Below are 72,089 nucleotides of genomic sequence, written 5' to 3'. Positions count from 1 at the left end.
TGGGAGTGTTTCCTTAATTTCTCTTTCAGATTGTTCATCATTAGTGTATAGGAATGCAAGAGATTTCTGTGCAGTAATTTTGTATGCAATTTTACCAAATTCATTGATTAGCTCTAGTAGTCTTCTGGTGGCATCTTTAGGATTCTCTATGTATAGCATCATGTCATCTGCAAACAGTGACAGTTTTACTTCTTCTTTTCCAGTTTGTATTCCTTTTATTTCCTTTTCTTCTCTGATTGCCATGGCTAGGATTTCCAAAACTATGTTGAATAATAGTGGTGAGAGTGGGCAACCTTGTCTTTTTCCTGATCTTAGAGGAAATGCTTTCAGTTTTTCACCATTGAGAATAATGTTTGCTGTGGGTTTGTCATATATGGCCTTTCTTATGTTGAGGTAGGTTCCCTCTATGCCCACTTTCTGGAGAGTTTTTATCATAAATCGGTGTTGAATTTTGTCAAACGCTTTTTCTGCATCTATTGAGATGATCATATGGTTTTTATTCTTCAATTTGTTAATATGGTGTATCACATTGATTGATTTGCATATGTTGAAGAATTCTTGCATCCCTGGGGAATCCCACTTGATCATAGTGTATGATCCTTTTAATGTGCTGCTGCATTCTGTTTGCTAGTATTTTGTTGAGGATTTTTGCATCTATATTCATCAGTGATATTGGTCTGTAATTTTCTTTTTTTGTAGTATCTTTGTCTGGTTTTGGTATCAGGGTGATGGTGGCCTCATAGAATGAGTTTGGGAGTTTTTCTTCCTCTGCAATTTTTTTGGAAGAGTCTGAGAAGGATGTGTGTTAGCTCTTTTCTAAATGTTTGATAGAATTCACCTGTGAAGCCAAATGGTCCTGGACTTTTCTTTGTTGGATGATTTTTAATCACAGTTTCAATTTCATTACTTGTGATTGGTCTGTTCATATATTCTGTTTCTTCCTGGCTCAGTCTTGAAAGGTTATACCTTTCTAAGAATTTGTCCATTTCTTCCAGGTTGTCCATTTTATTGGCATAGAGTTGCTTGTAGTAGTCTCTTAGGATGCTTTGTATTTCTGTGGTGTCTCTTGTAACTTTTCCTTTTTCATTTCTAATTTTTTTGATTTAAGTCCTCTCCCTCTTTTTCTTGATGAGTCTGGCTAATGGTTTATCAATTTTGTTTATCTTCTCAAAGAGCCAGCTTTTAGTTTTATTGATCTTTGCTATTGTTTTCTTTGTTTCTATTTCATTTATTTCTGCTCTGATCTTTATGATTTCTTTCCTTCTACTAACTTTGGGTTTTGTTTGTTCTTCTTTCTCTAGTTCCTTGAGGTGTAATGTTAGATTCTTTATTTGAGATTTTTCTTGTTTCTTGAGGTAGGCTTGTATAGCTATAAACTTCCTTCTTAGAACTTCATTTGCTGCATCCCATAGGTTTTGGATTGTCGTGTTTTCATTGTCATTTGTCTCTAGGTATTTTTTGATTTCCTCTTTGATTTCTTCAGTGATCTCTTGGTTGTTTAGTAACATATTGTTTAGCCTCCATATGTTTGTGTTTTTTTATGTTTTTTTCCCCTGTAGTTGATTTCTAATCTGATAGCGTTGTGGTCAGAAAAGATGCTTGATATGATTTCAGTTTTCTTAAATTTACTGAGGCTTGATTTGTGACCCAAGATGTGATCTATCCTGGAGAATGTTCCATGTACAGTTGAGAAGAAAGTGTAACCTGCTGGTTTTGGATGGAATGTCCTATAAATATCCATTAAATCTATCTGGTCTATTGTGCTATTTAAATCTTCTGTTTCCTTGTTTATTTTCATTTTGGATGATCTGTCCATTGGTGTAAGTGAGGTGTTAAAGTCACCCACTATTATTGTGTTACTGTCAATTTCCTCTTTTAGAGCTGTTAGCAGTTGCCTTATGTATTGAGGTGCTCCTATGTTAGGCGCATATATATTTATATTTGTTGTATCTTCTTCTTGGATTGATCCCTTGATCATTACATAATGTCCTCCTTGTCTCTTGTAACATTCTTTATTTTAAAATGTATTTTATCTGTTACGAGTATTGCTACTCCAGCTTTCTTTTGATTTCCATTTGAATGGAATATCTTTTTCCATCCCCTCACTTTCAGTCTGTATGTGTCTCTGTAGGTCTGAAGTGGGTCTCTTGTAGACAGCACATATATGGATCTTTTTTTGGTATCCATTCAGCAAGCCTGTGTCTTTTGGTTGGAGCATTTGATCCATTCACGTTTAAGGTAATTATCGATATGTATTTTCCTGTGACCATTTTCTTAATTGTTTTGGGTTTATTTCTGTAGGTCCTTTTATTCTGTTGTGTTTCCCACTTAGAGAATTTCCTTTAGCATTTGTTGTAGAGCTGGTTTGGTGGTGCTGAATTCTCTTAGCTTTTGCTTGTCTGTAGAGCTTTTGATTTCTCCATCGAATCTGAATGAGATCCTTGCCAGGTAGAGTAATCTTGGTTGTGGGTTCTTCCCTTTCATCACTTTAAGTATATCATGCCACTCCCTTCTGGCTTGTAGAATTTCTGCTGAGAATCAGCTGTTAACCTTATGGAAGTTCCCTTGTATGTTATGTGTTGTTTTTCCCTTGCTGCTTTCAGTAATTTTTTTTTGTCTTTAATTTTTGCCAATTTGATTATTATGTGTCTCAGCATGTTTCTCTTTGGGTTTATCCTGTATGAGACTCTCTGTGCTTCCTGGACTTGGGTGGCTATTTCCTTTCCCATGTTAGGGAAGTTCTTGACTATAATCTCTTCAAATATTTTCTTGGGTCCTTTCTCTCTCTCTTGTCCTTCTGGGACCCCTATAATGTGAATGTTGTTGCATTTAATGTTGTCCCAGACGTCTCTTAGGCTGTCTTCATTTCTCTTCATTCTTTTTTCTTTATTTTGTTCCACAGCAGTGAATTCCACTATTCTGTTTTCCAGGTCACTTATCCGTTCTTCTGCCTCAGTTATTCTGCTATTGATTCCTTTTAGTGTAGTTTTCATTTCAGTTATTGTATTGTTCATCTCTGTTTGTTTGTTCTTTAATTCTTTTAGATCTTTGTTAAACATTTCTTGCATCTTCTCGATCTTTGCCTCCATTCTTTTCCTGAGGTCCTGGATCATCTTCACTATCATTATTCTGAATTCTTTTTCTGGAAGATTGCCTATCTCCATTTAATTTTGTTGTTTTTCTGGGGTTTTATCTTGTTCCTTCATGTGGTACGTAGCCCTCTGCCTTTTCATCTTGTCTATCTTTCTGTGAATGTCAATTTAATTTTAAATAATAGTTGTTTCTAACTCTCAAAATTCCTAAAAATTTGGCACTCAGCTCTTGTGCACCAGTATCAGCCAGTTCCAGCACACCAGTGGATGATCTCAAAAACAGGCTGAAAAGCCTTCAATTTATATGAAGGTCTATATCATGCAAAACTAATCTGTGGAGATAGAAATGCAGAATATTGGTTGTCTCTTGGCTTGGGGTGGGGAATAAAATTGACTGGGAAGGAACAGGAGAAACCTTTCTGAGGTGATGGAAAAGTTCTGTATCTTGATAGGATGTATGGTTTATCAGATTTTATTGAACTATGTAGACTTAAGATCAGTACATTTCTTTGCATTTAAACTGTATCTGAATAATAAAGAAAAGCAAAATGGAATTTGCCATACCAACAGTAAATTCGTTAATGAAAGGACAAAATACACGCGCGCACACACACACACACACACACAATCACTATCAGACAAGCCAAAAGAGAGGGCTCACCATCAGCAACGAATATGAAGTTGTGAAAAAAGTCTATTATATGGAACCAATGGCACGAACCCTTGGTTCCATATGTTTGGAGCATGAAGTTTAGTGAGACAATGGCCAGAAGGGCAGATTGAACCCCAGTGATGAATGACTTCATACAGTCATCCATGATGTGCCTCTTCTGTTCTGGCCTCAACAAACATTTTCTGTAAAGGACAACATAGGACATTTTTTAGACTTTGCAGGCCATACACAGACTCTGTTCCATCTTCTTCTCTTCTTTCTTCTTCTTTTAAAACTATTTTAAAATATAAATTATTCTTAGCTCAAGGGTTGTGCAAAAAGCAGTGGGTTGAATTTGGCCTGCATTATGTAGTTTGCTGACCCCTGTCCTCTACTAAGCACCTTGGATGTATAAAGAATTCCTTCCAACCAGAACCACTATGCAAGTGTGACCAGAGAGACTTGGGAGCACACAGAAAAAGAGAGGGACTAATTCTTCCTGGAGAAGTCTTCTCAGAGGAGATGCATCTGAGTTTGGAAGGATAAGAAACAGTTCACGTGGAGTAAAGCAAGTTGCAGGGGAGAGGTGTTCCTACTGAGTTGGATTCTGCCATTTGAGAATCACATGCTTTGGGGGTAAGGCTTTGCTGGCCCTGAGTTTCTTCATCTTTAGGATGGATCTTATAATACCTACCCTTCTAATCTGGGAAGAAATGCAATGCAGGTAAAACAAAACACCCCAAAAACCTTGCTTAAAAGAGCTTAAAGTGCCTGAAAAATGTGGTTGTTTTCTCAGACCTTTCATCTTGCCTGAGCCAGGATGACTCATGCCACTCATGTGTGCACAGTAATTGCTGAGATTATTGGGTTTATGCCAGAGTGTTTGGAGCCTACCACTCAGTTCTCAAGAGAGAACAGAATGAGTCAGGAACAGACTTTGGCATCTTCTTGTTGATTGTTATATGAGCCATTTGCATATTGATCTAAGGCTAAATTTGTTCAGCTCCTTGCTTCTTAAAAGTACAAGTCATCGGGGTGGGAGGAAGGGAAGTTGGAGGAAGGTGGTCAAAAAGTATTAGCTTCCAGTTATAAAAAACAGTAAGAACTAGGGGTATAATACAGAACATGATGACTATAGTTTACACTACTGTGTGTGATACACATGCAAGCTGTTAAGAGAGTGATTCTAAGACTTCTCATCACAAGGAAAAAAATTGTTCCTTTTTTTGCTTTTTCCTTTTATTGTACCTATACGAGATGATGGATGCTAACTAAACTTTTTACAGTAATAATTTCATAATAGTTTATGCTGGTCAAATCATTGTGCTGTACACCTTAAACTCATATAGTGAATTATACCTGAATAAAACTGGAAAAAGTACAAGTCAGATGACTTTTTGCTGTTTCCTGAGGAGCAGTGTCAGGATCTGTTCCCCTCTCCCCAACTACTCATTTTTCCATCATTCCACAGTGCCTGATGTTCCAACACAATGGATCCAAGTGCTTCTTTAGAAAGAAAACAGCTTTTTTTTGGGGGGGGTGGTGGTGGCGAGTAGGACGCCATAAACTAGCTATTAGCCAGAGAAATCATTTCAGTACATCAGATTCTGAGAAATGATGAGGTAGAGACATTGGGCTCTGAGGAGACAACCCGGGTCCAAATTCTTTGTGCCAATTATTTAGCCTTTCTGTTTCTCTGTTTCCTTATACAGGACGTGAGGATAATGACACTACCTAGTAGTTGCCGTTAGGATGGAATGCACAGCCATATGTCAGGAACACAGGGCCATACCTGCCAGACAGTCATAAATGTTAGCTGTTATTATTTCTAGTTAAGGCCATGTTGGAACAGAGGGATAGTTTTGTACCTGGAGCTAGGAGTGGGGAGAGGGGAGAGCTGTGATAGGACTAAATATAAGCATCATCTAAGTTATCATTTTTTTTCACATCCTGGACCTCTGAGTAGAGTGTCTGGGCATAGTGTCTTGCTCTGTGAGCCAGTATTTCTGTCTAGAATGAAAGATCCTCTGTCACCCACTTGGATGAATGTACAACACAGGCTTCACCATAGGGAGACATGGAGTGATCACTCTTCTATTTCCTTCCTCCTGTAACTGTTTATTTGACCGTCTTTTCTGCTCTAGACAGTCAGCTACTTGAGGACAGGGCTTCTGTTGTATTCGTCTTTTTATTTTTATCCCTAGCACAGGGCCACTGGGTACATATTTGATGCTCAGTAAAATTTTCTTTGAATGAACGTGTAAGTGAATATCCATATTCCATATTTAATTCCTGGGGAAACTTAGTTGCCTATATGTGTAGGCAGATGTATTAACATATTTATGGTCACAGCTAAATTATTTGGGTCAACAAGATTAAATGCCAAGTACTGTGTAAAGCTTGGGCAAATTCTAGAGATACGTAATCTGTTACTGGTCAATCCAATTAATTCTCCCTCAATTCTAGAGAAAACAAAAGTCCCAATCAAAATGATACAAACCACTTAAACTCCTCAAAAATCTCTGAAAGTGGAAGTGTTACCTAGTGGAGCATAAGACGAGCCAATTTAAGGTGAGGATTTGAGAAATAAAATGCTTTACTTTTATTGACAGTGAGCCAATATGATATTAAAACAAAAGAAGAAATTCAGTGAAAAAGGCAGCCCATACCATCGTTGAAAATTCAGTTAAAAAATCAGATTAACTGGTGATTTTCCTGAAATTACTTGTCATTTTGTTCAGAAAGTTTAATTTGGCAGAATCAGCTTGTTTCCAGGGGGTACCTTAATTGTATCACTTTTCAGAAAAATGTTTCTGTCAATCAGAAACTGTTTTAAGAACTAACTGCTTGCAAAGCTGAGGCCTAGGAGAACTGGGTTCTTCAGCCAGGAGGACAGCAGGTACCTGTGTCCTGGATCATGGAAGAGAGAACGTTCCATGTGGGGATGGGCGCTGGGATGTTCAGGGAGTGCCTTGGGCCATAAGTTCAAGTTGACATGTTTCCTTTTTGGGGAAGTCCTGTTGGAGGTGAAAGTGTAAGAAGTCATGAATCCTGGTCTTGGGCCTCCTAGTTTCTTTATTTTGAAGGTTTATGACCTGGGGCACGATACATCTTTTCCCTGTGTCTTGGTTTCCTTAACTAGAAAGTCTGAGTTGAACCGGCTGCCTTCAAAGATATTCTCGTTGTTGTTTAGCTCTAAGCCTATGTGAGTATACAAATTACTCCCCCGAATCCATTTCTGAGGTATCGAGGGGGTTTTAAAACATACTGGGGGATGTTTACAAAGTCAGAGATATTTGGTATTTTCAGGAGCACAACTGTTTGCAACTCAGGGCCACCTAAGGTGCTGCCCAGAACATCTAGCGTGGGGATGGGGGCACAGGGAGGCTCAGGGAAGAAGCATAGAGTAGATTAAACACCTCTCCCATCAGCTCTCCTCTGACTGTGGTGGCTCAGTAAGAACTGACTATGTTGATGTTTGTGCCAAGCGAGACCCATAAGACCACTGTGTGGGGGGGCCACATACCCAGCAGACAGTGAGCAGTTGGGAGCTTTCTGGTGGGGGGAGGGGGATAAAAGACTATAAAGATTTCTGCCTGATGGAAATAGAAAAGCACAGATAGGTTTTAGGCTGTTTCTGCCATAAATACTATTCAGTGCCTAGTCTGTGGTAGACACTCCGGATTTAATGCTGAACCGCACAGATAGGGTTCCTGCCTTCGTGGAGCTTATTGCCCAGTGGAGGAAAATAATAAGTAAACAGCAATCCTATTACATATCATGCTAGGGAAAGTATAGGGTCCTGCAGATGCCCGTGGGTGGGACATCTAACTCAGATGTTGGAAGCTTGGGAGGTTTTCTGAAGAGATGTTTAGGCAGAAAATTGAAAAATACATGGATGGGGAAAGCAGAAGGAAGTGTTTAAGGTGGGGGGACCAGCATGTCCAAAGGCCTGGAGGTGAGAGGTAGGAGGGTGTGTTCAAACATCTGAAAGCTGTTCAGTGTGTCTGGAGGGTAAGAGACGGAGGCAGAGAGTGAATGGTGGAGAGACCGCAGAAATCAGATTCTGGAGGACCTCCCTAAACTACAGGAATGAATTTGGTTTCTAATTTAAATGCAGTGGAAGTGTCTGAACAACTTTAAACAAGGCAGTGATGGGATCAGATTTGTGTTTTAGAACATTCCTCCTGGCTGCAGAGTGGAGAGAGGATTGGAGGGGGCAAGAGTAGAGATGGGGAAAGATAAGAGAGAGGGCTAGAAGGCTTTTGAAATCCAGGCTGAGAGAGAATGCTACTTTGTATAATGATGGGGGCAGTGGGATTGGAGAGAAGTGATGGGTTCAAGAAATGCTTAAGAGGTGGACTAGGTAGGACTCAATGAATGAGATGATGGGGAGACACACATTTAGTCCATAAGAGGTGATATAATAATTTTCACAGTGTTGCTCTACCATTTTGAGACCCTGGTACATTGTAGGCTCTGAACTATGGTGGCTAGTGTATAGAACTTTTAGAATTGTGCGTCTAGATACAGACGTAAATAACCATCTATTTCTGTGAGAATACGTCTTCTCTCTGTATTGTCCCATGATTTGTAAAGATTGGTTTACGAGCTGAAGTTTTTATCCTGTGTGACCCTAGGTCTCCTGGTCTTGGTCGACTGGATGAAGGGTAGAAATTTAAAGTTTACCAGGAAAATTTGGCTGTTTCTCCTGGGAATTTAAAATTGAGAGTGTTCATGTAGCTGGACCTTTAACATGTAAACTTGGGAGCTGCAGGGTAAACATCTACCATGTAGATTGGGAGGCAAAGAAAGAAGAGCAGAAAGAAGCATGAAGATTGTGTAGAGATGAGCGTAAGTGAGAGACGGAAAGAGAGATTTGTTGTGTTAATTTCTGCTGTATAGTGATTTAGTTATACATATAAATACATTCTTTTTTAAATATTCTTTTCCATTATGATTTATTGTAGAATACTGAATATAGTTCCCTGTGCTACACAGTAGGATCTTGTTGTTTATCCATTCCATATATAATAGCTTACATCTGCTAACCCCAGCCTTCCACTCCTTCCCTCTCCCAACTCCCTCCCCCTTGGTAACCACAAATCTGTGGAGAGCCCTAATGTCCTTCCCGTCCCTTCCTGAAGTTTCTTCTTCAGACCCATGTACATTTCTGCTATGGGGTTCCGTGAGATTCTCTTGTATTCCTCTTAGAAATTCTCACCTCTCCTTTTTGTTTTCCTGGCTACCTCGTTGGTTTCTGCTACTTGCAACAAAAGAGTTTAAGTAAAACACATGACACACTAGATTCCTGGCAAAACATAGGTCTTAACAGAGGCTTCTTGCCTGTACCACCCTTGAATATAGTTCTCTTTTTATGCTTGGCTTGGGCATGCCATTTTACATAGAAGCTTCCCAGAGGTGATGTTCAATTAGCTCATTGGTGGCTCTGGACAGCTATATTTTGGCCATGACTCACAGGGCAGTTCCCTTCCTTGGTAGATATCAGCAAAAAGCTTAGAAATAATTGTACTCCGCTCTTTTCTGAACCCAAGCTGCTTCGATTTGGCATTGTGCCGAGCACAGCAGCTCGGCGCGGATGGATCCAATCCTTCTAAGAAACTTATGATTAGAATCAGGAACACCGATGACATTTTATAACCTGCTGAGGGTAATGTTTTTCTACAAAAAATGCTCATAAATATCTTAAATCTTCTGTAGATCTAGCCCTGCACCCAAAATGTTTCGGCAAGAATTACAGAGCGTTTTGGGACTGTTATCACATGCTGCTCTCCAAATTTAGTAACCGAGTGAATACGTTATGTACCAGATTCTTACTCGTTTACAGAAATAAAGAGCTATGTTTTCAAATCGAAGTCATTTTAAGGTTTTGTAGCTGTTAAACTGAAAACAAAACCCCGACACCCTGGCCATATCTGGGCTGAGTCTGCACAGCAAAAGGAAGGCAGGGAGTTGAGGCAATTGGCTGATCAAATCATGAGAACTTAGAAGGGGACCTACGATTTAGTGGTTAAGGGATCTGGTATTGGAGTTAAAGACCCCACACCTGGGTTGGAACCGAACCTTGCCTTTTTCCATTCAGGTGGTCTTGAGTCCATTTTGTTCCCTTTTTATACTCCAGGCTTCTTTTCTGTAAAATGGGATTGCAATTCTACCTACCTCAGAAGGTTTTGTGAAGTTTAAGCAAGGTGGTGCACGTAAAGCTCTTGGCCTGGCGGTGGGGCGTGGTAAAAACCCATCGTGTGTCAAGTAACTATTTGTGTTTAGTGCCTGGGTGAGGCAGGTTGGGAGAGGGGGGTGCACGATAGGATGGCCCACTGTTAATTTAACAATCCTCCAAAACAGGGTATGGCAAACTATATGCCTGAGAGCCAAATCTGGCTGGCAGCCTGTTTTTTGTCTAATCCACATGAATCACATTTTTAAAGGTGACAACGTTGAATGAACTTCACCTGAGCCCTGTGCTCCTGGAGAAAAGGAACTGTTAAACAATCTCTTCATCTTTTGTTTTCTGAGGCTAATTGTAGAGGACCATCCCACCCTGGCATATTCTGAGATAAAAGTTGTCTCCAATCTCCTTTAAGACTTCTCTAAAACTCATTGATCGTTCCCCTGTGTAGCTCAGGTCCCCTCCCCTTTCTCTGAGACATTCCTTATTAATGCATGTTGACCCTATTCCAATAGCCTGAATAAAACCAGCACCTTAATTGTCTGGTGCATTTTGTCTTTGCCATAAGGTTATTAAAAACCAAGACCAAACCCCAAAATATGCACGTAACAGGGACTGTGGCCCTCAACGTAAAAAATATTTAATCTGGTTTTATGGACAACCTTGCTGACTCCTGTGTCTGGGATGAAAGGGTCCTGGCCCAAAACTCTCCATCAGCCATAGACATTCCTTTTTATACCTGTTGAACTGTTAAGTGATTCCTATTATAACTCAGATATACCATAAGAATGATCCAATCAGAGCATTGAAATGGGGGAAGGAAATGAGCAATTTAGAAATTATAGCAGATGAAGAATGGTCAAAGGTACTTGTGCTGGATACTTTCTTAATATTATCTCATTTTAATTCTTCATTATTTTGAGATGATTATTCTGAGAAACAGTAGATGCAGGAGGGGCTTTGAAAATTGAGTAGAAGTTACCCTTTTGTAAGGGACGTTTATATTTATAAAGGAAACTTCCATTTGTAAGAGTATTTCACTCTCTGTACCAGGAAGAGAAGGATGATTCTAACTCCTTAGAAATTCCTCTCAGTAGAGAAGGCAGTGACTTAAATCTGCATAACAAACCTTACTTGTGCTTACCATGATTTTCCTGGTAACCTCTCTAACACTGGCCTCCCTCCCACCCACACTTTTTGTTCTTTTATCTTTAGCTGAAGATGGTACTGAAGTTGGAGTTCAAAGCCACCTCTCTGAGTTACTCATTTTTTCCCTGGGTATCTCCTGTGGATCCATGAGGTATATAAGTTAATAAACTTCCATTTGTTTTTCTCTTGTTAATCTCTTTTATGACAGGGATCTCAGCTAAGAAAGAATGATGGAGGGAATTATTTTTCCTCCCCTACACAATCTTGCAGAGTAGGTATTTATCATCCCAATTTGACAGATTAGACAGTTGAGTTTGAAGTTAAATCATGTGTCCAAGGTCATAGTGCAAATAAATGGACTGTGAATCTCAAACTCTCTAACTATAGAGTCCACATTTCTTCTAGTAAAGTCATGTTATGTTCAAGGATTTGAAGCTCCTTTGTGTAGAATGATTAGTAAAGACTGGGGTACTCTCCCAGAAGGATGGAACTAGGCAGATTCTGGCTCATTGAACAGAAAATCTTTTTAACAACTAGGGCTTTTAACAACACAGGGGCCTGCTCTGTGAAGTTTTCCATCTGGCATTCTGTATATCAAAAGATGTATTTTCCAATATTTAAAAAAATCTGCAGTTCTTGCTACAGAATATTTTAATGTATACAATATAGACTTTGGCAGGATTTTGATCAGTGATTATCAGTGGTGCTTAGGATGGGAGAATAGATCACCTTAAAGGGGGAACACAACAGAACCAGAGGAATTCTCATTCTAAATGTTCTAACAGGTCTCAACAACTTTGAGCCTCACTCTTACTTTTGGGAGCGTGTCCTTAGGTTTTGAGGATGAAAAAAAATTTGAATACCACTGTTTAGATACATGTGCCGCAAGTTATAACTTAAAAATATCTAAACTGTAAGAGCATTTTGCACCCTAATCCAGAGAATTAATGGTGTCATGTTGTTCCACTTGAACATATTTAATTATTTTTTCAGCTTTACGTTCTTCTTTTCAAATATCCCCATACCCTGAAGCCATTTTTGAAGTGGAAATACTTTTTTCTTCTACCTTCTCAGCTGTTGCAAGTGAATAATTGATTTGAATTTAATATTTACCATTTCTTGCCTCCAGAAACATCCCAGCACAGGTTTCCTTTAAGCATGTAAAAATTCATTCAAATATTGACTTCATTTTGGGTTTTTTTCCATTTTTCTGGCAATAAAAATGATTAAACAAATCGTAGAGTAGGGTTTTCTATAGATGTGTTGATTTGATTTAAATTATTTATATTTCTTGTTGTGCCTTGCTGCCCACCTAGGCTGGGACTGGGGAGTAAATTACCTGCTTTCACTCATCTTTGAAATGGTGATTAGAGGTCTGTCTCTGCAGAAATAGTGTGCTGTTAGACTGTTGGTTCTGGAAAATAGAACAATATCTTTTGCCTTTAAATGTGAAAGTTTATTTTTGAACTACAAGATTAATGTTTTGTGATATTCTGAAAGCACTGCATGTGCATGAAAGAATTATTTAGGGTTTAAAATTATTGTGCTTCAGCATGTCAGAGGAGGGGCTGTTAATTTTATGTAGCTGGTGCCCTAGGCAGAGAAATCTCTTTGACATTCAAAAGCTATTTTAAAAAATTGGTTTGTCTTCTATGGCTGTAACTTGACTGGATTTTCAAAGAAGTTTCAATTTAAATAAAAAAGATTCGAGATTAACATTCAACAATGCCGGAAGGTTACAATGGGGACCCACATTTGTCATCATTCTGAGCTTTTTTCTTAAACAAAATTCTGGCTTTAACTTAGTAAAACGTATGAGGAAAATATGAATTAAAAACACACACTGGGCATATACCCTGAGAAAACCATAATTCAAAAAGAGTCATGTACCAAAATGTTCATTGCAGCTCTATTTACAATAGCCCGGAGATGGAAACAACCTAAGTGTCCATCATCGGATGAATGGATAAAGAAGATGTGGCACATATATACAATGGAATATTACTCAGCCATAAAAAGAAACAAAATTGAGCTATTTGTAATGAGGTGGATAGTCCTAGAGTCTGTCATACAGAGTGAAGTCAGAAAGAGAAAGACAAATACCGTATGCTAACACATATATATGGAATTTAAGAAAAAAAAATGTCATGAAGAACCTAGGAGGGGCTTCCCTGGTGGCGCAGTGGTTGAGAGTCCGCCTGCCGATGCAGGGGACACAGGTTCGTGCCTTGGTCCTGGAGGATCCCACATGCCGTGGAGCGGCTGGGGCCGTGGGCCATGGCCGCTGAGCCTGCGTGTCCGGAGCCTGTGCTCCGCAACGGGAGAGGCCACAACAGTGAGAGGCCCGCGTACCGCAAAAAAGAACCTAGGGGTAAGACAGGAATAAAGACACAGACCTACTAGAGAATGGACTTGAGGATATGGGGAGGGGGAAGGGTAAGCTGTGACAAAGCGAGAGAGAGGCATGGACATATATACACTACCAAACGTAAGGTAGATAGCTAGTGGGAAGCAGCCGCATAGCACAGGGAGATCAGCTCGGTGCTTTGTGACCACCTGGAGGGGTGGGATAGGGAGGGTGGGAGGGAGGGAGACGGAAGAGGGAAGAGATATGGGAACATATGTATATGTATAACTGATTCACTTTGTTATAAAGCAGAAACTAACACACCATTGGAAAGCAATTATACTCCAATAAATATGTAAAAAAAAAACCCAAACCACAGACTTTTGAGGGGAAACACACACACACACATACACACCCAGAATAGATAAATTAAGGCTCACTAAAGCTTTTTTAAAAATATCAGTATAAATAGCTTCCATTTCTTTAATTAGTTTTTTGTGTATCTACTATGTGCTGGGCATTAAACTAATTAATACATATTCATCTTGTTTCATTCTCTTAATAATTCTTTAAGAACTATTCCCCCATTTTAGAGAAAAAAGAGTTGAAAATCTGTGAGGTTAAAAAAATTGCCTAAGGTCACAAAGCTTTTTCTCTAGTAGAAGAGGATTTAACAGCAGTTCTGACTTCCGTGTTAAGAGTTCTTTTGACTACTAGTTAGCAGTCACCAGGGCCAATTAACAAGATGTCATCAATATAGTGGACCAGCATGATGTTCTGTAGAAAGTAAAGATGACCAAGGTGCTTTTGGACTCCATTGTGTCAGAGAGCAGGAGGTGACTTGCTCTGGGGCAAGACGTGGATTTCCAGTGCTGTCCTTTCTACAAAAAATCAAACTGCTTTTGATCTCTTTACCAATGGGGATTGAGAAGAACACACATAGTGGATCAATTGCTTCATACTGAGGTCCGGAGTCTCTGTTGCTCTGCTCAGTAATGTTAAATGACTTGCCCAAGGATGCACAGTAAATAGTGGCCAAGGGTGGAATAGACCCTGGTCTATCTCTCTCTCAAGTCTGTGTACTGCCCAGCACATTACATAGCCTTTCGTTATGGTTCGTACTAGGTCATTCTACATAGGAGACATTTTATATAGGAGATATCTTAATCTAGTGACTGGTCACTAAAATGAAAAAAAGCTAGATACCTGAATTGATTAGTTAATTTTATCAACAACTTTGTGATTGATTCAGTTAAAGATTTTATGAAAACCTGGGAAGATTGTGAAATAACCTTGTGGTGTTTATTATTCTTTTGGGCTTCGTTAGTCTGTTTTGATAACTGCATTTATATACTACAGAATATAAGGTATAGCTAGTTAGGTTGAGAGCCAGCTTGGACTCAGCTTGTTTGCTGAAACTTAAAATACTCTAAACTAGCACGCTTAGTAGTCAGAATCATATTATTATATTTTGAGCCATTAACTTTGTGTAGCACCTACTTCATACTATACAATGACTCCATTAACTTCTAATCACTATTGCTTCCGTTGTTCAAGGTGGGTAAAGCAGAGTTTATCTGGAGTTTAAGATTAAGGTTGACAGATTAAATTTGTTCATGTAATCTATTGATTTTTTGCTTTTGTTTTGTTCTGACATTAAAAGAGACATTATAACCACAGTCCATTCAAATTATATACTATAATGGATCATGTATGAATAAATTAAAGGATCTAGATCTTTAATAATAACACCACTTTATAGCAGCAGTAGTTCTGTAAATGGATATCTTACTTGTTAAACAAAATGCAATTGAAAAATAAAATACACTGTTACCCAAATAACAGTACATGTTACAAACCATCAGTTTGGTTGGAGCTACAAGATTCTTCTGGTGCAATAGTAAATTACACTTCAGCAAATTTGTCAAACTGATGAAAATCCCAATCCTATGTGTTTTGTTTTAATGATGTAGAAATATGGACAAGATATTTTCTTTCTTTTATCCACATTAGAGTGAACAGAATAATAATTTCACAAGTAAAGTTTCTAGTGTTTTTCTGGGAAAATCAGGTAATAGCAGTTAGAAATGCCATTAGTTGCTTAAAATAATATCGTTTGTTAAGTTTTTTTTTTCATAATTGGCATTCCAGGAGTAGGTGGCTACTGGTGTAAGCTCACCCTATCAGCTATGCCATCAGGGATCCAGGGACTTCCTATCTTCCTGTGCTGTCATTCTTAGCAAGTTAGTTTTTATTCTCCTGTTTGTTGCCTCATGGTTGCAAGATGGCTGCGATAGGTCCGGCCATGAGGAGAAAGGGCGAAGGATCAGGATATTCATGATCCTTTATCAGTCCACTTTTGCATATATCTCCTAGGCCAGAATTATGTCCTATGTCCATGTCTAATTGCAAGGAGGCTGGGCAAGTGAGGAACAGGATTGGAGTCGTTGGTATGGCCAACCATGACTAATCCTCAGGGGCTAGGCAGTTGCTGTCTCCAAACAAAATTGGGGTGTTCAGAAAAAAGAAGCGTCTGGATATTGGTTCCACTTCAGAAGTTTCTTTATGTTGTCGCTCTTCTTTCCCAATTTTCTCAAAACAGTCTGGACAAGGATGCCACCTTCCTGATAAGTATTCTCAATGGGTGTGTATGCTTAAGTGTGGATTGTAGGGATTCAGATGTGGAAAAGATCAGTGAGGACAAGAATGGTCATGGAATATCTCATGAAATACTAGAATTAAAGGGTGAGTAGGATTAAGGTAAGTGGTAGGGAAAGGAAACAGCATCCCAAGCAGAGGGATTGCATCAGTAAAGGCAGGGAGGTTGGCTAAGCATTGTCTAATGACAGAGAGGGAAATCACCTTCTGAGGAGAGTTGAGACCATGTGAAGTGTGCCTTTGTATTCTGATGCTTGGCATCTGGGACCTCGCTGACCTGGAGAGACCGTTCCTCCTGGGGCTAGCCAATTCCTAGAGATAGTAAATGATAGTAAATGACTTGCCTGCAAGTACATGCACACCAGCCAATCCAGAGGCCATACCCTCCCACTACCTCCTCTACTGAGCTCTTACACTCTGGGCTGCTCTCCACCTGCCCTAATCACACCAGGGCCAGGTGGAGATGACACACCTACACCCCAAAGCCAGCTGGAAGTATTTAAAGTAGCCAGTCCTGTGTCTTCTCACCCTGCCTCGCTCGTTCCTTCCATGGAAACCACAGTAAAGTCTCCTCCCCATGTTTTCTCCTCACTCCTTCTGCCTCCTGACTGACCCTGGTGCTTCCCTGTCTGTCCCCAATGGTACAGTGCCGTGCCATGCCTCCTGTTTCTAAGCATCTGTGAGAATAAACTTCTTCCTTCACGGCAGTCACTTCTCTGTCTGCATGTCTTCCCATACCTGATTAAAACATCCTGGTACCTTCTACAACACTGTCCTTTTTGTTTGTTTTCACTTTATCTTTATTATTTATTTTATTTACAATGTGTTTCAGGTATACAGCACAGTGATTCAGTTATATATACATGTGCATATATACATTCTTTTTCAGATTCTTTTCCCTTATAGGTTATTACAAAATATTGAGTATAGTTCCCTGTGCTATACAGTAGGTCCTTGTTGGTTATCTATTTTATGTGTAGTAGTGTACAACACTGTCCTTATTTGAAAGAGCATCAGTGAGACTGGGAAGAGTGAGAAATAAGGTCTCATGTTGTGGTCTGAGATTTCTGGTTTTGGTGTGGAGGGGAATAGGAAGCTCGCTGAGCCAGAGAGAGACGTGGAAGCATCCTAATCTGGCCGCAGGGATCAGAGGACTCGGGTTATTTGGTGGCATGTGGATTTTTCTTTCAGAGATTCCTCAAAACATAACTGTGTTTCTGTGTGAAAGTCAGTTATCTCACAAATTGCTATTTGTGTCTGAGAAAGATCAGTGAGATTATTAAAAAGATGGAGGCTAATAAGCTACTGATGAGAAGCAATGAGCTCATTTGTAACCTCGTTTCTATAAATGACACAGGTTTTTCAGCGTAAGAAAAAGCGATGTATTGGGAAGGCTAGGAAAACTAGGCTTTTCCCTTCAAACAGAATCTCTTCCTTCTTTTATTCTACCATGAAATATTTCTGTTGCCCGTGTTAATACTCTGTTAAAATTCTAGGAACCCCTCTTAGGAAGTCTACAGTTAATGAACCCAAATGATTGTTAATATTTTATGGTTGAAATAGCAAGACAAACCAACACTAATAAAAACTTGTGGTGATTACCATTTTTACTAGCATAAATTTTCCTACATAAATAGTCTGCAGTTAAAATGAGAAGAGAGGAGGCTGTGAGGGTAGTGGCTTTGACAAGGATGGACCTTAGCAGTATTGCCACCTGGAGCTGAATTTCCAGCAACCTCCCCTGGCAAACTTCTGTGCTTAGAAGCAGGAGCGAGCCAACTGAGAGAAGAGGCTTAGCTACCCTGCTGGGAGCTGACGAACAATTGTGATAACTGTTAGCTCTTCAGTTCACTTAAGTTCAATTAAATTTACTCACATTCAGTTAAAGCCGCTTCATATATCTTTGGTAAATCTGAAGTTTCAGAGCTCTTGCTGTTAAAATTCAACCTGCCGAACTACCCCAAAACATCTTCTCCTCCAAATCAGGTGTCGTAGAATATGTGAAAGATAGGAAAAGAGGCAAATGAATATAGTAACCAGGAAAGACTCCCCCTCCCGCCCATTTTCTTACGTTAGATGAAAGCCGAAGCCCCTAATAGACTAACATACCGAGAGAAACAGTGTCGCCATCCGAAACAACGAAATGGCTCTTCGTTGTTGTTGCTGTTTTTGTTTTGCGGTACGCGGGGCTCTCACTGTTGTGGCCTCTCCCGCTGCGGAGCACAGGCTCCGGACGCGCAGGCTCAGCGGCCATGGCTCACGGGCCCAGCCGCTCCGCGGCATGTGGGATCCTCCCGGACCGGGGCACGAACCCGTGTCCCCTGCATCGGCAGGCGGACTCTCAACCACTGCGCCACCAGGGAAGCCCGAAACGGCTCTTTTAATTCATAAAAAAGCATCATTGTAATAGCTTTCGTTATTAGGCACTCACTCTAAAGCCGTTTAAGAGGAAAAAGAACATGTTGTTTAGATGTAGTAAGAAAACAGGAAGGCAAAACCCCTTTAGATTAGGTTTGGAGATTTTTTATTATTAAACCCATTTTGTAAAAGGATTTTCCACATGGTTTAAACCAACCATTTTGTTATTCAAAAGTCTGGATTGTTGTTTTGCATTTTAAAATATAGTCATTCCCCAGGGCACTGTCTCTGATTTAGACGGAGAATTTTATTTTATTTTAATTTTTAAAATATATTTATTTATTCATTGATTCATTCATTCATTTATCTTTGGCTGCACTGGGTCTTTGTTACTGCACACAGGCTTTCTGTAGTTGCGGCGAGCAGGGCTACTCTTCGTTGTAGTGCACGGGCTTCTCATCGCGGTGGCTTCTCTTGTTGCGGAGCACGGGTTCTAGGCTCGCGGGCTTCAGTAGTTGTGGCACGTGGGCTCAGTAGTTGTGGCTCGCAGGCTCTAGAGCACAGGCTCAGTCGTTGTGGCGCACAGGCTTAGTTGCTCCACGGCATGTGGGATCTTCCCAGACCAGGGCTCGAACCCGTGACCCGTGCATTGGCAGGCAGATTCTTAACCACTGTGCCACCAGGGAAGTCCTAGAGGGAGAATTTTAAATCCCGTCTGCTACAGAGAGGTGTGTAGAAGAAACATCCAACTGAAAAGGCAGCTTGGCTCTGCCACCGAGCAAATTAGGTAAATTAGCCCGCCACCTCCAGGCTTTACTTTTCCCCTCTCTAATATGCTAGGGTTGGATGCGATAGTCCACGCAGTTTCCCCCAGCCCCAGTGTCCTGTGATGCCCAGTCTCTGTGACTCACAACTGTGTAGTCCTGGCGGGTAATGTCATGAGAGAAGAGGGGCAGGTGCCGAGTGCGGCAAACTGAGGGGCGCGTCTTGGGTTAGGGAGCACAGCTGCTGCTTAGCTGAAGTCCACGGAAGCTGCACAGGACCAGTGTTGCAAACTCTGATTTTTTCAAGAGTGGCTGCCCAGCAGTCAGTCCTTTTTGCCCTTATACTTATTCCTCCATTCCCCTCCTTCTCTGCTCTGAAATGTCGGGGCTGATCCCCACAGGCTGGGGTTCCTGGTCTCCCACGTCAGCTGGCTCTGCCTGGCCAATGGGACGCATTGGAGATGGGGGCTGGGGAGAAAGGGAGAGACCGGGGTATTTCTGACCCTACCTCTTTGCCTTGGACAATGAAGGCTTCCTGTGGCAGAAATATCTCTGCAAGGACCCCAGCTTTTGCAATACAGACCTACTAGGGTTCCAGCTTTCACTGGGTGACACTAGTCATCTTCTTGTCCCATTTTTGTGCACCCACTCCCCCCCATCTCTGCCTCCTTCTCTCCCTCCAGCCTAGATGTGAGACTTTCTCCAATCTAATCCCTCAGGAAAATTCTGGAGCACAAATTATGGCACGGAATTTGTTCCATCTTGAGGCAAGGGGTCAACCAACTACACCCCTATGTGTTAGTCATTGGGCAACTAATCTAAGCTTTGGAATAGTCATCCTTGTTTCACCCATGGTTAAGCAGATGTGATTGTTTTAACCTTATTACCTGGGGTAAGGTATGGTGAGAAGAAACTGGAAGGGAGTTTTACAGTTGTGTTATACTCACAGTTCCTTGGAGAGAACACAACACACCATGCAGAGCCACACAGGGAAGTCCCAGGGTTGGTCATGAGGCAGAGGGAGAGGGGAACTGTGGGTAAATGCCTTTGTTGTGGTTCTTGTGGGAAGGAATGGGCAAGGCAGGGTAAGCAGGCTTAGGGTTGGCTAATTTGAACACTTCCAGAGGGCTCTGGTGGCACAGGGGCTGCCCCTGGTGGTCTGGTACCTGGTCCTAAGGTGATTAGGGTAATTGTGTAGTGGCCTGGAGTATAAGAACCCGATATGGGAGGTGCTTGGGGTGTGAACTGAATCTGCTGCTCAAGAAGGGGAGCTGACCAACCTCTGGCCAAGACCTCAAAAGTGAATCAAGAAAACACATACAAAAAACTAGATTACAGTGACTCAAATGGAAAATTCTTCAGGGAGATCTTCCTGGGTTGCAGGAGGGTGTTGCCTTTCCAGAGAGACTGGGAGAACTTCTTAGTTCTCCATCTTTGCAAAACTTCTGAGTGATGGTGCCAACACTTCTTGCTCAGCAAAGAGAGAGGTTTGGGGCAGCCAATATTTATTCCAGGCAATGGGCAGGGCCAACAGCCGGTCCCCAGGTATACCATGGCTCCTTCTATCACTTCTCTCAGCCTCACGGAGGTGAGCTGTGCTCTGGACTTGACTGAAAGTTTTCCCTAGCTCCCTCAGGATGAAACACAAGCACATTTAGCCTAACGATTATTCTTAGCACATTTCCTTAAGAAAGATCTTTTGTATTTCAACACGTTCAGAGTTGAAAATGACTAGCTTTGAGATTATAAGAAAGGATCACCCAATTTTTCTCCTCCACCCAGATTTGTTCAAAGGGCAGAAGTAGCAAACCTCAGACTGTGAGCCCAAAAAGGAGCTTCATCTTGCTCCCTTTTTGCAAACAGGCTCAGAGAAATGAAGTGACTTGCTAATAAAGTCATGCAGCTAATTTGGTGACAAAGTCAGAAGGGGGATCCAGATCCCTTATTGTCTTGCTAGTGGCTGAATGCTGCTGTAAACCCATTGTCCAATTTTAGAGCACACAAAAAAAATCAAACTCAACACATTGCTAGAATTTGCAAGTACGAAGGTTGTTAAAGCTGAACTTTATTTGTTAAAAGTTATGAGAGGAACCTTTCCCTGCCCAGTTTCCCGATGAGGGCAACGAAAATGTCCTGAACTTGAATCATGCAGCAGGTATGTACAGATTACTCATGTGTGTGTTTTCTGCTCAAAGAAAGTATTTTATTTGGCCCGGTCTGTGTAGCTGGGTGAACAAACCCGACTTAGCACAATGGCAGTTTTAAATGACTGCTCATGGATTGTCTATTTAGCGTGGGTGCTGCCTTATTTGGTCATCACATCCTCCTCCCGTGCAAGGTAGGCTGCTTGGAGAGACCTTGAGAGGAGACGTTATCAGAAGGGCACCTCCCCTCAAAGAGGAGTCACGCAGTACCACTGTAAGCAGGAATGGAATGAAAGCACACTTGCACTAAGTCTGCCCAGCTTGTTTGCAGTCAGCCGAGCTCAGTGCCCTGGGACAGCTTCATGATTTTGGCAGCGTAGAGAACCCGATTCAGAGATGTGACCACAATTGCCTCTCCAACAAGTCACACAATTGTCTGGGACCCAACCTTTCTCCAGTACTTTTCAGTAGCTTGAGCACGTGTCTGCAGACAGCTTCTCATTGTCAGTTGTTAACAGTGATCTTTTTTTTTTTTTGAGTGTCCCTCCTTTCTTCCTTAGTTCTATCTGTTTCCTCCTCCACCTTGTATTTCATCTTAAGACAACCAATTAAAATGTCCTAATATTTTTAGTGCTTTAGTCTCAAAGAGCATAAGTTTGATTAATGTCCTTTGAGAGATACAGTTTTATTTGCTCATGTCTAGTGCTGGGTCTTTGCAGCCAAAAAATGAGACACTAGAAGATCGTGACTGACCTTGAGTGGGTGCTCATATTGTAGATGTGTTTTGATTTCATTTCTTTTTAAATTTAAGTTTAGTTTTATATTGGAGTATAGTTGATTCACAATGTCGTGTTAGTTTCAGGTGTACAGCAATGTGATTCAATTATACATATATCCATTCTTTTTCAGATTCTTTTCCCATATAGGTTATTACAGAATATTGAGTAGAGTTCCTTGTACTATACAGTAGGTCCTTGTTGATTATCTATTTTATATATAGTCGTGTGCATATAATTAACAGTGATCTTGAAATGAGTAATCACCAACAGCGTCATTCATGTTCTATAGATAAAGACAAACTCCTGTTTGAAAACCTTTTGTGGCTCCCCACTGCTCACAGAACGACGCTAAAGCTCCTTGGCTCAATGTGCAAAGAAAGCCCCTGTGTTATCTCCTAGTCATGAAGTGTTATTCTTTTTTTTTTTTTTTTTTTGTGGTACGCGGGCCTCTCACTGCTGTGGCCTCTCCCATCGTGGAGCACAGGCTCCGGATGCGCAGGCTCAGCGGCCATGGCTCACGGGCCCAGCCGCTCTGCGGCATGTGGGATCTTCCCGGACCGGGACACGAACCCTGTCCCCTGCATCGGCAGGCGGACTCCCAACCACTGCGCCACCAGGGAAGCCCTCGTTCCTCTTTTAATCTTTGCTGCCTGGCATGGTGCCTGGCAGCTGTGTGGGGATGAAGAGAGGTGCTCTGGACTGATGGGGGCAATGACATCAGGCCTCCTGGTCCTGTGGCCAGCCTCCTGATTTCCTCCTCGTTTCTTTTCTCATTTATAGTGACTAACATAACTATTAAATGCAAGAAGATGTCCATCGCCCGTGATGTGGAACTCTTAGCGCAGGCTGAGCAGCAGTCAGTGTGTGGGAGTTTCCTCCGTGTCCAGTGACTCGTTCACTGATATATGCAGGGTTAATGCACACTTGATCTTTGAGTGTGTTCATTTGTGAATTGTAATTAATATTGTATTTACTTATTCTCATAAGGAATCTTGGTCATTTCCATTTCCATTTGCCAGTTTTATTTGAAGTTTTCAGCAGCTGCTTTGAGGAGAGTGAAAAGGATTTTCTTTCAAGAGAATAAAGTGAATATTGTGTGGAGGATAATCTCTAAAGTATTGCTCATGGGGCTGTTCAAATGACCTAGTTGTTTAGGCAAAACTTCCTCTTCATTTCAAAAACTGTTGACTGGACCTAATTGCTTTTTGATTATAGTGCTAGCAAAACATATTAATATTAATTACCACGGATTCTGTCATTTAAAAAGATGAGATATTTATTTCTGTTTCAGTCTCGAACTAAAAAAGGATATGATCTTCTGTAGGATTTTTCTTGAAAGGCCCAGAGTTGCATGTTTATTTTCATACATTAATTCAAGTGTGAATTACAAGGGACCTTCTTATACATTTTTTGAATTTTGGGTGTTGGAGCTTAAAGCTAAAGTCATCTCTGTATATCTCTATCTCTATCTCTATATTTACAGCTATACCATGATCTATATATCCATCTCTATTTATCTGTATCTTCTATCTATCTATCTATCTATCCATCCTTCCATCCATCCATCCGTCCAACTTCTCCATAGAATGAGTGGCAGTAAGATGTGTTTTATGTTTATTTTTGACTACGGTGTGTGGTTGGATTGTTCACCTCTTAATTTTGGATTTATAGTCTAGGGTTTTGCTAAAACTCATAGGTGAGTTTGTTTACCCACTGTTTCCAATATTTGAGGAATTACAGAAAATGGAAATGAGGCCAAAATACTGGAACAAATTTCTGGACGAATTTGATTCTTTCACAAAAGAAAGAAGAGAATGGAATCTGCATACCAAAGACTAGCGCCCTTGAGACCAATGTTGGGAAGGATTCTAGAATAAATTATTGAAAGATAGTTACTGATCATTTAGAACAGGAAACAGTAATCACTCAAATTCTCAAGGGTTCATGAACAATATGTTCTTAAAAATAATTTCTTTTCTACCTGCTTTATTAAACAGGGTTCCTCATCAGACTTTGTTTCCTGAACAATTATACGCCACTCTGCCTTTTCTTCTGCCAGTTTTGGAGCTTAGAATACCCTTTTTATCCACTCTTGTCTCTTGAAAGTTTATTCATGTATTGAGATACAACTCAATGTTTTAGTGAAGCCTTCTCAACTCCCCCAGTCATGGTTAAGTGCAACTTCTCATAGAGTAGAGATGTATATCTCTTTTCCCTTCTTTAATTCTGTGTTACATTTTAGTGTTTACAAATCTGTTCTCTCTCTGTTTATTGAAGACAAAACCTGCCCAACTCAGCCCATGGCTCTCCTCCAGGACAATTGTGAACTTACGGCATGGTTGCTTTCTCCCAGAGTTCTATCACATCTTCATTTTCTTTCAGCTTCTCCTAATTGGTTAAAGTTAGCTGTTGAGTTAGTCTTGCTCTTTCATTCTCTTATCTTCAAATGGATGTACTGTGATAGCAAGCAGGTCCAGCCTTGGTCAGAATCTCTGTCTTCAGCAGAATGTAACTTCCATCTCCTGTATCTTGCCTCTGTGCTAGGATCTGTAGCAGATTCACACCAGGGACACACGTCTCCCATTTTCTCTATGGCTGGGAAGCCTGCAGTTTGCTGCATTCTGCTGTTACTTTATCTTGATGGTATTTAACAAAGGTACATGCTCTGATTTAGATATATCTTCTTTACATCCAGGCTGTTCTTTGCTCCTCCTTACAAAAGCCTGTTTCTCTCAATCAAAATTGAGAATACCGTTCATTCACTTATGCATCCAGCAAACATTTATTGAGTCCTTAGTTTTTACTAGGCACAAAGATACAAAAATAAATAAGATACCTTTCCTGCTCCCTAGGAGCACTTTGACCTCTCAGAATGATAGATGCTCAAAAGGAACATTTCAATTTAGTGTTCTGAGCCAGTGCCAAAGAGAGGCACGGACCTCATGGGAGCTCTTGGGGACAGTTCTGACCCTGCTTGTGCAGTGAGGTAGGATAAGAGAAGGTTCCCAGGAGTTGTGATATTCAAGCTCAGCCTACAGACGTGAGTAGATATAAGCCCTTAACAGGAATTAGCTACGTAAAAGTGGAGGGTGAGGTGTGGCAGTGGGGAACAGTTCTTCTGGGCTGAGGGCAAGACATGAGCAAAGGCATGGAGGTAGAAACATCATGATGTGAGCTGGGAAATAGAAGCCACTGGTGTTGTTGGAATGTGGAGTTCAAGGCAGGGAGTGTCAAGAGTTGAGGTTAGAGAGTAAGTCTGAGATCAGATGTCATAGAGTCTTTAAACTCAACCAAAGAACTTGGCAGCGTTCTTGTCCTCAGTTCCACCCCAGCAATTCTCAGTAATAACTCTATTGTTATATTTCCTTCTTTGGTTTAAAAACTTAAGTTTTTTTCTGCCTGTTTCCCACAGATATATAAAGCTGGAGCTGATTCCTATTGACTGTTGAATTTTTTAGGAATATTGCAGGTTGATTGTTGAACATAGCCATTATTAAAAATGACATGAAATTAAGTTAAATACAAAGATAATAAATACTGAAAACTCACCACTTTCCCGTTATTTTACTACATTTCACTGCACTGTATAGTATCTGCACTCTTAAGATTATGTCTTTTGCTCCTGTGTGGTAGAAACACTATATAACGGTGTGCTACTCTGCGTATCCCTTCCCAGCTCTGTTTATTACATCAAGTTGAAATTGGCCATGGTAGGAATATTTACACCACAGACATCAGCAAACACTGTGAGTCAGGGATTGATTTATTGTTCTGTTGACTGTCTAGACTTAAGAAAGTGAGGGAGCAAATGTAAATAACGCAGATTAAACATAAAAGTGTGTTTGTGTCTGTAGCCATTCCATTGGGAGTAGCGTAAAAACAATCGGAAAATATTCTTCCAGTGTCTGAAAACTATTTTCCAATTCAGCAAGGAAAGCACTCACATCATGGACAAATGAGCAGAGTTCCAACATATGTCTTTGTTGTTTTGCTTTTGTCCTTACTTGTTAACGTAAATGAAAACATCTACCAAAATTCATTTCAGAACAATGCTCATCTGTCACTTCCAACCAGAGGTTGGATACAGATACAGGAGTTGCACAAAAATCAACAGAAGCATTTTGTCAGAATCAATTGGCTATGCAGAATTTACAGTAAAGAGTATCATATATTTTATCATTATTTGTAAATGGTGAGCTATACATTTTTATATACATAAAATTTATAATCAACTTTTATGAATATGTATTATATATACATTTTTTTCCTCAAAGAGCTGTTGTTAAACATTTTCCAACATATTATAGCCTAAACTTATCCCTGAGTCCAATCTAGCTTATTTTCTTCTGTTGGTCACTGAGTTCTGTCCCACAATTATTAATATTATTTTTCCTGTGTAATACACAGAATTTCCCATTACATTTGGTTTTACAAAGATCTGGGCATTTTCTCTCTCCTACCTCACTTTCAGTTTCAGTTACTGGTAATCACATTGACAATTCTCTGGGAAAATATATCTTCTCTCTCTTTTTGTGACTTGCATCATGGCCTTAGCCCATCATTCTATTACCAGGTTCAGAAGATGGAAATTAATTTTGCAACCCCTCTATGTAGCTAGTTGTTCATTTCCCACATTTTTTTTTTTTTTTTTTTTTTGCGGTACGCGGGCCTCTCCCTGTTGTGGCCTCTCCCGTTGCGGAGCACAGGCTCCGGACGCGCAGGCTCAGCGGCCATGGCTCACGGGCCCAGCCGCTCTGCGGCATGTGGGATGTTCCCAGACCGGGGCACGAACCCGTGTCCCCTGCATCGGCAGGCGGACTCTCAACTACTGCCCCGCCAGGGAAGCCCATTCCCACATTTTTATCTCATGCAGATCTCCAAATCTCAACTCTAAGTTGAAATATATAAAATTCCACTTAGATTTACAAGTCCTCCAGCTAACCTCCACAGACTTCATCGTCCTGAGAGATGTTTTCTAAGCCTCTTATGGCAGAATTGGCAATCTTCCCATGAATTAGTAGAAGCAGGGAGAGGGTAACTGTCATGGCCTTCGTATTCTCCATTAGAGGGACAGCCACTAGGGGAACATGCCAGGTTTATGAGAACCAAATCTCTGTCATTCCAAGAAGCCATCATTGAGGTCTGAGTGCTTCTTACTGCAGACCAAGAAATTAAAGCCTTCTAGTACCAGGCTTTTTGTCCTAAAAAGCATAAATCACTGCTTCTCCTCTAGGAGGTGCCAACTTTCCTGGAGATACAGCTTCAGGCTGTTCTAAAGCTTTCTTGCATGTTTCCTCTCATCATCTTCTTGGTCACAGCCTTCCACCCAGCACCCTCTCCCCAGGCTCCTGTTGTCATCAACTTCTTGGTTATTTTATGTCTCAGATTAGATGTCCTGTCCTCCAAGAAGTCTTCCCTGAGGGCTAGTGCTCCTAGGCACTCTGCAGCCCCCAGTATGCTGACTGGAGAAGTGCTGGCCTGATTTCTAAGGCGTCTCCTATGCTGCTCTGTGCGGGCGGAGACAGTGCCCCTTTTCTCTATGACTTTATTTCCAGCTCCCAGCGCAGGACCTGGTAAACGGTAGGCACTCAATATACATGTACTGAATGAAGCAACGAGTGAATAAATGAATGGTTTCGGGTCTGGATGAGGTTCCTCTTGATTCAAAGATCTATGAACTAAGAAGACAAATGTTCTGCTTTCTAACACATAATATAAAATAGTGAAATAATAATATATACTATTAGTGCGGAAGAAATCCAGCCATCACAAAAGGAGAAGACTGGTAGGTACTCAGTAATCACTGGTTTACTGCATTTCTGAAATTTCACTGGGCAGGTGCTGCCAGGTCCTCCTCCTCTCAGGGTGCTCAGGAGTCCTGGATTAGGCTTGCATCCTGTTTCCTTGGTGCGGCTCCCAGTACATTGTTCACTATAGCGCCTGGCTTCTCCCCCAGAGATCTTTCTTTTTCCATAAACCTGTTGGCCACTTCTGAAAATGGAATTGGAATATATCCTTTGAGTACATTTTTCGCTTTCTTCCTGCCCAGAGGATGTTGGGGACCCACAGACTCTTTCCCAACTTGAGTGTCATCCGTCTCCTTGAGCTCAGGCTGGCAGTGTCTATATCAACACACCTCTTTGTATATTTGTGGGTTTTCTACATATATGATTTGAGTTTACTCTGTGTGCCAAAGATCACACCAGCACTCCTTTTTTAGGTAGATTTTTCTCTCTGGATTTAATTATTCCTATCTTGGTCATAATTGGTTACTGTGGAGCTATGCCCTAAGCTTTATAGAAGCATTTTGTGTGTGTGTGTGTGTGTGTGCGCGCGCGCATGCTCGCAGTTGAGAAGATACTTTATTTCTTCCAGAGGTTTTTAGAAGGGCTGTGCAACCCAATTATTGATTTCATCTTTACCCTGAGGGCGTGTCTAACTAGTGCCCTAGATCTTTGACCCCAGGATTTCTCTTAATTTGAGAATCTTTTACTGGTTGGAGAGGCTGGATAGGAGAAACCAATTTATTTTTCAGATTAGCAGCTCCCTGCATTTCTAGGCTATGCTCCCTCTCAGTTTTGTTTGCAAGTTTGCTAGTTCTTGCTTGCACTGATCTCCCTCTTGTAGATACCGGATCATAAACATTAAAAGCAACCAGCTGATGCTTTCAGCGTTGTGTCTAGATACCACCTTGGACAAGTTCAAAAGCTTATTATATACCTTTTCTACCTTCCAAGTGACCACAGGCAACAGTTTAACCAAACATTTCATGTCTATGTAATGCAGACCACAATTTCTTTAGCCTCTTACATTTTTCTAACCACTTTTCCAGCCTTAACACTTTCTTTGCCACTTTCCCAGCCTGCACACATCATCTAGTTCCAAAGTTAATGCCTCATAATTTAGGTTTTTTGTTACAGCAGGACCCACATCTAGGCACCAATTTCTGTATCACTTAGCTATTGTTATGTAACAAACCATCCCCAAACTCGCTGGCTTAAAATAACAATCAATTATTAAGTTTTAATTATAAATGGTTCTGATCCACATGGCAAAGGGAATGGCTACAGGGAGGGGTGTTGGGTTGTCATTAAAATAATCTACCCCAAAGATTAAGGCTTTTTACCTTGGAATTATAGAGAAAACATTTTTATTTGTCTGTTGGATAATGGTGTTATTTTCTCTTCACACATTAAAAAAAAAGTGTTGATAAAAGCACACTGCTTTCTTTCCAAAAAAGAATCAAAAGCAGGTTTTTCAAGTCTGCAAAAATCAGTATATGAAGAGAACTGTGGTTTAAAAGTTGTAAATCCAAGTTTGAAGCAACTAAGATTTAGACAAGCTCTTACTTCAGAGGGTGGAGAACCAAGCAGGGGCAGCTCGATGGAGGAAAATCTCTTTATTGGCAAAGTCACTGGAGGAACCAATGTGTTTTCTTTCTGTGAAGGCTTATGGAAGGAACGTATAGAGCTTTGAAGTCAGTTGAACCAAAACCTTTGGGGAAATTACTCAATAAGGCAGAGACTGAGAATGCAGAAATCGGACCTGGTGGGAAAAGCTTCAGACCTGTATAACCTTAAGAGCTGGGGGCTCTGTGGTAGAGTGAGTGAAAGAATGCAATTTAAGGCCTCTACCCTTCAGTGCTCTGCAAAAAAGGAAGAAAGGTTAGAGTTCATAATGGGAAGAAGGGTTATAACTACAACCTTTATACTGAATTTTAAAAATATTGCTCTTTGTATTACTTTTATAAATATAATAATTAGCTAATATTTGCATACTATGAAATGTTTTTGCCAAAACATCATTGGAAAACAGGTGCTCCGTTCTTTGTAATATAGTGAACTCATCAGGGGAGGCAGAACTCCTTTGGACTCAGTGGTTTAACATAATAGAAGTTCATTTCTCACATCACATCACAGCGTCAGTGGATAGAAGGGAGTCACTGCCGGGGTGGTGGTCCGGGAATCCGAGCTCCTTCTGTCTTGAAGCTCTGCCCTCTTACGGCTCCTTGTAGTTTTCTGTTCAGTTGGAAGATGGTGGAAAAGTGTGCAGTGGTTTGAAAACGGCCACATATCCTTTGTGGTCTTTTTATGTGCACACAGCTCATATGTGCTTGATGAGGTGGCCTTTATTCCCTCCCCCTTGAGTGGGGACTTTCTTCTAATGAATAGAAAAATGGAAGTGATGGTGTGTAGCTTCGGAGATTAGATCATAAAGGCGCTGCCGCTTCCTGCTTGCTCTCTCTCTCTCTCTCTTTCTCTCTCTCCCCCCGACTGTTCACTCTGGGGGAAAGCCAGCTGCCGTGTGACAAGGACACTCAGGCAGCCGTGTGGAGAGAGAGACCCACATGGTGAGGAGTTGAGGACTTCTGCCACTTGCCAGCAAGGAAATGAGACCTCCTGCCAATAGCTCTCTCAGGGAGCCACCTGGAAAGTGGATCCTGCAGGTACAGCACGTCTACAGATGACACGGTCCCAGGTGATGGCTTGACCGCAATGACCTCGTGAGAAACCCTGAGCCAGAAACACCCAGGAAAACCACTCCCAGATTCCTGGCCTTCAGATATTATGTGAGATAATAGATGTTTGTGGCTTTAAGCTGCTAAGGTTTAGCTACACAGTAATAAGTAACTAATACAGAGAGTGAAGGATTGTACATGGGAGGGTTTTATATTCTGGGCCCGCAAGTACCATGAACTACTTCCTACCCCATTCAGTTGGCTAGAGTGACTCATATGATCACACCTAACGACCCAACTGCAAGAGGCTCGGGAAGGCCGTCTAGCCGTGGACCTGGAAGGAAAGGACAACTTGGATAAACAGCTGGCCGCTCTCTGCCGGGTTCAGTGAATTTATATTTGGGAATGTTTGGATCACAGCGAGCTGGTGGCTGTTTATCCAAATTCAGACAAAATTCTTAGAGGAAATAAGTAGAGTTTTTGAAATATTAGTATTTATATTAGCCCCTGTTATAGAGTGATGCCAGGGATCTCTGAAGTTACTCAGGAAAACATTAAGAGGCTTTGATTTGTCTCATTTACTAGAGCTGTCACCATCATCATAAGCAATAACAGTAATACCACTACCGACAATTAACATTATCGAACACCCATGCATCGTATGAAATTATTAATCATCACAACAACTGAATGAGGTAGGAAGAATTATCTCAGTTTTACAGATGGAAAAATGAGACACAGAGAGCCTAGGTAACATTCTCAGAGTCTCACAAGCATTTGCAAGCTCTTTAACCCAAGTCTGTATTTCTCCAGCGCTAAGATGCTTGACCTCTAATCAGGATCAGCAGGGCCTGGAAGGGAGGGTCTGAGCTCGGCCAGGTGTTTTTAGTGGATGGTGTGGGAGGGGCTTTGACCTGCCATCCCAGGCAGGGGGAATGAGGGTCTGGCACACACTTCTGCACTGAGAAGTGACATGAGGACACTGGATGCTTCCAATAAATCTGTCATCTTAAAAGCAGGTAGGAAGACATAAACTAGCTGCATAAAATTCCAACTTGGCCAAATTCACATGTTTTTTCTTCAGCACATTTCCAGGTAGGATATCTCTGAGCCTCAGTTTCTCCTATGTAATACCAGGAATAAAAATACCCACCAGATGGGCTTGTTGTAAGGTTCCAGTGACGTGATGTATGCAAAAACATGTGGAGTATTTCTTGGCAACACTACAGATTTTTTTCAAGTCCTTCTATTACCAATGCCATTATTTTCTGGGGGAACAGAGGGCACATCTTATTTATCATTATATATCCTTCGTGCCCAGTACCGTGTCTGGAACAGAACAGTTCTGTTGCAGGCACAGGTGAATAAGGTGATAGAATCAGTTCTTCTTCATTCTCCCTGGGAGTGAGGAGCTCACTCTAATATGTGTAGTCCAGGGATCATCTCTTCCCTTTGGGAGCTGCTCCAGGGTTCACAGAGTGCTTTCACACACACAGTTTCCTGGCAGGTCCCCACCGGGACATTGCCACTGCCCACTCCTGCAGAAGTGGGAGGCAACACTTATTAAAGTACTTTGTCCAATTCAGGATTGAAGAAAATCTAACGAACTCAGAGAGTGCCCAGAGGAGAGCAATAAAAATGGATTAAACAGACCTTCTGAAGAAAGGTTAAGAGAATTGGGATTCTTTCAGCTAGAGCAGCTGGTGGAGGGAATAATAAATTTTCAAGAAACAAAGGAATATCTTGCAAAACTTTTTCTTTTTTTAAAAAAAGTGGTTACCGTGGGCTATTCCACTGAGGACAGCAGAGAAGGCGTGTTGATGACTTTTCTGTTTGACGTTAACAAGCAGCCTCTCTCACCCTCTCTGCCCGTGGGATTGTATTGGCCACTTGCTCTCTGAAAATTATTGCTTTGGGACATTCTCTCGAGAGCGTTGTGAGTCTTAGGTACTGTGAGGTCACTGGGCAATGTAGAGAGGAGACATTTGTACTAAGTAAAAGGTTAGATTATATTCATCCCCTGACTTGGAATTTCCAAGGGAGATGACTATGAACCTAATTAACCAGAGGCCACAAAGACGTTTATAGGCACGACACCTCCCTTCTTTGCTGACCTCCCAAGACTTTTCAGGGCTAACCCTTACAGATCTTGCTACATTCCATAACATGTGCAGGAGTATCCTCCTCATTTTATTCTTGTTCAATTATCTTGTAATATTTATGGACAGAGGAAGATTTCCTAGGACGGCAGGAGCTCAGAAATGGATATTAGCACTACCACTAGGACCATGATATACCTTGTCTAAGCCCTGAAGTTAATTTATGTTAACTTTACACAGCTTAATAACATAGCAGATGTTTGCTGAGTGCATTCTATATGCCAGGTGTTGTGTTATGCACTGGGGATACATACAGTGGTGAGTTGTATATATGTGACCCTTGCCAACACAGGGCCTAAATACAGGCCAGAGGGGATACAGACAAATCTAGAGGCAATTGCAGTATTGTGAGATCTGTGCTATGAGACCATATGAGGGACCAGCCTAACCCAGAGTTAAGTGGTCAGGGCAGGTTTTCTGGAGGATATGATGCCTGAGTCATGAAGATAAATAAGCATTATTAATTATCACTAATTTCTTCTTGGGTCGCAGTATCAGGCCATATATCTCTTATTTTGGAAATGGATGTCATTACCTAAACCATTCAGTCCCCCTCCCCCCCCCACCATTTATTACTTTTTGTTTTCTTTTTAAATATTACCTTCATGATCCATCACCTACATGGTTTAGGGATGAAGAAAGTCTCCAGGTATAGTTAACCCAGGTTAAATTAATGTCAATAATTATATGCCAAGAGTTAATGCTCTCTCCTGAAGCACTTTATTAGTAAAACATCTAGGCAGCCCATATGTTAATGAACGTCTGATCATGACATTCATATAGGAAAGAACATACACTCATTTGAACCAGAGAGAGCCCACAGTCCATTCAGTGAGCCCAGAGTACTGACTTGGCATTGGGGCACCATTAGTTTTTAATTATTTTTTGTTTAATAACAATCTGACTGTTGGACTTCCCTGGTGGTGCAGTGGTTAAGAATCCACCTGCCAGTGCAGGGGACACGGGTTTGATCCCTTGTCCGGGAAGATCCCACACGCTGCAGAACAACTAGGCCCGTGCACCACAACTACTGAGCCTGTGTTCTAGAGCCCGTGAGCCACAACTGCTGAGCCCACATGCCACAACTACTGAAGCCCACGCGCCTAGAGCCCATGCTTCACAACAAGAGAAGCCACCGCAGTGAGAAGCCCGCGCACCACAATGAAGGGGAGCCCCCGCTTGCCACAACTAGAGAAAGCCCATGCGCAGCAACAAAGACCCCACACAGACAAAAATAAAAATAAATAAATTTATTAAAAAAAATCTGACTGAGGCCACAGTGTAATGAAAGAACTTTTTGGAATTAAATTTGAGCTGCCCCCAAAGTTAAATAATTAATTGCATTCAGTTTGGAGCAAATATACAAAGTGATTAGTGCCCAGCTCAGGGTGGTTTCCCTTCTTTGGGACGGTGCCTACACAGAGAACGGCCTCCAGTGGCTGTGTGTCTACACTGGCTATAGCTGGTGGATCCAGGGCTGACACCTGTCCAAGCTGGGCCAATCCCATTCCATCTTCGGGAGTTTTGAGTTGGGACAAGAAAGAATATGAATCAGTCTCTCTCAGTGGTAGCTGCTGCAGGATACAAGTCTTGGTCACTGCTGATGACCACGTGACCTTCCCTGGCCTGCATGAAAAGGATGTGAAGAGAGACCCTGGCAAAAATGACAGAGAGAAAGAAAAGGAGAGGGGACGGGGTGGGAGGAGAGAGAGGAGAGAAAGGGAGAGTGAGCATTTTAATGGCAGTAAGTGCTTGGCTCCCATAGTTCCCAAGGTCCAGTTATTTCTGCGTCTGTCTTGCAGTTTGGTTATATGAGATAGGTCAGTATTCTTTTAATAAATTCCTTGGTCTGCCTAACCTACGTCAAGGTGGGGTTTTGTTCCCTGCCACTAAGTGTCCTGCTGAAGACAGGTCTGCAGTGTAGGTGGTTAGAAACCTGCTAATTCACCGCGTGGTGACAGATGGCCGTGGGACAGAGCACAAGGCTCTCTGACCTGCTTTGTAAGCTTTCCCATTAGGAAATCTTTGGCAGCTTGAAGAGTCTTAAGAGACCACACGCTTGGCTCAGCTGCTGAGGTTCTATTCTGTACCTGCATCTGAACCTCAGTAGCAGGCTGCGTGCTCTCAGCCGTCACCTCCTGTGGCTGTGTCTAGGGGCTCTTACTAGGAGGCAGTGCTATGCAGTAGTTACCCACTCAAGTTCTGGAGTCAGACGGGCCGTGCTTGGGAGTCCAGCTCTGCTGTTTAGGGGCGGCAGGTGAGTAGCCTTGTGCTGATGACTCACTCCTCTCAGCCTTGGTTTTCTCACCCATAAAATGGAAGCCTCACTTGGTGGTGTCAGGATTCAAGAAGATTTTCACATAGAGTATTGGACAGAGCACCTGACATATATTAACCTCTCAATAAATATTAGCAATTATTCTGATACAAGCCAAGTCTACAAATAGGAAAGAAATGTGCTTGCCCACTCAGCTGGTATAAGGCAACGGATGAAGTCAACTTTTCAGACACATAGAGTTACTCTAATCCTGGTATAAAAAATGCTTAGACCGTGCTTTAACGTCTCGGAAGAGACCTGAACAAGATAAGGGCAAATTGTGATTGCATTTCCGCTTGTGACGTAATCCGACGGTCTTGCTTTCTCAGCTACCTTTGGGAAAACCATAGCAAAAACCTCCTGAAACCATTCAGTGACCTTGCTATACTATGCCTCACTTCATCCAGGAATTCCGTAGATCCTCTCCAGGGGGTTTAATTACCCAAACTATGCAAAGAAACCGATTATAACACCCCAAGGTTGCCCTGAAGTTGCATTTATGCTCAACCAAAAAGGTTGTAAGATCTTTCTTGTTCATAGCTCTTGCTTATTTTCATATGGTTTGAGGTGAAGATTGCTGCTGATTGTAAGAAGAGTTTAAAGTCAGATTTATTTCTGTGTTCGTTTTCTTTTTCTGCTCTGAGACCTCTCTCTCCACACTCCCTAACTCCCTGGTTCCTGCTCTCCTCAATTTAATGAGAGATTTGAAATAATATAGTTGTTGAGAGTGGCTGAAGAGTCAGATATATCCGAATTTCAACCCCAGCTCAAACAGAGTGACTTACTTCCCCTTGTAAGTACATAATACGTGTCAATAAATGAGAATTATTGCTAATTATTGAAATTTCTCCTATTTGTTCTATGAAAACACCAAAGTGATGATCTAGAACTGTGGTCTGAGGATAAATTCCATCAAAATTGTTCTTATGAAAAATGTAGGCTCCTGGGTCTCACTCAGGGGAGACTGTAGGGAAGGGACAGAGGAATCTGTGTGACAAGCCCACCAGATGATTCTTGTGCACATTGAATTCTGAGAGTCACTGAGATTATACTTGAAGATGCCAGAGGTGCAGTCCATGTGTTACCTTTCTCGGTGGTATTTATGTTTTGATCTAACCTCTGACAGGGGAGTGAGAGATTTTGGGATTGTGTCTCAGGCATTGATGATCAGGAGTGGAAAGCTTTTATGAGCTCCAGGGATGTCTAGTCCCCTGCAATCACACTGGGTTCACACGTAAGGTCAGCCTCAAAGGTAATTCTGTTTTTGTTGTTTGAGCCCTTAGCTTCTTAGCAGTGATGCCCAAATGTGGATGCTACTGACCCCCGGCCCGCTTGGGCATTTGGGAATGTGTTGGGAGGGTTGGTTACCAGAATGACTGGGGTCGGTCCAGAGATGCAGATGTCCTGACATGCATGACGTAGTTCTGCCCAGTGAGGAGTGTCGTCTCATAGGACATCACGTCCTGGCTGAAGGTCAAGGGCAAAGGGAGGCCAAAGGGACAGTTCCCATCACTGCTCACTTGTGATGGCAGAAGCCCTTTCCCAGACCACCTGGAAGCAGAAGACATAGGTGTGCTGTGCTATGTTGAGACCTGTTTTGCCTCCAGCCTCCAGCCCCTCTTTGCCTGGACACCTTCCACGTGCAGGCAGCTCCTCCCTTCTGGACCATAGGAGGTGTGGCTATTACTGGAAATGTCTCTTGATCAGAGCGAGGCAGAGTGACCATAAAGTTAATGAAGCTTGGGCTTCAGAGCTCTTTTTTTGCAGAGACCCCTGTGGGTACTGAGAGCTATCGAGTGGGGATGGCCATCAGGAAGCTTCTGTCTGTATAAGCATTTCTGATCAGTTGCCTAAGGAGATCTCATAGGAAATGCACCTGGATCTCTAGGGTGCCAGGAACTTGTGATTTATTTTCTCATTCTAAGCAAATATTTACTTCCGTACCTAGTTCTGTATTTGTAATTTTGCATTTGTTTTCTTAAAAAGCTCCTACTCTCCAAATTGTATAAACTTTAGACTCTTAAAACCTGGATCTGCCCTCCTTCCTGATTGGGGCTTATTAGTTCTCTAGATATACGTTTTGGGGAATTAATAGATTTTTCACATGAATTTAAAATGAAGAGCCCAGGGTAGTGTTTGGGGCCACAAGTGAACTGAATATTGTGCTCCATCTTGCATTGGTCAAGAATGGTCACATGGCAGTAAATGCCCCCCCCCCCCCGCCCCGTGTTTCCAGGTGCTGACTCAAGACACTCTCAGGTTGCACCTGTGCAGGCTGGTTGACCACGCCCCCCCACCCCCACCCCCCGCAGGGACTGGTCAATGGCTGAAATAAGAGGTGAGGTCAAGCCAATTGACGTGATGCAGCAGGGCTGATAAACGCATCTCCTACGTAACCATCACAGCAAAGTCAATCAGGATGGTTCCCTACAGCTATGTGTCATCCCACTCCAAAGTTAGCTCTATTGAAGAAGATTCCAGTTCCCAGGATTCATTAAAAAAATCAGTGACACCTGGTGCATGACTCGTCCATCTATAACCTAAGAGTTGGCTCCTACTGAGTAGCTGGTAAGTCTTTTGACAGATAATTCTATCTAAGGGTAGAAAGGGAGATGTGAATTAATTTGCTTGTCTCAAAGGAAAATCATGTGTTGACTCTGGCCCAGTTACTTTTGGAGCATTTTATCATCAACTTTGAGAAGCTATTTGGCATTGACTTTCACTTTAATATTCACTCTGCTTTTTCAGAAATTTTCCATCAAAATAACTGTAATTTTCGGAGAAGCTCTGTTCGACTATTTGTTGAGATTGTCCTCACTTCTTTTTAAAAGACCTCTATTCTCTTTCCTCCTCTGTGTGCTGCAGACAAGCTGGCCTTGAGCAAATCTTTTACCCTCCCTGGGCTTCAGCATATTTTTGTGTTAAATTTAGGTCAGTTCAGTGGTTCTTACACATCAGTGTACATCAGAGTCGCCTAAAGGGCTTGTTTAAACATGGATTGCTGGCCCCAACCCTTGGGTTTCTGATTCAGGTGGTCTGGGATGAGGCTGAGAACTTGCAAGTCTAATCAATCTTCAGGTGAGGTTGCTGCTGCTGCTAGTGTGGGACAGCACTCCTGCAAACCCTGGGCTAGACAAATAGACCCTAACGCTGACTGCTTATCAGAATCATCTGGGGAACTTCTGACCAATGAGGATGCCTGAAGCCCATCCCTGCCTGCCTCAGAATCTCTGGGAGTCTGGGCCAGGACCAGGGTGAGGTGAGTAAGGCACCCAGGGTACAAAAGTAAGGATGCACTCACTTAAAATTTTTTTTTTCTTTTCCATTATGGTTTATTACAGGATATTGAATATAGTTCCCTGTGCTATACAGTAGGATCTTATTGTTTATCCATTCTATATATAATAGTTTGCATCTGCTAATCCTAAACTCCCAATCCTTCCGTTTCCCCACCCTCCTCCCTCTTGGCAACCACATGTCTGTTCCCTATGTCTGTGAGTCTGTTTCTGTTTGGTAGATAAGTTCATTTGTGTCATATTTTAGATTCCACATATAAGCAATATCAGATGATATTTTTCTTTCTGTTTTTGACTTACTTCACTTAGTATGATAATCTCCATCCACGTTGCTGCAAATGGAAGATGCAGCCACTTTCAGTGTCGTGCAAGTGCAGACCCTAAGAGCGAGTGCTTCCTTAAATTTTGCTCCCTGGACACCTCACTCATCTTCCCCCAGCTTTGCCCCTGTTGGGACCACAGTTGAAAATTTGTATGTAATGCATCAGACTAGCTGCCACACAAATGTCTCTCCAAAGCTTGCTGGAGTGACAAGAGTGTGGTAGCCTTTTACCTGTTTATAGATTAGGTTATTTTTTTCAATAACGGATATTGGCACAGTGATATTTCTAGGGCTAAAGAGTCATAGGCTGTGCTCTTAATAACTGGTTTCAGCTGAATTCCTTCCTTGCCCAGAAACTTTGAGTTACTCAAAGGGGTTAACTCCTGATGAACCACTGACCTATACTGGGAAAATATAGAGTGCAATAGAGGGACTGTTGGAGTCGGAGCTGGGGAGATGCTCTCTGCAGTAACCCCTCTTTCCTTGCCATTCATATACATGCTTGCAAATAATATTTAGTGATAGCATATCACAGAGGCAAACAATGCTTCCTTTTTTCTTTTTTCTAAGAATAATTTACTTTGAAATAATTTCAAACTCACAGAAAAGTTGCCAGAACAGTACAAAACACTCCTGTTTCCCCATCATCCAGACTTGCCAATTGATAATATTTTTTTGCACCTGCTCCATCACCCTGTGTTCTTGGTCCAGGATCCCATCAGGCACATGTAGTATATGTAGTGTTCAGGTCTTTTGAGTCTCTTCGAGTGTGGAAGAGTTCCTTGGTTTTCCCCTGTCTTCCGTTTCCTTGATGGTTTTAAAGAATACAGCCCTTTCATTTTGTAAGATGACTCTCCACTGTCTGATATTTCCTCACAGCCAGGCTCAGGTGGTGCATTTTTGACAGGTGTCCCCCACAGGAGTAACCCCTTTGCAGGGCATCATATCGGGGGCCCTCTCTTGTCTGGTCCCACTACTGATTATGTGAACCTTGATCACCTGGTCATGTTGGTGTCTGTCAAGTTTCTCCACCAGTTTTCCTTCTGCACTTAATTAGAATTTTCTGGGAGGTATTCCAAGGTCACACTAATATCCTTCCACTTCTATGGTGGTTGCCAAATGGTGATGCTCCATTTCCATCACTCTTTCTACATTTATTAGCTGCCATTCTACTGTAAAGCTGAGCTTATACATGGACTCATTGTGTATTAGTCAGGGTTCTCCAGAGAAGCAGAACAAATACCTATCATCTATCTGTCTATCTAGGAGATTTATTATATGGTATTGGCTCATGTGATAATGGAAGCTGAAGAATCCCACAGTCTGCCATTTGCAGGCTGGAGACACAGAAAGCCAGTGGTGCAGTTTGGAGGCCCGAGACCCAAGGGAGATGATGATACAGATTCTTGCCCAAGTCTGAAGACCTGAGAACCAGGAACACCAAGGAGGGCAGGACAAGATATCCCATCTCCAGCAATCAGGCAGAGAGAGGGCAAATCCAACCTTCCTCTACCTTTTTCTTCTGTTCAGGCCCTCAGTGAATTAGATGGTGCCCACCTGCATTGGGAAAGGCAATATGCTTTACTCAGCTCTCCTATTCAAATGCTAATCGCTTCCCAAAGCACTCTTATAGACACACCCAGAAGTAACATTTAATTATATATCTGGGTACCCCATAGCCCAGTCAAGTTGATACGTAAAATTAACCATCACACATGGATTCCTATTTTATTTAGTGGTTTGTAATTTGTTACTTTCATTATTTATTTGATGCTCAAATTTTCCACAGTTTGAACAGTGGGAGCCTCTTAATGATGTTTCCATTATTCATTGACTATTTTCTTACTTTCTGGCACAAAAAAGGATGCTCCAGGCTCATCTTGTACTTTCTGTGTCTCAGCCCAGAAATGAGCCATTTCTCCAGGGACACACTTATATAGTCCCCCAAACTCCCACCAGATAGCATTTATAAATAAGAATTACATGGTAAGAATTCATATGTTTCTAACTTTTAGCATAAGCACGTTAACAAATGATAAAAACTCAAACCAAATGCATACTTTAAAGGAAATGAGAGCACAGGCCAGAGAAAAGTTTTTATGGCCACTGTTTCTTTCTCCTTGAGTTATACCATCAGCTTACAAATGTGCACACCTCCTAGCATTTTATTTGCACCCTAAATCCTTTCAGTGTTAACTTGCATGTAGTTACTGGGTTTCCTTCTTTTCCTGGGGCTTGTTTGATGGCCTAGATTGAGGAGAACAGTTCTGGCTGTTGACCTCTCAGTATATCTCCATTGAGATCAACTAGAGGAAGCAAAGTGAAGAGTTCAATCCGCTTTGCTGGTAGCTAAAGAAGAATCTGGAAAAGGCCAGCTTAATTGTGGGTAACTTATAGTGCCATTCCTAATGAAACCAAAGATGGTGTCCTGGGAAAGAAATCTGCTGATAACATGTTATTCTGGTGGTGTTCTTAGAAGTTCCCATTGTTTCCCCCGGCTGAGCCTCCTTGCCAAAATAATTAACTTGCAACCTGGGAATTGCAGTAGGGAGAGTGGAGAGAGAGATAAGACATAATTGCTTCAAGTGAATTTTTGCTTTCCTGAAAAGATTTCAGGCTTTGCAAAGTTCTCTGCTATTTTTAAATGTTCTCATTCTAATGAGAAGCAGACCCTGTGTCTTGTAATGGTTGAGTGGGTATGGTAATTGCATTACAGTAAATAGCTGAGGTACTCAGCCCATAAAACTCACCTATGACCCACTGTGCTCTTGCAACAGGGGACTCTTTAATAGCAACCGATTTTAAGGGGCTGGTATTCCTTTGGACCATTTCTTCCAGGTATAAATAAGGAAAAGTCTACCTTAAGGGCCCTGTGTTGGATATGAGTAATTTTATGTCTTTGCTAAGATGAGGAGTGTTATTATCCAGAGAAAATTATGTTGACACAATTTAGGCAGAAATGATATAGGAGATAGTTGGAAAAAAATCAAACCTTTTGTTTTTCCAAGCAAGAAATTATGTAGTGTTACTAGGAGGAAAATGAACTGAAAAATCACAGTTTTTAAGAACACAGCTCTCTCTAGACTGTGGCAGAAGAATACTGGCATCCTCAGATTCGTGAAATAGATATGTGGAGATACATTTCATATATATTCTTTCCCCCCTAATTTCCATTATTGACTGAAGGTGTAAGCTTATAGGAAAAAAAAAGTCATTCATAGGACCCAGTTCACTTGCATTCAGATGTTCATGTTCAGGGCATGGTGCAAGATGGAATGAGGGACGAGATAGATGTATACAATCTAGCTGTGCCCCTAAATAGCTTATGATCATGGAGTGGGCCAGAGGGGTAATAAGTATGTATGTATCTGAATGCAACACAAAGCTCTGTGTGAAACAAGCTCCAGGAGTAGTACAACTCAAGGGTGACGTGGGTTAAAGAAGAGAGTAGTTAGATGGAAGGGTGTGCGTATATGTGTGTTTGTGTGTATAGGAGTTGTCGACTGAAAAAAAATGCACAACCTATAAGTTGAGAATTATGTTTTGTTCAGTGGACAACACAGGACTTAAGCCCAGACACAGCATCTCAGGATGACTCTGAGGGACGGCTCCCAAGAGGGAAGGGAGGAACCAGGCTATATGGCAGCTTTTGCAACAAAGACCAGGTAGTCAGAACATCAAAAGATTACTGTTAATTAAAGAAAACAAGATACCTCAAGTTAAGGAATTCAGTGCCTTTCCATGTGTGGGAAGATGCGGGAGACTGGGCTCACTGACGTCATTCCTTTGATGTGCTCCTCAGCTCCCTGGGGCCAGTATCCTGTGCTTTCTCATCCTGAGTCCCCTCAGGGTGCACCACTGTGGGTTGTTTGAGCAGTTAACTGCTAGATGGTGGGCATCCTGTTTCTGTCCTGAGTTAGCTCAGGGCTCACTGTCCGGGTAGCTGTAATGTCATGACTTGAGGGCTGCAATATCTTTTACTAATACAGCAGGCAGTACTTTTCATTCACAGTGTGTTTGAGTGTGTGCATGTGTGTGTGGCTATAGATGATTCTAATGGAAAGGACACCATTACGTTTGGCAAATCAGAGCAAGAGTGCTGGCTGGATACCAGGTGGGGTCTCACAATGTGGTATTTACCTTGGTGAACTCACTGGTGTCCTAAGGACTGGCTCACAGTATTTCAGTGTGAAAAACTGACTTCTCAGTGCCCCAGAGTTGATTGCATTCAGCGATGCTGACTTGGTTTAACAAAGCTTATGAAAGTTTCATGTATAAATCCAGAAAACCCATTTATTAATCCACAATGGGAATTATAACCCTCACTGGACAGGACATTTTTGTTGGCCTGACCAGAGTATTTTTTCCCCATCGTTTTACATAAGCAGAAGTTCGCTTGGAGCCACAAAATCACAATCAGGATGTGTAGTTATCTGATTTCAGAATAGGACGGCATCACGCCTCATTCACTGTTGTTGCATCCATTTCCTAAATGAGGGCACCTTTGGTAATAGAACCCACCAGTATGCATCCTTGAGCCATGATGGAACGTTTTCCCCTGAACATTCTTAACAGCACGGCTTCTGATGGCCTCTGGGACTCTTTCTTGTATATTTCCATGGATGACTGAAATCCTCCACTTCCCTTTGGATTGACACACTTTTTTTCTTAGTAGAATCTCCTCTTCTCTGGAGAGAGTAGAAGTGAAAGATGGTGAGTTAAACAACAAAATTGACTAAACTAAAGAGTTGTTAAAAATGATGCACATATAGTTATGTTAAAAAAAAATTAACAGGTATCAATGTAAATTCACCCCCTAATGTTTTGATGTAGTACCACCCTATCACATTTTCTCTGATTCTTAGTTTGGATTGCATAGATGATACCCATTATGTAGCTTCTGTGATTTCTAAGGGATGTACGTGTTACAACCATGTAAGGACACTTACGAAGCAATCCAAGGGCGGAATCTTTCTAGATTTTTATGATTCCCCCCTCACATTACACTTTTTATAGTTTTCTTAAATGTGCCTTATTTGATAGCAGTTTACTTTTTTCCTTCTCAATGTTTTTTAATCTTTCCAAAGTTTGAAATTTAATAGAAAAGAACAATTATTATTTTCACACTCAGATTTCATCTGTTTACTTATTGTTTAATTAAATAATTTAAGTACATAGTTTTAGAAAAAACATAATTGACTCTTATGTGCTTGAACTCAACCTGGTATATTAGAGAATATCTAGTCACCCAGAAGTGAGCATTCAGCATGCTAGGGTATAGTCAGTTACATCATTGACAGCATTAGGGAAGCTGGGTTAGTCCAGGGAGTTTCTACTGTATAGTAATTGTTCACTTTGTTTACAAGTTAGATCTTGCTGGCCCAGGAGTCATTTCGTCTCTGGCTCTGCATTTCTCTTTATTGGTCCATTATGTGCTATTGAGCAATTAGAGGGAGACCTCATTTCCCTTCATTACCAGCATGTACCTCTGGAGATTAGTTTTATTCCCCTCTCTTTTCTAGTGAAAGAGGTGCCAGAGAGATCATTTTGGAATCACTAGAGACAGCCACACTCCATCCCATGCACCAGAGGGGAAGATGTGACTACTTTGGATCTCCAGGAAGCTTGCCCATGGGTCAGTGCAGGGTGTAGAGCTCCATTATCCAGGGAAATGGAGTACAGTCAGATCCTTTGTGTGGAAAAAGCTACCTGCTTCCTTGAGTTAATCCATCGGGAGAGCAAAAGGCTTTGATTCCCGGTTTATGATTATGAAGTGGTGGCCAGAACCAGTCCTGATGCAGTATTCCTTGAGGGGGCTGATGCTCTGAACGGGGATGGGTACGTGAAGTGGAAAAGCTGGGCTATGAAAGTTTGGGATCTCCATCATGGGTTACTCTGGAGTGAGCTTAGCATTGAGAGATTGGGTTCTTCATCCCGGTGAGCCAGTGTGGTCCATGCAGGGATCTGGGCCAGACATGTGTTGACAATTTTCTAAAAGTTGGATATATGACAGAGGGAGGGAAGTATGTTCTTTCAGTGTCATGATGGAGCATCGCTTAACGGGGTCATCCAGAAGTTCTTAATTACTTTCATTTTGACTTGCTATTTTCTGTTGATTAAGGCTCAGATTCTGTGAAGTTTCAGGTTAGAGGGTCCATTTTGTTTGCTGCAGATTAAAATGGGTCTGTCTTGTAGAAAAGATAACCCTAAAGTTTATGTTTTGAATGCCTTGTAGGACATTATCAGTTTTATATCCAACCTAGTATCTTATTCTAACATTAAAAGAAAATCAAATACCAAACATCCCAAATTCCTCAAATGGTCTTGGACCCAGCTTTCCCATGACTGAGTTGAATAAGGCTTTGTCATGTGTTCATTCTTTATTTGCTTAAGAGTCAAGTTTGTGTCGTACTTTGATATGCCTCTGTCAGGCTGATTTGGGATCTGTCTCTATTAGTGATCCCGTGTGGTAGAGAGAAGTAAAAGCATCTCACCTGGTGGAGTGGGTGGGAGAGGTAGACTGAGTGCCTCTGGTATTCCACTTAGGTTTCCAAGCTCTTGAAAAATTCAAGAGGAGGACAGCATCCCTAAGTTTTTCTGCTCTTAGTAAAGGGGGTGGGGTAAAGTGGTGGTGGTGGTGGTGAGGATGGGGCTCCAGTGATTAACTGGGAAATAAAAGTAATGTGACCACCTTGTTTGTGGAGTAGCTTATATATGAGTTATTTAGAGCAGTGCATTACTTTTGAATTATTTGGGTAGAACTCATTCTCTTCCCCTTGTATTTCTGCCGGTAGCATTTGAAAGGGGTCCTGAGACTGCAAAGATGAGGGGGTGGGGCACAGAAGGGGTGGGTCTTAGCACTCAAATAGACATGTGCTTGCAGCGAGTTACAGAGCAAGGTGTAGCTCCCTTTGAATCATTATAATGAGACTATCTGATCTTGAAATTTTTCAGAATCAGGGGAGAACATAAATGTGGCCACCCCTCCTTTTGTATGTTTAGCTTGTTCTGAAATTTACCTAGTTGGCAGTCAGGTACTAAATCTAGCACTGGAAGTGTTATACCCATGATGATTACTGTTCCTAAGGTTTATTAAACATTGCCTATCACCAGGCACTCTTCTAATCCCCTACCTGTAGGGATTCACTTGCATAATGAAAAGAGATCAAATTAAGCCATATATTTGTTCTGGAATAAGCATGATGGCAGCTGTTACAGGTCAGGTTTCCCAGGAAGCAGACTATGAGATGGAGATGTGCGTATACGAGGTTAGTTAAGGTTCTGTCTTAGGATCAACGCCTTGGGGAAATGAAGGAAGCAGGATGAATCAGAGGGAGAAGTTGGGTGGTGTTCCAACAAAGACCTCCGCTGATCCCGTAAGCAGCTTTGAGCTTTTGAACCCCTGTGTTGACTAGTCTTTGGATGCAAGCTGACTCCGCAGAAGGGTTTCTGACTTTGGGCAGAGTGGTGTTCCTCAGCAGGGGGCTGAGTTGTGAGCTGTCAGTTGTCAACACTTTGAGAAGGTGGGGAAATAACGTTTCAGTCCTGAAATGGTAGTGGGATCTGAGCATCCACCAAGCCAGCTTCGGCTTATGTTGTGTTTATAGTAACAGGCTAGTCTAATTTTCCCATTTTAATACCTGCAATTTCTAGACACCCGTGTTTCTGAGCACTCCTTGTAGATCTTTTTAAGGGCTCCTTTGGCTCTTTCCTGCTTAAATGTTATTGCCTAGGCTCCCAGCCTCAGCCCTCTTCTCATCCCAAAATACATTTACTTTCTAGGTGATCTCATCAACACTCATGCCTTTAGCTTCTTATGCGTAGGACCATCCACCATGTCATTTTTTAAAATAAATTTATTTTATTTATTTTTGGCTGCGTTGGGTCTTCGTTGCTATGCATGGGTTTTCTCTAGTTGTGGTGAGCGGGGGCAACTCTTAGTCGCGGTGCGCGGGCTTCTTGTTGCGGTGGCTTCTCTTGTTGCAGAGCACGGGCTCTAGGCACGCGGGCTTCAGTAGTTGTGGCACGCGGGCTCTAGAGCACAGGCTCAGTAGTTGTGGCGCATGGGCTTAGTTGCTCCGCGGCATGTGGGATCTTCCTGGACCAGGGCTCGAACCCGTGTCCCCTGCAGTGGCAGGTGGATTGTTAACCACAGTGCCACCAGGGAAGCCCCCGCCATGTCATTTTTTATGGATTCCCCTAAGTAATTATGTGGCGTTATTATTGGGTGGCATATTTCCTTTCCTAGACCTCTTGGTGGTATCAGAATCTTGGGACTGCACACTGGCTTAGCTCTGGCTGCAATAACAAAAGATCATAGACTGGGTGGTTTAAACAACAGACATGTCTCACAGTTCTGGAGGCTGGGAAGTCCAGGACCAAGCTGCCAGAAGATTTGGTTCCTTTTTTGCTAATAGCTGTCCTGACAGGTGTGAAGTGATATCTTGTGGTTTTGAAACACATCTTCCTGATTAGTGTTGGTGAGTATATTTGCATATACCTGTTAGGTATTTGTATGCCCTCTTTGCAGAAGTGATAGGCTATTTCTTTGCTTTGTCTTTTGCAGGAGAACATTAGAAGTGCAGTACTTTTCTGTGAGGCAGGCCCAGGGAGTGTTAATTATGCTTACAGATGTCCCTTGAGAGGGATGGTAGAGTGCAAGTGAAGAGCTTGGGCTCATTACCAGAACGTTTGGAGTGAATCCTTGAGCAAGTTTCTTGTCTTATTTGTGTGTCTCTTTCCTCATAAAATAATACCTTCATTATAGGATTGATGTGTGGTAAAATGAGATACTACATGTGTGAAACTCTTCTCTGGCACAGTTTTAATGATTGATACACATTAATGATTAATTTAATATCCTTTTTCTGTATATTTAATTTTTTTTTATTTCTCCATGCATCTCTTTTTCAATTGCTTTTTTTCTCTCTGCCCACCCAGAGAGAACTGGAACTGCCCACCCAGTTCCCATTCCCAGATACGAGGGCACACTCCTGTCCTGGTCCCGGCATACGCAGATGTCATATGTTGGATGACTCCAAAACCTCTCTCTGGTTAGACTCTTCTTTTGGGTGCAGGAAGCCTATGTTGGGCTGCTTGTTTGGAGCCTCTTCCTGAATATTACAGAGCTTCCTCAATTCCAACAGTTTCAAAATCAAACTCGGAGTCTTTCTTCCCAAATTTTCTTCTAGAATAACCGTACACCCATTTTCCAAGGCAGAAATGTGGACGTCATATCAGATTCTTAGTCTCCTTTCATTCCTCATATGCAGTTGTTCATCAGATTCCTGCAGGTTCTACCCCCTAGATGTTGCTTCACCTCAATTCATCTCATGCTTTCGAATCCCACTTCTCAGTGCAGGTTTAGGCTCTCATTGTTTCCTTAGTGGTTATTTCGATGGTCTTCTAACAGCTCACTTCCCAGGTCCCACTACTGTCTTCTCCAACTAGACTGACATATAATTTGTCAACCAAATCAGGACACTTTTGAGAGTGAAGCGGGCTGTTATTAAACGTTACACTCAGCCATCAACAAGGACTGTCCCAGGCAAATTAGGACATATGGATAATCCTCTAATTTATCCTGCACAGCTGTTAGAATGTTCTTTCTAAAACACTTGTCTGACCCTGTCACTTGATCTCCCATATAGTGTGTCTAAGGGGAATGCATGTACTGTTCTAATGACTGGAGCGTTCTGCTCTGTCTGGCTTAGTTTCTTGTTATAAATCAATCAATTAGCTCTCTGCCGCTCTTGCAGTTTGGGGTAAATTTTAGCAAATAGAAGTTTTCCCAGGGTTGGATCACTTCTGAGTATCATAAAAAAGCAAACGTTGGGATTTGCCAAGCTTGGAATGTGCTGAGCTGATGCAGGCATTACCTGAGACAATTCTGCCCTCCCCACCGGGGCACCCCTACACGACACCACCACCACACAACCTTCAGCTGTCATCTCTCAACTGCTGGCAGATCAGTGGTTGACTACATCAACACACGAGCCATTTAATAAAAGGCTGAACAAAGCATAAAGTGGCCAGCGAGCCTTCACTTGCTAATGTGAAAAAATACATTCGCTTTCTGATTTTCAGGGAAAGTAGCAAAAGAAAAGATGTTTCCTGATGAGAATGCATTTACTTTTCATTCAGTGAAGAAAGGAATTTTTTCTTACAATTTCTCTGAGGAAACCAGCTATTCTTTTAATTGATATTTGCAATCTTTCCTAAATATTAATTTTTTCATTATATAAGAAATCCATATTCATTGCAGACAAATTGAAAAAGTACAGAATAGTGAAAGGAAAGAAAAAGTACCCATCTTTCTACCTTATACATAAAATCATATTGGGTGCATTCCTCAGATGTGTTCTATGTGAATGAGTGTATAAACTCTCACGTATAACAAAAATAGGGGCATGCTGAAGAGTAACTAGCTTTTTTGGCTTGGTAATAAAAAAATGCTTTTTACATCAATAAGTGTATCTCTTTACATTATTTGTAAAGTCTGTACTGTATTCCATTGTATGGTTGCTCCATTCTTCACAATCCTATTTGTTAAGACATCTGACATTCAGGAAGTTTCTAACTTTATTGCCATTTAAGAAAATGTTCACAGAAACTCCTGGAATATACATCTTTTCCCATCTTGAGTATTTCTTCGGGATTCATTTCTATATGAGGGTTTGCTGAACCGCTTTTAGACCTTTGAGCTCTCTGGGCTTGGTATTTGTGTGCGTTACGGAGCCTCACAGCTGCCTGTCTGGGCAGCTTCACTGATGGAGCCTCAAATTCTTTGGTCGCTTATTAGAAAATGATAAATTTGGAACTTAAAGGAATGCATTGAACTTTTTTTTTTCATTACAATCTTTTGATTGTGTCTGTGCAGGCAAGCTGGAATAGGATATAGTCTAAGGAATTTGTTCACAGAAAACTTCAGGCCCCATACATATTTTTTTTCCTCAGAAGTATTTTTGTTGTGGTTTCCTCCTTAACTCTTGGGTCATTGGGAAGAAACAAACAAAAAAGCATGGCTTCACTTCCTTTCTACCGTTTACCTGCCTAATGGGCTTAATCTAATGACTGAGCACTTCTAGGGAAGATATGAAAAGACACATTCTATATATTTCTAATTTTGAGTAGATATCTATCCAATAGAAGCACTTCGAATTAATCAGGAAAAAATGATCAGAATGTGACATATAATTGAATTCATGTTTTATTCTTCAAATAGTTCTTTTGCAGAATTTGGTATTTTTTTGGATCCACTGAAAAGTAAAGTTTGTGTCAGAGTCCTTTGTGATTGGTGTCGGGTAAAAATTGTCAGCATGACTGAGAATGCGATGGATTGTGGAAGACTGATTCCTCAAGAGAAAAATTGCCGAATGATTCTCAGAGATGGCGGCATTCAGAAAATTATACATATTCGCCATTTAAAAAGATAATGTCAAAATGAAAGTCAAATTTCTTTAGGTGTTTCCTTAGTGACTGTCACCTTGATTTTTCATGCTATATGACTTTCCCCTTCCTAAATCAAAGAATTCTTTTTCCTGAAATATGCCTCTGTGTCCACCCTGAGTCTGTCTCCAGAGGGATCTTCCTTTCATTTTAGTCTTTCCACATGAGCAGGAGAGGGATGGGGTGGGGAGTGGGAGACGAGACTTTGCATCTGGAGTAGCTTCTTACTTTCTGAATTCTATAACCCTAAAACATTAACCTGGGGGACAGGAATAATGATAGATGCATCAGTCTTTTTTTCCCTCTAGCATCAATTTCTTGACTCTATTAATAGTGACTTCATCATAGCATACAGTTATGGCAAAGGCCGTAATCAGTGGAGCACTTTACTGACGGCAAATGTAATTGCTAGTTAATGTTTTGATCATGTCAATAGAATTGGGAGACCGTTCAGGTTTCCCAGTTAAGCACAGGGGATTTGAAGGTGTTGCTGCCCTGGTAATAGGCAGTGCTTCTGCTCACTGCCATTCTGCAATAGACAATCTATAGACCACAAAGCTGCAGTTATCTGTTGCATCTGTAGAAACTCTCCTGTCTCTAGAATCCATGAATTCTGGGTATCCCCCCACCCAACCTAACGGTGCTGAAGCAGATGGGAGGGCCCCAAGCACAAAGATACCCATAAAAGCCTGTGCTCTTAAGTAGATGTTGAGGACGCCAAGAGCTAACAGAGTGGTGAGTTGGCTTCTCTTGGGATAAAGGGTGAGATTTGCAGCAGTGAGTCCACTTGTCTTTCTGGATAATGATCCTTTCATACTTGACCATAAGATGTGGATGGCTACAATGTGGGAAAGAGGGGGGTGGAATTGGGAGAAGACAGCAAAAATGTGTGTTGGAGGAAGGGATCTCTGATTTAAATTTGTATAAGTGTACACTTTTATGTTTCCTACTTTTATCTTCTTTTAAGGAGACCAAAGGGCTTGAATCATAAAAAGAGCACACTTGTTAGTCATAACAAATAATATACAAGAGTTTGGAGCTGCCATCTTCTTAACCAGACATATATGTTCTCAAACCAGTTGGTCAGAAATGTGGGTGGCCCAGGAACCCCTGATTTTGTGGCTGAAGTGAGGGCAGTCTAGTGGGGAACTTAACCTATGAAGTTTGACTTAATTCAGGTAATTAGCATCAGGGGTCCATTGTAATACTAAAAATCATTGGGGAAACATTGAAATAATACAATGCCTGGCACAGAATTTTTGCTCAAAAATGTTAAGGGTTTTCAGTTAAACAGGACAAAGTCATATTCTATACTGGAATGAAATGAAATGGATAAAATCTACAATTTTGTACAATCTAACTATGGAAACATTCAAAATAATCATAAGTAGAGACAATTTATGCCAGAAGTTTTGCCTTATAAAAATATTTGTCAAAGAAGAAGTGCTATGAATGAAGGCAAAAAGATAAATCCATGAAGATATCTGGCCCCAAATATTTAAAATTTCACTATGAAGAAAATTAGAGTTGAAAACATCATCAGCAAGCAGAATTTACATTTACCAAATACTGCGGCACCAATAGAGAGAATATTTTCTCAGTTAAAACTTACTATGGGTCTTACTACAAAAAGAGTCAATTGAAGATGTCAACAATGTCTAATTTATTAATCATAAAGTGTAACTTTCCAGACGATTGCAGGCAATTTTCAAAGAACTTAAAAATCATAAATCTATATTGAAAAAAATCTTTGGAAAAATATCCCTGACATGTTATGAAAGGCAGATGTGGTTGAGAAACTGGATAGTGAAGGGAGCTATGTATTAGTTCACTCAGAATAAAAGCCAAGGTCCTGAGGATGGCCTGTGAGGCTCTCCTAAAGTGCTCAGGCCTCTTTTTCTCCAAGACCTCTTCTCCTAAACCGCTCTCCTGGCTGACTCTGCTCCAACCACACTCCCCTCTTTGTATTCTAGCTCCCATTCATACTCTCCAGGCATGCTCTGCTGGCCATGGTCAAGAAGGTTGGTAGACCAGAAAACCCAAAAACATGTCTCAAGTCTCTGATGCTCTGAATGTGCCTTTTGTGATTATTTATTACAAAAATAATTTCCTACCCCCTTTTAGTTGGTTTGACCCACATGAAATTGTCAAATACTGGCATAGAAAAGAGGAAGGGGTTAAATTAATTCCCCCAGTTGTCTAATTTCAAGCTCTTCTAGAATAAATCAGCAAATGCCAAGCAAATTGAAAGAGAATGCAATACAGTAGTAAGAAGATACAGACACTGAATAGAAATATTTATATATCACCAGAGGAAGATGCATCTTTTCTTTTGTTTACTGACAGGTGTGGTTAAATCCACAGGCTTTAAGGTAATTAACCCCAGGTACCATGGGGCTAATTACCTAGCGTAGTTTTCATCAACTTTATCTTTCCTTAAAAAAGAGGTTTCCACTGCTTCCTCCTCTCATCTCTTTCCATTTTTTCTCTGATGGCTTACTCCTGCCCCCACTTTTACTTTTGAAATTTACTAGCGTTGCTTAGTTGCCAGGCTAACCAGCCTTTTCCCAGTCTTCACCCAGTTGTGCCTGAAGGGCTTTTAATAGGTGACCACTCAACAATTCAAACAGTCCATTTTGGGTTTCCATGACGTATTCTTTCTCTCTTACAGTGCTGTGACCCTTCTAATCTCTACCTCTTTGTAGAGAGAGATTGAATCTCTAATCTCTCTGTTCCCCCTGTCCACTAACAGCCCTTATTTTTGTTCTCTCCTCTGTGAGCTCATTTACCCTAATGGTTTGTGACCTCTGTAGCACTGGCTACCTACTCTCTAAACTCAACCCTACACTCTGGCTCTCTCCTCTAAGACACATTTACAAACACTTACTGGAGCTACCTGCATTTAAAGTACCACCTTGCTATCAACAGATGAATGGATAAAGAAGATGTGGTACATATATACAATGAAATATTACTCAGCCATGAAAAAGAATGAAATAATGCCATTTGCAGCAACATGGATGGAACTAGAGATTATCATACTAAGTGAAGTAAGTCAGACAAAGACAAATATCATCTGATATCACTTGTTTGTGGAATCGAAAAAATTATACAAATGAACTTATTTACAAAACAGAAACAGGCTCACAGACATAGAAAACAATCTTACAGTTACCAAAGGGGAAATGGGGGGAGGGATAAATTAGGACTTTGGGATTAACATATACACACTATTATATATAAAATAGATAACCAGGAGGAGCTTCAAGATGGTGGAAGAGTAAGACATGGAGATCACCTTCCTCCCCACAGATACATCAGAAATACATCTACGTGTGGAACAACTCCTACAGAACACCCACTGAACGCTGGCAGAAGACCTGAGACCTCCCAAAAGGCAAGAAACTCCCCACGTACCTGGGTAGGGCAAAAGAAAAAAGGAAAAACAGAGACAAAAGGATAGGAACGGGAACTGCCTCTCTGGGAGGGAGCTGTAAAGGAGGAAAGTTTCCCACACACTAGGAAGCCCCTTCGCGGGCGGAGACTGCGGGTGGCAGAGAGGGAAGCTTCAGAGCCACGGGGGAGAGCACAGCAACAGGGGTGCGGAGGGCAAAGCGGAGAGATTCCCACACAGAGGATCGGTGCCGACCAGCACTCACCAGCCCGAGAGGCTTGTCTGCTCACCCGCCGGGGCGGGCGGGGCTGGGAGCTGAGGCTCGGGCTTCAGAGGTCAGACCCCAGGGAGAGGACTGGGGTTGGCGGCGTGAACACAGCCTGAAGGAGTTAGTGCACCACAGCTAGCTGGAAGGGAGTCCAGGAAAAAGTCTGGAGCTGCCGAAGAGGCAAGAGACTTTTTCTTGCCTCTTTGTTTCCTGGTGCGCGAGGAGAGGGGATTAAGAGCGCTGCTTAAAGGAGCTCCAGAGACGGGCGCGAGCCGTGGCTATCAGCGTGGACCCCAGAGACGGGCATGAGACGCTAAGTCTGCTGCTGCCGCCACCAAGAAGCCTGTGTGCGAGCACAGGTCACTCTCCACACCTCCCCTCCCAGGAACCTGTGAGGCCACCACTGCCAGGGTCCTGTGATCCAGGGACAGCTTCCCCGGGAGAACGCACGGTGCGCCTCAGGCTGGTGCAATGTCATGCCGGCCTCTGCCACTGCAGGCTCGCCTCCCGTCCCCCGGTCTGAGTGAGCCGGAGCCCCTGAATCAGCCGCTCCTTTAACCCAGTCCTGTCTGAGTGAAGAACAGACGCCCTCAGGCGACCTACATGCAGAGGCAGGGCCAAATCAAAAGCTGAACCCCAGGAGCTGTGTGAACAAAGAAGAGAAAGGGGAATCTCTCCCAGCAGCCTCAGGAGCAGTGGATTAAATCTCCACAGTCAACTTGATGTAGCCTGCATCTGTGGAATACCTGAATAGACACTGAATCGTCCCAAATTGAGGAGGTGGACTTAGGGGACAACGATATATATATGTTTTTACCTTTTCTTCTTTTTGTGAGTGTGTGCGTGTATGCTTCTGTGTGTGACTTTGTATCGCTTTGCTTTTACCATTTGATTTTTCTTTTAGTACAGTTTTTAGCACTTGGTATCTTTGGTGAATTTGTGTTTTGGTTTGGTTGCTCTCTTCTTTCTTCTTTTTTTTTTTTTTTTTTTGCAGTATGTGGGCCTCTCACTGTTGTGGTCTGTCCCGTTGCGGAGCACAGGCTCTGGACGTGCAGGCTCAGCGGCCATGGCTCACGGGCCCAGCCACTCCACGGCATGTGGGATCTTCCCAGACCGGGGCACGAACCCATGTCCCCTGCATCAGCAGGCGGACTCTCAACCACTGCGCCACCAGGGAAGCCCTCTTCTTTTGTTTTAATTTATAATTTTTTAAAATAATTATTTTCTATTTTTAATTATTTTATTTTATTTTTTTCTTCTGGTCTTTCTTTTTTTCTCCCTTCCATTCTGAACCGTGTGGATGACAGGGACTTGGTGCTTCTGCCAAGTGTCAGGGCTGTGCCTATGAAGTGGGAGAGCCAAGTTCAGGACATTGGTCCACCAGAGACCTCCCAGCTCCATGTAATATCAAACACCGAAAAACTCCCAGAGATCTACATCTCAACGCCAAAACCCAGCTCCACTCAACGACGAGCAAGCTACAGTACTGGACACCCTAGGCCAAAAAACTAGCAGGACAGGAACACAACCCCACCCATTAGCAGAGAGGCTGCCTAAAATCATAATAAGTTCACAGACACTCCAAAACACACCACCAGATGCGGACCTGCCCACCAGAAAGACAAGATCCAGCCTCATCCACCAGAACACAGGCATTAGTTCCCTCCACCAGGAAGCCTAAACAAACCACTGAACCAGCCTTAGCCAATGGGAGCAGACACCAAAAGCAACAGGAACTACGAACCTGCAGCCTGCGAAAAGGAGACCCCCAAACACAGTAAGATAAGCAAAATGAGAAGACAGAGAAACACACAGCAGGTGAAGGAGCAAGGTAAAAACCAACCAGACCAAACAAATGAAGAGGAAATAGGCAGTCTACCTGAAAAAGAATTCAGAATAATGATAGTAAAGATGATCCAAAATCTTGGAAGTAGAATGGGGAAAATACCAGAAACGTTTATCAAGGACCTAGAAGAACTAAAGAGCAAACAAACAATAATGAACAACACAATAAATGAAATTAAAAATTCTCTACAAGGAATCAATAGCAGAATAACTGAGGCAGAAGAATGGATAAGTGACCTGGAAGATAAAATAGTGGAAATACCTACTGCAGGGCAGAATAAAGAAAAAAGAATGACAAGAATTGAGGACAGTCTCAGAGACCTCTGGGACAACATTAAATGCACCCACATTCAGATTATAGGGGTCCCAAAGAAGAAGAGAAAAAGAAAGGGACTGAGAAAATATTTGAAGAGATTATAGTTGAAAACTTCCCTAATATGGGGAAGGAAATAGTTAATCAAGTCCAGGAAGCACAGAGAGTCCCATACAGGATAAATCCAAGGAGAAACACACCAAGACACATATTAATCAAACTCTCAAAAATTAAATACAAAGAAAAAATATTAAAAGCAGCAAGGGAAAAGCAACAAATAACATACAAGGGAATCCCCATAAGGTTAACAGCTGATCTTTCAGCAGAAACTCTGTAAGCCAGAAGGAAGTGACAGGACATATATAAAGTGATGAAAGGGAAAAGCCTACAACCAAGATTACTCTACCCAGCAAGGATCTCATTCAAATTTGACAGAGAAATTAAAACCTTTACAGACAAGCAAAAGCTAAGAGAATTCAGCACCACCAAACCAACTTTGCAACAAATGCTAAAGGAACTTCTCTAGGCAGGAAACACAAGAGAAGGAAAACAATAACAAACTGAAAACAATTAAGAAAGTGGTAATAGGAACATACATATCAATAATTACCTTAAATGTAAATGGATTAAATACTCCAATGAAAAGAAATAGACTGGCTGAATGGATACAAAAACAAGACCCGTATATGTGCTGTCTACAAGAGACCCACTTCAGATGTAGGGACACATACAGAATGAAAGTGAGGGGATGGAAAAAGATATTCCATGCAAATGGAAATCACAAGAAATCTGGAGTAGCAATACTCATATCAGATAAAATAGACTTTAAAATAAAGAATGTTACAAGAGACAAGGAAGGACACTACATAACGATCAAGAGATCGATCCAAGAAGAAGATATAACAGTTGTAAATATTTATGCACCAAACATAGGAGCACCTCAATACATAAGGCAAATGCTAACAGGCATAGAAGGGGAAATTGACAGTAACAGAATCACAGTAGGGGACTTTAACACCCAACTTTCACCAATGGACAGATCAACAGAACTGAAACTAAATAAGGAAACACAAGCTTTAAATGACACATTAAACAAGATGGATTTAATTGATAATTATAGGTCATTCCATGCAAAAACAACAGAATACACTTTCTTCTCAAGTGCTCATGGAACATTCTTGAGGATAGATCATATCCTGGGTCACAAATCAAGCCTTGGTAAATTTAAGATAATTGAAATCATATCAAGTATTGTTTCCAACCACAACGCTATGAGACTAGATATCAATTACAGAAAAAAATCTGTAAAAAATACAAACACATGGAGGCTAAACAATACACTACATAATAACCAAGAGATCGCTGAAGAAATGAAAGGGGAAATCAAAAAATATCTATAAACAAATAACAATGAAAACACAACACCCAAAACCTTTGGAATTCAGCAAAAGCAGTTCTAAGAGGGAAGTTTATAGCAATACACTCCTACCTTAAGAAACAGGAAACATCTCAAATGAACAACCTAATCTTACACCTAAAGCAATTAGTGAAAGAAGAACAAAAAAAAAAACCCCAAAGTTAGCAGAAGGAAAGAAATCGTAAAGATCAGATCAGAAATAAATGAAAAAGAAATGAAGGAAATGATAGCAAAGATCAATAAAAGTAAATTGATCTTCGAGAAGATAAACATAATTGATAAACCATTAGCCAGACTCATCAAGGAAATAAGGGAGAAGACTCAAATCAATAGAATTAGAAATGAAAATGGAGAAGTAACAACTGACACTGCAGAAATACAAAGGATCATGAGAGACTACTACAAGCAGTTATATGTCAAGAAAATGGACAACCTGGAAGAAATAGACAAATTCTTAGAAAATCACAACCTTCCAAGACTGAACCAGGAAGAAATATAAAATATAAACAGACCAGCCACAAGTACTGAAATTGAAACTGTGATTAAAAATCTTCCAACAGGGCTTCCCTGGTGGTGCAGTGGTTGAGAGTCCGCCTGCCAATGCAGGGGACACGGGTTCATGCCCTGGTCTGGGAAAATCCCACATTCTGTGGAGAGGCTGGGCCTGTGAGCCATGGCCGCTGAGCCTGCGCATCCGGAGCCTGTGCTCCCCAACAGGAGAGGCCACAGCAGTGAGAGGCCTGCATACCACAAAAAAAAAAAAAGAAAAAAAATCTTCCAACAAACAAAAGCCCAGGACCAGATGGCTTCCCAGGCAAATTCTATCAAACATTTAGGGAAGAGCTAACACCTATCCTTCTCAAAGTCTTCCAAAATATAGCAGAGGGAGGAACACTCCCTAACTAATTCAATGAGGCCACCATCACGCTGACAGCAAAACCAGACAAAGATGTCACAAAGAAAGAAAACTACGGGCCAATATCACTGATGAACATAGATGCAAAAATCCTCAACAAAATAATAGCAAACAGAAGCCAACAGCACATTAAAATGATCATACACCATGATCAAGTGGGGTTTATTCCAGGAATGCAAGGATACTTCAATATACGCAAATCAATCAACGTGATACACCATATTAACAAATTGAAGGAGAAAAACCATATGATCATCTCAATAGATGCAGAGAAAGCTTTCGACAAAATTCAACACCCATTTATGATAAAAACCCTGTAGAAAGTAGGCATAGAGGGAACTTTCCTCAACATAATAAAGGCCATATACAAACCCACAGCCAACATCGTCCTCAATGGTGAAAAACTGAAAACATTCCCACTAAGATCAGGAAAAAGACAAGGTTGCCCACTCTCACCACTCTTATTCAACATAGTTTTGGAAGTTTTAGCCACAGCAATCAGAGAAGAAAAAGAAATAAAAGGAATCCAAATTGGAAAAGAATTAAAGCTATCACTGTTTGCAGATGACATGATACTATACATAGAGTGTCCTAAAGATGCTACCAGAAAACTAATAGAGCTAATCAATGAATTTGCTAAAGTAGCAGGATACAAAATTAATGCACAGAAAATTCTTGCATTCCTGTACACTAATGATGAAAAATCTGAAAATGAAATTAAGAAAACACTCCCATTTACCATTGCAACAAAAAGAATAAAATACCTAGGAATAAACCTACCTAGGGAGACAAAAGACCTGTATGCAGAAAACTGTAAGACACTGATGAAAGAACTTAAAGATGATACAAACAGATGGAGTGATATACCATGTTCTTGGATTGGAATAATTAACATTGTGAAAATGACTATATTACCCAAAGCAACCTACAGATTCAATGCAATCCCTATCAAACTATCAATGGCATTTTTCACAGAACTAGAACAAAAAATTTCACAATTTGTATGGAAACACAAAAGACTCCGAATACCCAAAGCCATCTTGAGAAAGAAAAATGGAGCTGGAGGAATCAGGCTCCCTGACTTCTGAGTATACTACAAGCCTACAGTAATCAAGACAGTGTGGTACTGGCAAAAAAACCCAGAAATATAGATCAATGGAACAGGGTAGAAATCCCATAGATAAACTCACACACATATGGTCACCGTATCTTTGATAAAGTTGGCAAGAATGCACAATGGAGAAAAGACAGCCTCTTCAGTAAGTGGTACTGGGAAAACTAGACAGCTACAGGTAAAAGAATGAAATTAGAACACTCCCTAACACCATACACAAAAAATAAACTGAAAATGGATTAAAGACCTAAATGTAAGGCCAGACACTATCATACTGTTAGAGGAAAACATAGGCAGAACACTCTGTTACGTAAATTACAGCAAGATCCTTTTTGACCCACCTTCTAGAAAAATGGAAATAAAAACAAACAAACAAAAATGGGACCTAATGAAACTTAAAAGCTTTTCCACAGCTAAGGAACTCATAAACAAGACAAAAAGCCAACCCTCAGAATGGGAGAAGATATTTGCAAATGAAGCAACTGACAAAGGGTTAATCTTCAAAATTTACAAGCAGCTCATGAAGCTCAATATCAAAAAAACAAACAACCCAATCCAAAAATGGGCAGAAGAAGTAAATAGACATTTCTCCAAAGAAGATATACAGATTGCCAACAAACACATGAAAGAATGCTCAACATCATTAATCATTAGAGAAATGCAAATCAAAACTCCAATGAGACATCACCTCATACCAGTCAGAATGGCCATCATCAAAAAATCTACAAACAATAAATGCTGGAGAGGGTGTGGAGAAAAGGGAACCCTCTTGCACTGTTGGTGGGAATGTAAATTGATACAGCCACTATGGAGAACAGTATGGAGCTTCCTTAAAAAACTAAAAATAGAACTACCATATGACCCAGCAATCCCACTACTGGGCATATACCCTGAGAAAACCATAATTCACAGAGTCATGTACCATAATGTTCATTGCAGCTCTATTTACAATAGCCAGGACATGGAAGCAACCTAAGTTCCCATCAACAGATGAATGGATAAAGAAGATGTGGCACATATATACAATGGAATATTACTCAGCCATAAAAAGAAACGAAATTGAGTTATTTGTAGTGAGGTGGATGGACCTAGAGTCTGTCATACAGAGTGAAGTAAGTCAGAAAGAGAAAAACAAATATCGTATGCTAATACATATATATGGAATCTAAAAAAAAAAAAAATGTTCATGAAGAACCAGGGGCAAGACGGGAATAAAGACACAGACCTACTAGAGAATGGACTTGAGGACACAGGGAGGGGGAAGGGTAAGCTGGGACGTAGTGAGAGAGTGGCATGGACATATGTACACTACCAAATGTAAAATAGATAGCTAGTGGGAAGCAGCTGCATAGCACAGGGAGATTAGTTAGGTGCTTTGTGACCACTTAGTGGGGTGGGATAGGGAGGGTGGGAGGGAGGGAGATGTAAGAGGGAAGAGATATGCAGATATATGTATATGTATAACTGATTTACTTTGTTATATAGCAGAAACTAACACAGCATAGTAAAGCAATTATACTCCAATAAAGATGTTAAAAAAAAAAAGATAACCAACAAGACCTACTTTATAGCACAGGGAACTATATTCAGTATCTTGTAACAACCTATAATGGAAAAGAATCTGAAGAATACATATATATCACTGTAAAGCAACTATACTTCAATAAAAATAAAAATTAAAAAGTTAAAAATAAAGTACCAACATTTGCTCTCCAAAATATGTAGCAAAATTGAATTCCAGAGCACTTCCCTTTCCCAATCATCTCATTTCTGTCTTGGGAGTTATTTCAGTCTTCAAGGCAACAGAGACTTCAACCCAAAAGAAAAATTTAATTAATAGAAAACTGAAGTAATTTTCTTTTCTCCAAAATATTTTTTGCTTTCAGCTTCTTTGTGTCTTCCCTGTATAGTCCTGTGTCCCTGCATATGTGGTTGTCCAACACCATCCTTCTATTTCTCATCCTCCAAATGTGCTCTGTTTCCCCACACTATTCCCTCAACTTGATTTCCATGCAACTCATCTCATCTTCACTGAGTAATCCTACTCATTCCTCAAGGCCCAGCTCAAATCTCATCTAGAGCCTCTGGCCAGAATTACTTTTACCTGACACTCACCTGCATTCCTTTAGCATTGAGGTCTTTGGGAATAGAGATATTTCCATACCTGGCTCTCTCTACAGCTCCATGGTGAGTCCCTAGAGAGCTGAATCCAGGTCTGATTCTTATGTCTTTTAATCCCAAACAGCATCCAGGTAATGTTTATTAAATATTTTTTATTGAAATATAGTTAATTCACAACGTGTTAGTTTCAAGTGTACAGCAAAGTGACTCAGTTATACACATGTATTCTTTTTCAGATTCTTTTCCATTATAAGTTATTATAAGATATTGTGTATAGTTCCCTGTGCTATACAGTAGGTCCTTGTTTAAATATTGTTTTAATGGAATAGGATGGAGTCTCCTAGCGGGGGCTACAGAATAATGAGGCTGATTCTTGCTTAAACATTTTGAAGCCTTCTTCCCCCTTATTACATGCAATTAAACGTTAATGAAGGGACTTCCCTGGTAGTCCAGCAGTTAAGACTCTGCACTTCCAATGCAGGGGGTCCGGGTTCAATCCCTGGTCAGGGAACTAGATCCCACATGCCGCAACAATAGATCCCGCACACAGCAATGAAGATCCTGCGTGCCTCAACTAAGACCCGGTGCGGCCGGATAAATAAATAAATAAATATTTTTTAAAAATTAATGAAGAATCATTGGAAGAATGCATAAAGCATAGCTAATAATGTAAGAGAAATGACAGCCTAGCTAAAGACCCAGGCACACATTCACATCCCATTAACTAGTCCTTTAACAGTTGTCTCCTGAATTACTGGACACGTAGAAACTGAAGAGTTACACAAGCAGGAACTTATCACAAAAAAGAATACATGACCAGACTGCCAGCCTTAGTTAGAACAAATATCTCCTGCCAGAGCCTTCCAAGGTGTTTGTTCATTCTTCCAGATCGCTTGCAGGAGGAGCTCTGATGACAGGCTGGAGCTCGTGTCTTAGCTGTCCTTATGAAAGGCATTACTGATGAGTGCACCAAGCCCAGAATTCAGAGATGGGATTCTCTGATACTGTTCTCTGCAGGGCCGGCCTCAAGCTAACTATGGATTCAATCGCCTTCACCTGTCCTCAGGGCTGCCCACCCAGCCCCTCCCCTGACTCTCTCTCTATACCTCTGCAAGATGCCTTTACCCATCAGTGGTTGAAAAAGGGTTGCAGATACAGGGAGGAGAAATTGGAAAGAGGCTAATTTTTAAATAAAAATAATACATGTATCAATACATTTTTTTTAAGTCAAAGAGTATTCCAAGGTTAATAACTAAAAAAAGCACAGTCACTTGCCTCTTTTCTTCCTTCCCCATCTCCTTCTCGTACCACCCAGATGCAGCCACTTTCAACTATTTTAGCAGTTTATCCTGGCATTTACCTCCATGTCTAAATAATCTGCTTATGAGCCTATTTAGTTTTGCTTTTGGATGTGGAACATTATCAATCGGTTTTCTATGAATGTAATTTAATAAGTTTAGAACCCAACCTCCACGTTCCCAACACACACACGCTTCTGCTAAACCCTCAAAATGGCTATATCACAACTGGATGCAAAATAGTGTTTTTATGAGCTCCGTCACATAGTGTATTATGGTTATGTTTTCTTTCATATTCAACTTTTGGGGTTTTGTCTAAGTTAATAAATGCCTTGTTTTTTAATGGTTATTTTAATTTTAACTAACTAAATCAGCTCCAAACTTCTCAAAAGAATATCTCACAGTGTAGGCAAGAAATCAAGTCATCAGACTTGCCTGGTGGCTCAATGGTTAAGAATCTGCCTGCCAATGCAGGGGATGCGGGTTTGAGCCCTGGTCTGGGAAGATCCCACGTGCCATGGAGCAGCTAAGCCCTTGCGCCACAACTACTGAGCCCACGTGCCACAACTACTGAAGCCCGTGTGCATAGAGCCTGTGCTCCACAGCAAGAGAAGCCACCGCAATGAGAAGCCCATGCACCAAAATGAAGAGTAACCCCTGCTCACCGCAACTAGGGAAAGCCTGCGCGCAGCAATGAAGACCCAACGCAGCCATAAATAAATACGTTTATTAAAAAAAATCAAGTCATCTATCAGTTACTTTTTTTTCTTTCTTTCTTGGGTCTCCCTTCTGAAGTCTCCTGCATCAATCTGGTCTAATTGCTCTTGAGACCAACTACACAGCATTGTTCTGGGTCCACCCTCACTTGCGTCCTAGGAATTTCCTTTTTCCCTCTCCTATGTTGGGTGCTCTATTTCTGAGTTCCATGTATTTCTCTTTCTTTTTTTTTGCCCTCATTTTGGTGAGGCACACCTTCCAGTAGCTTCCAGAGGAAGGTGAATAGGAGATACCTATTTTTTATTGAAATCTAGTTGATTTATAATGTGTTAGTTACTGCTGTACAGCAAAGTGATTCAGTTATACATATATATATACATTCTTTTTTAAATATATTCTTTTCCATTATGGTTTATCATAGGATATTGAATATAGTTCCCTGTGCTATACAGTAGGACGTTGTTGTTTATCCATTCTATATATAGAAGCTTACATCTGCTAACTGCAACCTCCCACTCCATCCCTCCCCCAACCCACTCCATTTTGGCAACCACCAGTCTGTCTCTATGTCTGTGATTCTGTTTCTGTTTCACAGATAGGTCCATTTGTATCATATTTTAGATTCCACATATAAGTGATATCATATGGTATTTGTCTTTCTCTTTCTGACTTACTTCACTTAGTATGATCATCTCTAGTTGCTTCCATATTGCTGCAAATGGCATTGTTTCATTCCTTTATGTGGCTGAGTAGTATTCTATTGTATATATGTACCGTATCTTCTTTATCCATTCATCTGTCGATGGACATTTAGGTTGTTTCCATGTCTTGGCTATTGTGAATAGTGCTGCTATGAACATAGGGGTGCATGTATCTTTTTGAATTATAGCTTTGTCTGGGTATATGCCCAGGAGTGGGATTTCTGGATCATATGGTAATTCTGTTTTTAGTTTTCTGACAAAACTCCATACTGTTTTTCACAGTAGCTTCACCAGCTTACATTCCCACCAACAGTGTAGGAGGGTTCCCTTTTAGGAGATACATTTCTTAAGAGCTTGCTTGTCTTAAAGTGTCTTTATTCTGTGTCCAACTTAATTGATAGTATTTTAAGGGTTATATTTCTAGGTTGAAAATAATTTCTGCTCAGAAGTCTATTGCTTTTGAGAAGTCCATTGCTATTTGATTAGCTGTCTCTGGTATGTGAGCTGTTTCTTCTCTCCTCCCCTGGGTGCTATCAAATTTTCTTTCTCTAAATCAAGATATTCCAAAGTGCAATTATAGAATTTCAGAATTAAATCTTCTACATCATTTGACCCCTTGCTTAAATTTGTTTTTCCTTTCTTTTATAAGGATTTGTTTTTAATAATTGCAATTTGCTAAAAGCTTCAAAAGCTGAAAACTTGGACACTTTGTACATGAAATGCCACCTCCTAAAACCAGAAGGAGTAAGCACACTTCATTTTAGCATCCGGCATACTGTCCTTGAAAGGGTCTGGGGAAGGGTCAGGAAAAGAGAGAGGGCGATCATCGATTATTGTCTAGATTTAGCCACAAGTTAAGATGAGAGGTCTGTTTCCTGCAAATGCATCTCACATGCTACCAAGTGAGAGCATGACAGATGTTGCAAAGTCAAAGTAAAGGTCAACCAGTCCCATATAGGCTGATGTTAAAGTAACTATTACTACTAGTAGTACTTTATTACAAATGAAAATAATTTGGAAAAATGGTAAACTAGATCAAAGTGCAGTGGGACTGTTCTAATCAAACTAGGATGTATGGCCACTTTAAATACAGGGCATCTTTAATATTATTGCAAAGAGATCTGTTGCAGAATTTATGGAAGGAGGGTTATATCCTGAAATGTGTATTGGATGTCTCTGTAAATAGCTCTGGCCTGAGCATTCTGAAAAAACACAAAACAGATGAGAGATTTGTAGGGGAAGAGGAGGGTTGCTTGGCTAGAGGAGAGGCACATAGAAAGTCATGCAGGTTGAACTGTTGCTACAGGTAAATGCCGTGGATTCATCCTGTAATGGTTTGAACAAAACTTCAACCACAATTTGGATATTTCATACCCTCTTAGTGCTATAAACAGATGTCCCAGTTGGGTGAGGGCTCAGAAGACAGCAAATTTAATGAAATGGCAACTTTCAAATGAAGTCTCCAGTTTGCATGGAGTGAGACCTATTTACTAAGTTGCCAGCTTCTAAAAAGGCTAATACTTTTTCTGAAGAGTTAGAAAAACCTCGTGGATCTTGTGTGAGCACCAGCTGGGTTCTGTGAATTGACACATGGTGCTTTTTCTTGAGAAAGCCAACACTGCCTCTTTGTTCACCAAGGGCAGCGGCATATCTGAGGTCAAGGAAAAGCTTGACAAAAAGGTTTCATTACGGTGACTTCTAGAAAAAGAGAAAAATATGTTCACTTGAACTCTGAAACAGATGTTTCAAAACTGGGGAGTTGTTTTAGGACTACTTATCTACCTACTTAAATATATACTATGCATGTTCTTCTTATGTACCGGGTATTGTACTTGCTGCTGGTTAACAAGGCAGACAAGGTTCCTGCCTTCATGAAGTTTTGAGATGAATACAAGGAAATATTTCTTTGGGTGGAGGTAATTCTAAGGCATTCATTACTTGTCCTTCTTCCCTTCCAACAAGTTGCACATTTCAAGTATAGATTGGTGCCAAGATGAACAGATTTTTGAGGAGTAAGGGATGTTTGAGAAGTACATTCCTCATCAGACTGATTTAATGGAAGAAAACTATTTAACTCATTGATATAAATAAATAATAGTTATAATGATAATAATAATTCATTGGGTGTTTTCCATGTGCCAGATGCTGTGTTAGGAGCTTTCCATGGATTATTTCATTCAGTCTTCTTAAAAATCCCATATGGTAGGCACTCTTGTTATCTCTATCTTTGAAAAGAAGAAAAGTGATTTACAAAAAGGTTAGGTAACTTACTTGCTCTGGGGGCATTTATAGCGTATGGATGAACCAAGAACCAAGCCTAGAGAGTCTGACTCTGAAATGTTAGTCTTAACTCCAAACATCCCCTGCTTCCATCAGATTCGGGCTAAGTGGCATCCATTTGTGTGGTCACAGTGGATTGGTCTGCATAGTCACTCTTCAGATGCTGGCATGGAGTGAAGGTGTTACTGAAGGGTCTGAAAGGTCTAGTCAACCACTGTTTGGAGCATCACCTTTCATCTAGTACTGTCCTTATTCATGACACAATGGATGTATTGTCTGTGTCTTGTCAATGCCTCTCTGAGGAACGTCTGTCCAAGAGTCCTAGCATCTGAAAAATGGGCATATACCTACTCAACAGAACCCAGTTAGAAGAAGAAAAGTTTCAATCCCATTTTTTTAAACATCTTTTTTGGAGTAAAATTGCTCTACAATGGTGTGTTAGTTTCTGCTTTATAACAAAGTAAGTCAGCCATACATATACATATATTCCCATATCTCCTCCCTCTTGCATCTCCCTCCCACCCTTCCTATCCCCTCCCTCTAGGTGGTCACAAAACACTGAGCTGATCTCCCTGTGCTATGTGGCTGCTTCCCACTAGCTATCTGTTTTACATTTGATAGTGTACATATGTCCATGCCAATCTCTCACTTTGTCCCAGCTTACACTTCCCCTTCCCTGAGTCCTCAATTCCATTCTCTACATCTGCGTCTTTATTCCTGTCCTGCCCCTAGGTTCTTTAGAACATTTTAATTTTTTTTTGGTTCCATATATATGTGTTAGCATACGGTATTTGTTTTTCTCTTTCTGACTTACTTCATTCTGTATGGCAGACTCTAGGTCCATCCACCTCACTACAAATAACTCACTACAAATAACAATTTCGTTTCTTTTTATGGCTGAGTAATATTCCATTATATATATGTACCACACCTTCTTTATCCATTCATCTGTCAATGGACACTTAGGTTGCTTCCATGTCCTGACTATTGTAAATAGAGCTGCAATGAACATTGGGGTACACGTCTCTTTTTGAATTATGGTTTTCTCAGGGTATATGCCCCGTAGTGGGATTGCTGAGTCATATGGTAGTTCTATTTCTAGTTTTTTAAGGAACCTCCATACTGTTCTCCATAGTGGCTGTATCAGTTTAGATTCCTACCAACAGTGCAAGAGGGTTCCCTTTTCTCCACACCCTCTCCAGCATTTTTTGTTTGTAGATTTTTTTGATGATGGCCATTCTGACTGGTATGAAGTGATACCTCATTGTGGTTTTGGTTTGCATTTCTCTAATGATTAATGATGTTGAACATCCTTTCATGTGTTTGTTGGCAATCTGTATGTCTTTGGAGAAATGTCTATTTAGGTCTTCTGCCCATTTTTGGATTGGGTTGTTTGTTTTTGTGATATTGAGCTTCATGAGCTGCTTGTAAATTTTGGAGATTAATCCTTTGTCAGTTGCTTTGTTTGCAAATATTTTCTCCCATTCTGAGAGTTGTCTTTTCATCTTGTTTATGGTTTCCTTTGCTGTGCAAAAGCTTTTAAGTTTCATTAGGTCCCATTTGTTTATTTTTGTTTTTATTTCCATTTCTCTAGGAGGTAGGTCAAAAAGGATCTTGCTGTGATTTATGTCACAGAGCGTTCTGCTATGTTTTCCTCTAAGAGTTTTAGAGTGTCTGGCCTTATATTTAGGTCTTTAATCCATTTTCAGTTTATTTTTGTGTATGGTGTTAGGGAGTGTTCTAATTTCATTCTTTTACCTGTAGCTGTCCATATTTCCCAGCACCACTTATCGAAGAAGCTGTCTTTTCTCTATTGTATATTCTTGCCTCCTTTATCAAAAATAAGTTGACCAAAAAAAAAAAAAAAAAGATAAGTTGACCATATGTGCGTGAGTTTATCTCTGGGCTTTCTATCCTGTTCCATTGATCTATCCCAGTCTGCTTTCACGTCAATTAAATCTGCCATGTCAAAGAGATGGAGGTTGGCTCATAAACGGCAGCTCGTAAATGGCTCATCAGTTGGCTCGTATTAATGGTACTAAATATCAGCTTGAAAAGCACCAGCGTGTGTTCAGGGTATAGAAGGCTGAGATGTAATCACTTGTAACTCCCCTGTATGCATGTGTGTGTGTGTGTGTGTGTGTGTGTGTGCATGTGTGCGTCAGTGTGTTATTGTGTGAGTCTAGCAAGTGTCACAAGTATTAACTTATTGAATTAGGCAGCAGCAGATTAAGTCCATAAAATGGGCTAACGTGACTACATCATTTCACAACTTTAGGATGGCTTTCTGGGATTCTCCAACATGATAAAAATACCTATTAACTTTTACTGCAGCTTGTCTTAAGATTGAAGTAGAACAAGCTAATAAATAATTCAAGAAAGAAGTGGTGGGGGGAGGGAACACAGGTTGGAAGTCAATGTTCTTGAGCAGTGATTTTGCCTTTGTAATCTGCTTTGTTACTTTCCTAAATTCTCCTCAGACAAACACATAAGCTGTCTTATTCTTATTAATCACTTGACAATAATGCCTACTGTTTACTGAGTTCTATTCTGATGAATAAACGATGTTTTAAAGAAATAAGTTTTATGCAATGCAATAATTTATTGTATATTATTGTTATATGCTATTTATTATTCATATATTATTTGTTACATATTAAACATTGGAAACAGTCCACATGGTCAAAAATTGGGAAATGAGTTAGGTAAACTGGGATACAGCCACTTAATGAAATATCATCTAGCTGTTGATGCTAGCAAGTGTTTTTCTTACAAACAAGTAAAAATATTATGTTAAATGAATAAATTAAATTAAAACTTGTTTATATAATCTAATGTTTGTGAAATACCCATAGAAAAAAGACTGGAAGGAACATTCCAGAACGTTAAGATTGTTTGCCTCTGGGTTATAAGATATGGATGTGAGCTTTATTCCCTTCTTTTTTTTGCTATTCTTTCTGTGTTATTCATATTCTCTGTCATAAGTGTTATTTTCATAATCTCAAACCAAACTAAAAAATGTCATTTAAGAGACATTTGAGGGACTGCCCTGGTGGTGCAGTGGTTAAGAATGCACCTGCCAATGCAGGGGACATGGGTTCAAGCCCTGGTCCGGGAAGATCCCACATGCTGGGGAGCAGCTAAGCCCGTGTGCCACAACTACTGAGCTGCGCTCTAGAGCCCACGAGCCACAACTACTGAGCCCGCATGCCACAACTACTGAAGCCTGCGCGCCTAGAGCCAGTGCTCCGCAACAAGAGAGGCCACCATAATGAGAAGCCCATGCACTGCAACAAAGAGTAGCCCCCACTTGCCGCAACTAGAGAAAGCCCACACGCAGCAACGAAGACCCAACGCAGCCAAAATAAATTAATTAATTAATTTTAAAAAAGAGAGACATTTGAATTATTCATAAGTACCACTGGAAACTTTAATTACCAGAGTCACCATTATGTTTGGGTATTTAAAACAGTTTCAATATCATACAATTTTAGTACTTTCAGTAAAAGTGATTTGTTCAAAGTATGAAAAAGATATGGTTTAATTATGGCTTTTTATCCAAATTCCATTTATGGCAAAAGAATCCAGAGTGCCTGGATTGCATGTAGACTTCCTGTTGAGCTTGCCCTGGGTGAGTGTGTTGCTGGGAGCACAGCGATAGAAGATGCCCTCCGCTTGCTGCTCACGTCGTGTCTCCCTGCACCTGGCTCACTCCCACTCCCACTGGTTCAGGTCCTGCTGAGAGGTCGTTCTTTCAGGGAAGTCTTCCCATGCTTCTCTTCTCACTTACCACTCAGGTCCCAGAGGAAGTGACCTGCTAAAAGCACCCTGCCAGCACCCTACATTTCTTCAGGGAGCCCTTTCCATGATGTGATTGTATCTCCGTGTAATTTATGTCCACCTGTCCTCCTGCTGCACTTGACGCTCCATGAAAGGAGGTGCTGTGTCTGTTTGGCTCCCTGTTGCCCTCTGAGCACCTAGCACAGAGTCCAGTGCATAAGAACTCAGTACCTATTTGTTGCATGAACAAGTGGATCCATCACGTTTTTAGATGCCAGGTGGAAATTTCAAATGTGTAAAAATCCCCATGCCATTGAAATCGTACTTGAAGGAGAAGCCCGGAAACTGGATCATGATGGGAGTTGGACATGGAATGGAAAAGTGAGGGTTGTGCCTTCTTTCAGACACATTAGCAGTAAGAGTGCGTGTTAGTCTATCAACCGTATTCTTTTAGTCAAAGCTGAGGTTTAGTAATAGTATAGCATTCTGCCTGCGTACGAAAGCAGACTACTTGGGTTTGCATTCCAGCTAGGCATTTACTATATCCTTGAATATAGCATGTTATTTAATACCCCTATGCCTTAGTTTCTTCATCTGTATAATGAGCTATAGTACCAATTAAGGTTATTGTAAAGAAAAAATGAGATAAAGCACATACAGAACTGAACACAGTCCTGGAATACTGTAGGTGTTCACTAAGTCTCTTTAGTCTCTTTAGCAGCAGTATTGTTATTATTAATAATTTTTTAGAGACTTCACTGGTGGCTCAGGGGTAAAGAAACCGCCTTATAATGCAGGGGACGCAGGTTCGATCCCTGGTCAGGGAACTAAGATCCCACATGCCGCGGGGCAGTTAAGCCCGCGAGCCACAACTGCTGAGCTCTTGCGCCTCAACTAGAGCTGGTGTGCCGCAAACTACAGAGCCCATGCCCTCTGGAAACCGTGTGCCACGATTAGAGAAGAGAAAACCCCGCACGCCACAAGTGGAGAGAAACCTGCACACCGCAGCAAAAGATCCCGCATGCCACAACTAAGACGCGACGCAGCCATAAATAAATAAATAATAAATCTTAAAAAAAATAATTTTTAAATTTCTAAAGTCGTTACCATTTTCTGAGACAAATTCTCAATGACCACTAGATGGCATTAATGTTAATTTAAAATATACACAGTGTGGTCCTTCATATCTAAAAACAGGCAATGAAAAGCAATTTCATACATTTTGATTTATAAGATCTGATTTAATAACTAAGGGTTTTTCAGTATTTTATGTAGGAAAATCCTTGAAGGGATCATATTTGATTCAGCTATATTTCCATTAAGGGCTCACCAGGCTTCTTCAGTTTTTCTTGAATTAAGACATTTATTATTGTGTGTTCTGAACGATGCTGTAAAGTAAATGGCCATTTCGGTGCACTGAAAACAAAATTACTGTAGCCATGGTGACATGTACCGATGGTCAGCAATGTGCCAAACTCAATGGTGAGCAGGATGGAAGGTTCTGTGTGTTTTGAGCGGGGAGTTGAAGACAATAAGATAGTGATTCTGTGTGAAGCAGATGAGTGTATAAGGGAAATGCCTGGGTGCACCCTGGGGGAAGCCCACTCACTCCCTACCCTGCTCAAGGATGCTGTACTATGAGGCAGGTCCTGTTGCTTCCTCAGCTTTGCAGAACGCAGTATATGAGCAGCAAAAATACAAATATAACTGTCCTCCTCAAAGACACTCTGGTGGGCTTAAAAATTCAGGATTGCTAAATTTTTTGTTGGTTACCCAAGCATTAACTTTTGAA

The sequence above is a fragment of the Leucopleurus acutus genome (assembly GCF_964270905.1).
Source record: "Leucopleurus acutus genome assembly, chromosome: 14".
NCBI lineage: Eukaryota > Metazoa > Chordata > Mammalia > Artiodactyla > Delphinidae > Leucopleurus > Leucopleurus acutus.
Note: the sequence above shows the minus strand (reverse complement) of the source record.